This window comes from Mustela putorius, unplaced genomic scaffold (genome assembly GCF_011764305.1).
Source record: "Mustela putorius furo isolate JIRA1106 unplaced genomic scaffold, ASM1176430v1.1 tig00003964_pilon_pilon_pilon, whole genome shotgun sequence".
In the NCBI taxonomy this organism is placed as follows: Eukaryota; Metazoa; Chordata; class Mammalia; order Carnivora; family Mustelidae; genus Mustela; species Mustela putorius.
This window is the reverse complement of record NW_025422108.1, coordinates 435,762-497,991: the sequence shown is the minus strand read 5'-3', so window position 1 is coordinate 497,991 and position 62,230 is coordinate 435,762. Positions and strand designations below refer to the sequence as shown.

At 41.7% G+C, this 62,230-nt stretch overlaps 2 protein-coding genes across 3 annotated transcripts; both read left to right on the top strand.

The window, feature by feature from the left end:
* Positions 1-1,771: 1,771 nt before the first annotated feature.
* LOC123389271 (spermatogenesis-associated protein 31D3-like) lies at positions 1,772-4,173 on the top strand. Its single transcript, XM_045070400.1, has 4 exons — positions 1,772-1,988; positions 2,931-2,976; positions 3,525-3,585; positions 3,855-4,173. Exons 1-4 carry the CDS (start codon positions 1,797-1,799, stop codon positions 4,171-4,173), a joined length of 618 nt encoding a protein of 205 aa, XP_044926335.1. The 5' UTR covers positions 1,772-1,796.
* Positions 4,174-26,954: 22,781 nt separating this feature from the next.
* On the top strand, positions 26,955-51,040 carry LOC123389268 (spermatogenesis-associated protein 31D3-like). 2 transcript variants are annotated; one of them, XR_006603848.1, is made up of 6 exons: positions 26,955-27,509; positions 28,327-28,405; positions 45,687-45,837; positions 46,758-46,803; positions 47,344-47,404; positions 47,673-51,039. XR_006603848.1 is itself a non-coding variant. In XM_045070399.1 (4 exons), the coding sequence occupies exons 1-4, from the start codon at positions 45,646-45,648 to the stop codon at positions 48,490-48,492; spliced, it is 1,119 nt and encodes a 372-aa protein (XP_044926334.1). In that variant the 5' UTR covers positions 45,155-45,645; the 3' UTR covers positions 48,493-51,040. The 2 variants fall into 2 exon arrangements, 1 of the variants encoding a protein (XP_044926334.1); XM_045070399.1 differs by lacking the exons at positions 26,955-27,509; positions 28,327-28,405 and having other exon boundaries at positions 45,155-45,837; positions 47,673-51,040.
* The last annotated feature ends 11,190 nt before the right edge of the window (positions 51,041-62,230 follow it).

Sequence of the window (62,230 nt, the reverse complement as noted above, 5' to 3'; positions counted from 1 at the left end):
AGAAAGATGTGTGAGAAGTTAGGAACAGTTCAGAGGACAGCTGCTGTGAAGATAAAAGAAGATGGAGGAAGAGTGGGATTATTTAAACCTGACAAAAAGGAACCTGGAAAACCTGTCACAGGTAGTTGATTTTCAAACATAGGTGGGGATGATAATCTAGGGTGGAGCTTCTCAACCGCTTTTCCTGTAAGGCGCTCCTAGGAAAGGATATACAAGGCCCACAAGGGCAATCAGCAAGACTACATTCTGCAGGAAGGCTGTGACACTCCTGGGTCCCACCCTGCCACCACAGGAGGGGATCAGTAGCTTACTTAGCAGCCTGTAACCTATCCCAGCCTTTGGGGAGTTTATGAACTGTATGTTTGTGCTCCTCCCCAAATTCATATGATGAAACCCTAATCCCAGTGTGATGGTATTAGGAGATGGGGACTTTGGGAGGTGATTAGGTCATGAGGGTGGGGCCCTCATAAATGAGTTTAGTGTCCTTAGTATAGAGACCCCAGAAACCTCTCACCCACTTTTTCTGCCACATCAGGTTGTAGGGAGAAGATGCACCTGCGTGTGAATCATGAGGAAGGTGTCAACAGACACTGAATCTTCTGTGCCTTGACCTTGGAATTCCCGTCCTCCCGAACTATGAAAAATATATGTGTGTCGTTTAAACCACCCGGTCTATGGCATTTGTTACAGGGCTGCAACTCACTGAGAAGGAACTTGTACAAGTATTAGGGTGTTGATGTACAGAACACAGTATTTTAGGTAGAGTAAGAAGACCTGGGGTCAATATTTTATGAAATACTGAAATAAAAGGAGAAAACACTTTATTCTTCAATATGAAATATACTGGATTGTTTTGTCAAAGGGTGTGTGTGTGTGTATGTGTGTGTGTGTTAGCTTGTCCCCAAACCTTTTATGCAGTTTAGCTTCACTAACTTTAGGAATACGAGTGCTACACAGTTACCCCCAAGACTATTTGAAGGTTTAATTATTTACAGTCATTTTACACTGACTTTGGTTTGGGGATTATTGAATAATGCATTATTGAGTTTAATGGAGTCAGCCTCTCTGACGGAAGATACTAAAGGCCGAATGAAACAAAAACTGAAATGTGCTGTGCAACATGTACAGAACTAAGTGAGTGTGAAAGAACGTTAAGGTCTCTATCTGGGCTCATGGAAGCCAAACACATTTTCTTTTAAAGGTTTTATTTATTTGACAGAGAGCACACAATCAGGGGAGCTGCAGGCAGAGGGAGTGGGGGAATCAGGCTCCCCGTGCCGTGGAGCAAGGAGCCAAATGTGGAGCTTGATCTCAGAACCCTCAGATCATGACCTGAGCTGAGGGCGATTACTTAGCCGACTGAGCCACCCAGGTTTCCCAGGCAAACACATTGTATATGAAAGCTGGATCTGAGGACCTATGTGATCCAGGGTACAAGCAAAAACTCCAGGTAGCCTTGCAGACTTTCAAGGCACAGACCTGGTAAGACCAAAGCCAAGTTCTCAAACAGTGAAGAGGGACCCAGGTAACATATGAATTATACATGGAACGACAGAAAATTTCATAAGTTTCATAAGTGATGAAAAGGAGTAGGAAAATAGGATGGCAGACCTGAAGGACCAGGAGGATGGAGGGGTCTTCTGAGCTAGTAGGTGGGGAGGGGCTCTGGACACACCTTGTTCAACTGTCCCCTCCCTCACCCTCAGAAACTCTTTGTGACAGTGCTCTGTGATGTAAGCCTGGGGAGGATATAAATTCAGCGTGTGCACAGTATAGGCTGTCTTGTGATTTAGACTATGGATTTCCAACACTGGAATGTTCTCTCATTTATGAATAGCGATACCAAACCATGTCTGAGCTCTGGCTCAACATGTTGGGAGATGGACCCCAACTTCACCTTCCTGTGTGGTTTGGGATTGCTCCTTCTGTTCCTGTGCTACCTGGTGGGGATTCCATTTCCAAATTGGAAAATCAAAACTACCCAAAAGGTAAGAAAACCTTGGAGAGGGGGGGAACTCAACATGGCTTATTACGGTTTCCATTTCTAATCCCAAATCTTATTCCTTTTTTTTTTTTTTTTTTTTTTTTTAGATTTTATTTATGACGAAGAGAGCACAAGTGGGGTAGAGGGGCAGAGGGAGGGCAAAACAGGGAGTGCAATGTGGGGCTATATCCCAAGACCCTGGAACCCTGACCTGACCCCAAGGCAGACACTTAACCAACTGAGCCATCCAGGAGCCCTAATCCCAGGTTTTAAAAGGAGTTTGGTAGAGTGGGAGAAACACCTAAAATGGGAAGTCTTAAGAGAACAGACATTCACTCCTCTAGGAAAAGAGGCCTGGCAGGGGTAAGTGTTAAGAAAGGACTAGGGGTTCTAATTGAAACTACAGTCTATCTGGGTATGGTGGTGGTTCTTGGATAAGATCCCAAACTCAGGGATTCTGTAGTCCTGGATTGGGTTATTTTGAGAGGATGGGGTCTGTGTAAGAGAACAAAGTTTCCCAGCACTCGACCATATCAAGTCACATTCCCATGTCCAGCATCACTCGATCAAGCCTTCCTTCATGCTGAGCTGATCAGGAGAACACTGCTAAGCCTCTGAGAAGACAGTGAGGTCGGAGCTATGACCTAGTTTACAGGGTCCTACCTGAGGCAGCACAGGTGTGACTGTTGGGCTTCCTTTTCTATGTCCTCAATGAACAAAGGACTTCTGATTGGGAATACCAAGTGTGGACCTCCTAGACAAAGTCGTCCCCTGGGTTTTCTAAAGAGTAAATATTGACAAAATTTTATCATCTTTAAAACTGAAAAAAGCAAGGAACACAAAGTTCTACTAAAGTCCTAGAATTCTTGCATAAAGGACGTTTCCATTTCTGAGAGAAGAGTAAGACATGGATCCCAACCCCCCTCATTGTTCATTTTTCTTCTAGCATCAGGGCAGAGCCAAGAGGAGGAGGAAAGGAGGGACACTGGAAGGTAAGGTTCTGCCTATTCCACCTGAGCTCTCTCCAAGGCTGATGCTTGCTGTCCTCTCCATGAGGGCCCGGTCCATGAACTCTGAGGATGCGAGCTGCTAGATACATTCCCTCAGAGGAGAGGCTCATGGAAATGTAGCCAGAGGGCAAAACCCTTCTCAGATCCCTGCCCTGACCATTATTGAGCATGAAGCAGTGATGGATCCAGACGAGTGCTTCCCACTAGGTGGCCGTGTGAGATGAGGAGTCAGAACTTCTGTCTCCTGACTTTGTGAAAGCTCTCTGACATCATGGACCTTCAGGAGTCTTCCCTGACCTCTCTGCTTCATAGAGGTGGTCTGATCATCACATGGATAATTTACATGAAAGTACTTTATACAGGAAGCTAGATTACTAACCAGCTTCACATCACTGGCCGTTTGCCCTCATCTATTGATTGTTGTGGCTTTCAGAGTCCAACATCCCAAGGCTGTCCTATAAGGGGACTCCTGGATTAATACCTATGTTTTCTGCTTTCACTATATAACACAGTCTCCTGTTTTTCCCCAGATGGCAGATGGTACCAACGGGAAGTGGAGGAGGCCCGGAAGCTGATCTCGATTTTAAGAAGGTGACCAGTTTTCCCCCTTGATCCTATTGCCTCTTAGAGCAGGTTTTATGCAATTGCAGGATTCACTGCAGTCTGTCATAGCCATGGGGTGGGGGTAGCCATAGGAACAGATATTGGGGTGAATGCTACTGAGTACACTGCCAGGTCATAAAAGTGGGGCATTGTGAAGGGATAGCAGGCTTCAGGTGGCCCCTCCCTTGTCAGGTCTGCATGGCCGCCTCCCCTTGTTCTGGTCCTGGCTGCAGTTTTTTACCTCCTGTCTCCTGCAGCCCCCTCGGCCGGCATCATGATACCATCCACTTTCGTCAACTGTTATGTCCAGACCCCTCCTGTGAGATATGTAACAGCACATCTGCTGAGATCGATCGGCTGCTGTTCCTGCAGGCTCTGGAAGATTCTACTCCCTTGGCTTCCACAGCTTCTGTGACTTCTTCATCATTCACTCTCTCCACTGACTTCTCAGCAGTCCCTCCAGGAGAGCTAATACCAGCTTCGCTGTCTGAGTCTTCCCCACCACCTGCCTCCATCTTCTCACCTAACCCAGTGATCCCTGTGGCTGATTTCTTTCCACCCTCACCACCGGGGTGATTCTGTGCCACCAGAGCCCTTTCCTCCCTTGGATTCCAAATTCCCAATGGACCATTTCCCAGCCCAGCCCCCTGCCTTTCCACCTCCTGTCCCACCCCATCATGCCCATTCAGTGGACCGTAGCGTCCAAACAGAGACAGTGTCTCTAAATACCCTTTCCCAAGATGTCAGCCCCTTACCGGAGTTGTGGGAGCAGTGTCCATATCCTACCACCTCGGAAGAGGGCCATTTACAGCAAACCCCCATCCAGTTCTTCTGGGGTCTCCAAACTCCAAGCGGGGTCCTTCTTCCCTGCTGCCTCCCCCAGAGCAGGAATCCCCAGGAGTTCCCCATCCACTTCCTCCATCCTTGCCTGAGAACCCGCCTCAACTCCTGCCTCAAACCCAGCCCCTACCTCTCCCTCATGTCCAGCCCCAGGCCCCCACTTCAATCCCCACTCCCAATCCTGCCATCTGGTCCTCTACCTGACATCAAAATCTGTGGAGCTTGTTTCCACAGACCTCAAAATGAGTCTGAGAGTCTGCCATCAACAGAAATGGAAACATCTGGAATGCAACGTGTTGCAGAAGATACAGAAACGTGTGTGGGGTTTACCCACTATAGTCCAAAGATCCCAGGAGGACTACTGTTCTTCTGCGTCTAACCCTTGTATTAGCCACAAGGCCACCAAGGCTCATGCTGCAGTTTCTGTCCCTCCTGGGCAGTTTCCTCTGAATGAAGAGCTTCGGAGAAAACTGGAGTCTCATCTTGAAGACAGGCTCATCCTACACCAGAGGGGCCTAACCCGCAGGATCTATGAGTCTCTAGCACTGACTCTTCCACAGCTACCTGAGTCTCAGCGCCATGGTGGACGCTCGGCAATCTCTAATAAGAGTCCGATCAGAAGGAGTATGTCAAAAAGTGTCTATGTGGAGCTCCCAGAAATTCTGCTAGAGGAGAGTTCCTGCAAAGATGACCTGGACAAGGATCAGGGACACAACACCAAGAATGATATGGGGTATGGTTCTGACCAAGAACATAGCCCATCCGTGAAAAACTCGATGGTGGCTGTGGAGACTACGGGACAGAGACAACTTAATGCCGTGAAAACTCTCCATAATTCATGGCACTCCGTGGAGCAGACATCACTCACTTCTAACAAATCCCAGAAAGAAAGAAGACAGGGAAGTTTGCCACCATCACAGGTTGAGGATGACTCCCTGAATAACTTCCAGGAGCTTCCCCTTGTTACACCTACGGCAGCACAGATGCTGGAAGATCACATTAAAAAGCTTAGTAAGAGGTTGACTTGGGGCCTTCCCCCTAGGGTCCTTGAATCCATACAGCACTTTAAATACAAAGAGTTCAATGGAAGCTTGACATCTCTCCATGGACACAAAGCAGGAGGAACAGCAAATTCAGCCCCCCATCCCCGATCATCCTTTCCCTGCCACCTCAACTGCGGGCAAGGAGGAACAAAGAATTTTGAGGCCATTAGCCTCTAATATAACCCATCAGACTCCTACATCTGTCAAACGTGACTCCATAGGCAACAGATGGCCCCCAAGGCCACCTAAAAGGCAAGGTGCACTCAGACGGCCTACAAGGCAAGGTGTGCTCACATGGGAGCCAAAGGTCAAAAGTGCAAATGCCGATACTGGAAGGGGACAGTAACCAGGCATAAAGGGGAAGAAGAGCCAGAACCCCCCTGGTGGTGTGCCCACAGAGTAAATATTTCTCTAGTAACACCCAGTTGTCTGTTCTGTGTACTGTCTTGGGAGCAATGGTTTTGGGCAAATCAGTTCAGCCGTTACTGATTGCTTCCTTTCATCTTCTAAAAGGTGACCAATCGCTGGACCTCTTGGGAAATATGTATCATGTGCCCCGAAAGCCCCAAAAGCCCATTCTCCCTCTGATGGGCTCTCTCTCCTGTCCCATGGCTTCACATTGTATATGAAAACTGGATCTGAGGACCTATGTGATCCTGAGTGTAAATGTCAGGGTACAAGCAAAAACTCCAGGTAGCCTTGCAGACTTTCAAGGCACAGACCTGGTAAGACGAAAGCCAAGTTCTCAAACAGTGAAGAGGGACCCAGGTAATATATGAATTATACATGGAATGACAGAAAATTTCATAATTTTCATAAGTGATGAAAAGGAGTAGGAAAATAGGATGGCAGACCTGAAGGACCAGGAGGATGGAGGGGTATTCTGAGCTAGTAGGTGGGGAGGGGCTCTGGACACACCTTGTTGAACTGTCCCCTCCCTCACCCTCAGAAACTCTTTGTGACCGTGCTCTGTGATGTAAGCCTGGGGACGATATATATTCAGCGTGTGCACAATATAGGCTGTCTTGTGATTTAGACGATGAAGTTCCAAAACTGGAATGTTCTCTCATTTCTGAATAGCGATACTAAACCATGTCTGAGCTCTGGCTCAACATGCTTGGAGATTGATCCCAACTTCACCTTCCTGTGCGGTTTGAGATTGCTCCTTCTGTTCCTGTGCTACCTCGTGGGTATTCCATTTACAAATTGGAAAAGCAAAACTACCGAAAAGGTAAGAAACCCTTGGGAAGGGGAGGAACTCAACATAGATTATTATGGTTTCCATTTCTAATCCCAAATTTTATTCCTTTTTTTTTTTTTTAGACTTTATTTAAGACAAAGGAAGAGAGCAGAATTGGGGTAGAGGGGCAGAGGGAGAGAGAAACAGGGAGTGCAATGTGGAGCTAGATCCCAAGACCCTGGAACCCTGACCTGACCCCAAGGCAGACACTTAACCAACTGAGCCATCCAGGAGCCCTAATCCCAGGTTTTAAAAGGAGTTTGGTAGAGTGGGAGAAACACCTAAAATGGGAAGTCTTAAGAGAACAGACATTCACTCCTCTAGGAAAAGAGGCCTGGCAGGGGTAAGTGTTAAGAAAGAACTAAGGTTTCTACTGGAAACTACAGTCTATCTGGGTATGGTGGTGGTTCTTGGATAAGATCCCAAACTCAGGGATTCTGTAGTCCTGGATTGGGTTATTTTGAGAGGATGGGGTCTGTGTAAGAGAACAAAGTTTCCCAGCACTCGACCATATCAAGTCACAATCCCAAGTCCAGCATCACTTGATCAAGCCTTCCTTCATGCTGAGATGATCAGAACACTGCTAAACCTCTAAGAAGACAGGTCGGAGCTATGACCTAGTTTACAGGGTCCTACCTGAGGCAGCACAGGTGTGACTGTTGGGCTTCCTTTTCTATGTCCTCATTGAACAAAGGACTTCTGATTGTGGACCTCCTAGACAGAGTCATCCCCTGGATTTTCCAAAGAGCAAATATTGACAACATTTTATCACCTTTAAAACTGAAAAAAGCAAGGAACACATCATTCACTCCCACCCATCATCATTCACTCTCTCCACTGACCTCTCAGCAGTCCCTCCAGGAGAGCTAATACCAGCTTCGCTGCCTGAGTCTTCCCCGACACCTGCCTCCATCTTCTCACCTAACCCAGTGATCCCTGTGGCTGATTTCTTTCCACCCTCACCACCGGGTGATTCTGTGCTTCCAGAGCCCTTTCCTTCCTTGGATTCCAAATTCCCAATGGACCATTTTCCAGCCCAGCCCCCTGCCTTTCCACCTCCTGTCCCACCCCATCATGCCCATTCAGTGGACCGTAGCGTCCAAACAGAGACAGTGTCCCTAAATAGCCTTTCCCAAGATGTCAGCCCCTTTCCGGAGTTGTGGGAACAGTGTCCATATCCTACCACCTTGGAGGAGGGCCATTTACAGCAAACCCCCATCCAGTTTGGGGTCTCCAAACTCTGCATAGTGAGTCCTTCCCTGCTGCGGATGCCTCAGATAACATCTCGAATGCCTCCCCAGAGCAGGAATCCCCAGGATTTCCCCATCCACTTCCTCCATCCATGCCTGAGAACCCGCCTCAACTCCTGCCTCAAACCCAGCCCCTACCCATCCCTCATGTCCAGCCCCAGGCCCCTCTGGTCCTCTAGCCTACATCAGCATCTGCGGAGTGTGTTTTCACAGACCTCACAATGAATCCAACCGTCTCACATCAAAAGCAATCCAACAACTGGAATGGAACGTGTTGCAGAAGTTACAGAAACGTGTGTGGGGTTTACCCACTATAGTCCAAGGATCCCAGGAGGACTACTGTTCTGCATATAACCCTTGTTTGAGCCACAAGGCCACCAAGGCCCAAGTTGTAATCTCTGTCACTCCTGGGCAGTTTCCTCTGAATGAAGAGCTTCGGAGAAAACTAGAGTCTCATCTTCAAAAGAGGCTCATCCTACACCAGAGGGGCCTAACCTGCAGGATCTATGAGTCTCTAGCACTGACTCTCCCACAGCTACCTGAGTCTCAGCGCCATGGTGGACGCTCGGGGATCTCTAATAATAGTCTGATCAGGAGTAGGTCAAAAAGCGTGTATGTGGAGCTCTCAGAAATTCTGCTAGAGAACATTTCCTGCAAAGATGACCTGGAGAAGGATCGGGGACACTACCCAGAGAATGATATGGGATATGGTTCTGACCAAGAACATAGCCCATCCGTGAAAAACTCCATGGTGTCTGTAGAGACTACAGGACAGAGACAACTTGATAATCCCATGAAGACTGTGTATAATTCATGGCATTCTGTGGAGAAGACATCACTTGTTTCTAAGAAATCCCAGAATGAAATAAAACAGGGAAGTTTGCCACCATCACAGGTTGAGGAAGACTCCCTGAATAACTTCCAGGAGCTTCCCCTTGTTACACCTACGGCAGCACAGATGCTGTAAGACCGTATTAAAAGGCTTAATAAGAGGGTGACTTGGGGCCTTCCCCCTAGGGTCCTTGAATCCATAAGGCGCTTTAAATCAAAAGATTTAATGGATGCTTGACATCTCTCCGTGGACACAAAGCAGGAACAGCAAATTCAGCCCCCATCCCCGATCATCCTTTCCCTGCCACCTCGACTGCGGGCAAGGAGGAACAAAGAATTTTGAGGCCATTAGCCTCTAATATAACCCATCAGACTCCTACATCTGTCAAACGTGACTCCATAGGCAACAGATGGCCCCCAAGGCCGCCTAAAAGGCAATGTGCGCTCAGACGGCCTCTACGGCTGCCTACAAGGCAAGGTGTGCTCACATGGGAGCCAAAGGTCAAAAGTGCAAAGGCCGATAATGGAAGAGGACAGTAACCAGGCATAAAGGGGAAGAAGCCATAACCTGGTGGTGTGCCCACAGAGTAAATATTTCTCTAGTAACATGTTGTCTGTTCTGTGTACTGTTGGGAGCAATGGTTTTGGGCTAATCAGTTCAGCCGTTACTGATTGCTTCCTTCATCTTCTAAAAGGTGACCAATCTCCTGGACCTCTTGGGAAATAGGTATCATGTGCCCCCGAAAGCCCCAAAAGCCCATTCTCCCTCTGATGGGCTCTCTCTCCTGTCCCATGGCTTAGCCTTCCTGAAAATATACAGTAGCTCACACCTCTCCCCTCACTGAATGTTTTACACCCTTTACAGTAAGTCTTCTATATCAGAGGAGAATCAAAGACAGGTATAGTTTTCAGAAAATAATGATTAAGACACTGTTGTGTTAGCTTAATCATGACTTAGAAGTCAGTGATCAGAGGATCCCACAGGTGGATGAACTCTTAATGGGAGTGTTTTGGGAGGATGGGGTGTTGTTCTTGGGCTGGTTGGGGGTAGCGTCAAAGAATACCCTAGATGCTGCTGATAAATATGTCCTTTAAGTCACGTTAAACTTGACATTGAGTTTTCCTACTGGAAGTGCTTCCCCTCCCTGGGTGTTTCTTCAGGCTGCTGGACTGAGGATGTTTTTTGCAGAACAAGAGCATCACTTAGCTGTTAGTCATAGGAATGTTGACAAGGCAGCTACCACCTTCCAGGATAAGACACCTTTGAAGAAATGAAAAAGTGAAAGAGGGACCTTGCTGGTAGAACAAAAGTTTATGTCTACTCATCCCCTTCTCAGGACCTGTCCCACTCCTCTCCTTCCTCAGTCTGATCCAGGCACCACCACTTTGAGGCAGACTGGAATCTGGCAGCCTACCGATGCCTTATACCAAAAAGGAATGGCTCTGTTCCTTGAGTATGCAAGCAATACCTGCAGGCTGTCAGGCATGGCATCCCCTTTGGGGGAAGGTGATCTTGGTGCCTGCCTTCCATCCACACTCGATGACAATATATAAGATACGGCCTTTACTATGGCTAGGATGGTGGTTTGCCACCTTCAATATTCACGGCCTTAGTGGAGCCATGGTAGCTCTTCCCCAGAATACGTGGAACTTATGAACCAGAGGTGAGTTCTAGACTGTGTACCAGGATACAGATGTTTGGGGGCTTATCATGGAACTCCGTGGAATGCTTTTCTTTGGGGGGGGGGGCCATGATGGCACATGTTCCCACACTTAAAACAGGGCTCTGGACGGAAGGCAACTCCATCTCAGACTGGGACTCAAAATGGGGTGAGTGTGCTAGAGAACACCTGAGGTAGTCTTCTGGACAGTCTCAGGATGCTCAGTGCTAAAACAAAAAACCAGATGTCCATGACCTCTCTTACTACCACACTTATAGCTTCCCATCCAGGTTATCATTGACCCTACACTATCTGAATGTTGGGGTCACAGAATGCAGATTTGATGTGGTGGAGGCCCCAAGGGGGACAATAGGTGGGATGGGGCCCCAGGCAGGGAACCTGAAGAGGTGGTGAGGGGGTACACGCTGATCTAATATCTATGCGGATAGACCAGCCAATAACCCATCCTTGTGGTTCCTACATAATCTCATTTTATAGTCCATTATGGTCAATCCAGTGTTCTTCCCACCACCCTGTAGAGCTTATTACTGGGAATACTTCTGGCATCAGAATACTATAGTCTGACATTCTGTTCTCTTGCCTCATGGCCCTGTCCTTCCAGCTTATATGTCTCTTAATTTTTCTACTCACATCATTCACCTTCCTCCTCTTGCCTATCCAGCAAGGCCTTGTTATTCCTTTCCTCACTGATCGCCACCAGTCCAGCATAGGAAATAGAGTCGATGGTACTGTAATAGTGTTATCTGGTGACATGTGGTAGCTGCAGTTGTGGTGAGCACAGCACAGCATAGAGTTGCATACCTGACACTAATGTGATACTGCATCAGCCATTCTTCAATTAAAAACAAAAGAAAACAGGATCCAGTACAAGTGGACCCCATCTAAACTCCTGCCCTCCATACTGTCTGGCAAAATCTTGTCTCTCTGCCTTTTTTTTAGAGACATGCCTTTCTATATGTAACTGATTACTGTTGGATTAAATCTCCCATGTCAAAACTGAGTCTACTGGTGCCACATGAAATTCAGCCCCAGCACTACCCGGAAATCATTATTCATTCCACAAATACTTATCTAAGACCTACTAATTTGAGCAAAATAAATGGAGTTAGGTCAATATTTCCTTAGTACATTCTTTCCCCAGTTTCTCAGACCTAATTTATTTTACCTTATTTTTAATTTCATTTGAGAGAGAGAGCAGAAGCACAATCAGGGGTACTGGCAGAAGTAGAGGGAGAAGCAGTTTTCTGCCAAGCAAGGAGCAGGACTCAATCCCAGGACACCATGGCCATCACCTGAACTGAAGGCAGATTCTAAACTGACCGAGACACCCAGGTGGCCCTCAGATCTATTTCAAATTTCCTTTACTTTCTTCAAAATTAGGCCATCTTTGCATCCAGCACATCCAGCACATCCAACACAGCTCACAGAGGAACAAGAAAGCAGTGATAGAGCTTCTCACAAAACAAAACAAAATGAAATCCTTCCAAAAAAATATCCCCATTCTTCTTTTCCTCTTCCTTCCTGTTATATGGAAAGAGGTTTCCTTCCCAGTCTCAAAGGAAATATATTTTCTGAAATGTCTTTATGGAGATAGAGCTAAGTTCTTGTCTTGATGGACTAATCTACCCTTGTCAGGTCTCCTTCTGACTCCTCCCTGTCCTTATGAGGCACCCAACATCTCTTTGAAAATGATTTTTACTACAGAAATGTTTAAACATGTCCAAGAGCACATAGAACAATATAACTTCCCACATATCCATTACCAAACTTGTTCTGTTATCATTGGGTGGGTGTGATACACTGTGATTAAAGTGCAAAATCCCCTTTAAAACACCTTGCCATCCATCTCTGAGACATATGCTATGTGTCCACGTCGAAGCTCTCACGTTTCTTTGGTATTTATCACCTGTGCTACACACTTATTCAAAACAGATGTATGCAGCATTTGTGATGAAAAGGCACTGGGCTTTGAGGCTTTGGCAATTAATTTTGCTCTGCCTTAAAGTCAACCCTGAGGAGCAATTGGAGTGAATTCCTCAACCACACAGAAGAAGTAATCTTAATTCAGGGCAGAATATCACTGTCCCTTAATCACTCGGTAACTGTAATATTCCAAAAGCATAGAAGAACACCGTCTATGTTTTTGAAGGCTTGACATTGTGTGTTTTCAAATATTTAGAAGAAAAATTTGTCATGTTACTTTTCAAATAAACTACTGTGTTTCCCCTATAATGGAGTAGATAAAATACTCCCCTCTTTCCCAAAATGCCATTAAAAATAAAAAATTAGATGAAAACTGCTCAATATCATTAACCATCAGGAAAATGCAAATCAAAATCAATATTTACTAAAACTTCACACCTACAATGATGGCTAAAATCAAAAAGAATACAAATGTTGGTGGGAATGAAAAATGGTACAGGTATTTTGGAAAACAGTGTGGCGGTTGATCAAAAAGTTAAACATAGGGCGCCTGGGTGGCTCAGTGGGTTAAGCCGCTGCCTTTGCCTCAGGTCATGATCTCAGGGTCCTGGGTTCGAGTCCTGATCCGGCTCTCTGCTCTGCAGGGAGCCTGCTTCCTCCTCTCCCTCTCTCTGCCTGCCTGCCTCTCTGCCTACTTGTGATCTCTGTCTGTCAAATAAATAAAATCTTTAAAAAAAATAAAAGTTAAACATAGAGTTAACATAAGATCCAGCAGTTCCACTTCTTGGTATATACTCCCCAGAAATGAAAACATAAGTCTACACGAAAATGTGTAAACAAATGTTTATAGCTATCTTATTAAAAGATCAAAAGATGAGAACAATTCAAACAACCATCAACTGATAAATGGCTGAATTAAATACACATATTCCTATGATATAGTATTTTTTGGAATAAAAAAGACCAATCCATGCCACAACAAGGATGAACCTTGAAAACACGTTAAATGAAAGAAGCCAGTCCCTAATGGCCACATATGACTCCATTGACATGAAATGTCCAGAATAAGAAAATCTAGAACCAGAAAGTAGTACATCTTAGAGGTGGAGGGAGGAGGGGGGAGGAGAATAATAGCAAAAGGTTGCAGATTTGTTTCTTTTAAGTCATGACAACATTTGAAATTGTAGTGATGTATATACTGAAAATCAAGGAATTATACATGTTAAATAGGTGAATTGTATGGTATGTGAGCTGTATTTCAATAAAGCTGTTAAAACAAGTAAAGGATTTAAAAATAAGTGCTTAAGGATGACAAGAAGGGGAGCATAAAGAACAAAAGCTGTCAACACATTTTTGGAAAATGGAAATCTGGTGGAGGAGTGGAAACTGACTCGCAGAGCAAACAAAGTGCTGGCAAATCGTTCACAGTGCAAAACCTAGAAGACACGCAACCTGATGGCACTAGAGAAAAAAAAGAGATTAGGGATTCCATGTTAGTAAAGATGTTGAATTATTGTTCTTTGTTGTTTGTTTTATATTGCATATAATTTCTAAAATCATTTTTTTTTTGAGTGGGGGTGCCCTTTGCCAGTTTTGTAAAACCTTTTTGAAATGTTAGCATGTTTCAAATGTGTAGAGAGGATCCCAGGTTTCTTGCATTGGACAGAACTTGAGACAACTGTTTTAAAGTTAGCATTGCACACACCTGATGGTCTGAAAACATACTGTGTGTGATTTCTATTTTATATTTGTTAAGGTGTGTTTCGTGTCCTTGAATATGGTCCATCTTAGTGAACGTTCCATGTGAGCTTTAGAAGTATGTGTATTCTGTGGTTGGATGAGGTATTCTATAAATGTCAATTAGAGCAAGTTGATTGAGGATGTTGTTTGGGGCAACTATATCTTTACTGGTTTTTTGCCTTCTGAATCTGCCCATTTCTGATAAGGGCTGTTGAAATTTCCAAGAATAACAGTGGATTCATCCATTTTTTCTTGCAATTATATTGGTTTTTGCCTCACAGATTTTGACCCTATGTTTTACATGTGTACCTGTTAAGGAGTGTTCTGTCTTCTTGGAGAATTGACCCCTTTGTTGTTATGTAATGCTCTTCTTTACCTATGATAATTTTCCTGTTGTGAAGTTTGCTTTGTCCAAAATAATAGAGTTACTTCTATTTTCTTTTCATTAGTGTTAGCATGGTACATTTTTCTCTGTCTCTCTTTTTTTAATCTATCTGTATCTTTATATTTAAAGTGAGTATTTCATAGGTCTTCAATTGGGTCTTGTTTTTTTATGTGCTGTGACAGTCTCTTTTAATTGGTGAATTTAGACCACTTCCATTTAGTGATTTTTAAATATAGTTAGATTAATATCTCTACCTTGTCCGTTCTATTTGTTATTCATTATGCCTATCCTTCCCCTCTTTTTCTGTTTTCTTTTCTGGTTTTAAAAAAAGCATTATATATAATTCTATTTTCTTACTTTGTTAGTCTATCAATTATTCTGTTTAAAAATATTTTAGTGTTTGTTCTAGAGTTCATAATATATATTTACAAGTACTCTAAATTCCCTTTCATGTAATGTTATATCACTTCATAGATAGTGCAGGAGTGTCCAATTCCTCCTGTCCCTTGTACCACTGATGTCATTCATTCCACTTATCCATGTACTATAATCACTGAACACATTATCATTATTGTTATTATTAGGTCAACTGAGAATAAGATGAATGAATGTTTTATTTGACCCTCATTCATTCCTTCTCTTCCTTTACTTTATGTATATCTGAGTTATTTTCCTTCTCACCAAAGAACTACTTTTAACATTTACGTAGGGCAGGACTGTTGCTGATGAATTCCCTGTTTTTATTTGTCTAAGTTATTATTTCTGTTTTACTTTTGCAGGATAATATCACTAGATATGAAATTTTGGATTGGTGGTTTTTTCTTTCAACAGTAAACATTCTAATCTCTTACTTTCATGGCTTATGATAATAGGTCATAATTCTTATTTTTTTCCTCTAAGGTAGGGTTTCTATTTCCCTCTGGATTCCTTCGAAATTCTACCTTTTGTTTTCCTATCACTTGAATATGATATGTCCAGGTATAGACTTTTAAAATATTTCCCTACTTGATGTACTCTGAACTTCCACAATGTATCGCTAACCTTTTATTAATTTTGGAAACTCCTTGGCCATTATTACTTCAAGCATTTTTTTCTGTTCTTTCTTCTTTTGGTATTCTAATTATATATCTGTTGTACATTTTGAAACACAGTTCTTGGATATCTAGATTTTAGCACTAAGAAAATTCTTTTTCTCTTTGTATTTCAGTTTGGAATGTTTCTACTGACATATATGCAAACTCACATATTCTTTCCTTGCTTGTATGGACCTACCGATGAGTCAATCAAAGTCATTTTTCATTTGCCATACTGCTTTTGTTTTCTAACATTTCCTTTTGATTCTTTCATAGAATTCCCTTTCTTGGCTTCCTCTGTTTTTGTATGTTTTCTACCTTTTCCACTAGAGACCTTAACATAATAATCATGGTTATTTTAGATTCCATGTATGAGAACTGTGAAATTTGTCATATCTGAATGTGCGCCTGATGCTTGGTTTGTCTGACAAGTTTGCTTTTTCTTGCCTTTAGCATGCCTTGTAAGGTTTCTTTGAAAGCCAAACATGATGTATTGGGTAATCAGAACTGAAATAAAGAGACCTTTAATGTGAAGTCTTATGTTAGTCGGGTTAGGTGTTGGGGTATGTTTAATATTTACTGTAACTATGTATATCAGGGGCTGCAATTTCCTTTAGTGTCCTTGTTTTTGTCTGTCCTAGTGTCTTTAGGTTTCCCTAAATTTCCCTAAATAGAAACTATACCTTGCAGCTCTGTTTAGCTATGATCCTGTTCCTATACCAGAGCCATTAATACTGTAGCAAGGTGTCAAGGGAGGGGATATGATTAATCATTCATCTTTTAATGGGCTTATGTCCCTGGATTATGGTGTTCACTAGTGTTTAAAGGTTTTTGGATTTTTTTATTTTTTGTTCCACTTTATCAATAAGAAAGGAAGCCTAGAGGGGGCTGCTATTGTTGGGTAATTTACCTTCTTCCATGGGGCATAACGCTCTGGTAGGATTTTCCCAGTGAGTAGGTTTGTGTTACGGAAAACCCTCTGGGAATATTTCACGATGTTTTCAAAATGGGTTACCTTTCTCTTTCTCTCCAACACTACATTCCTCTGCCAGAAACTTGAGCTTTTTTTTTTTTTTTTTTTTTTTTTTTTTTTTTTTGGTAGCTCTACTGTGAGAACTAGTTTGGGTTCCTGGTAAATAAATGGGGGTCCTCCAGTAGATTGTGACCCCAGGAGTTTCTCACTCTCATGCTAGCCCATATGCATCCTTCAGGAATTTGTCCAAGTGTCTGTTTAAGTGTTCATACCAGGAGAGCAGTGTTGAGCCTCCAGTGCTTCTGTTTCAGGTAAGTGAATCTTAGGTATGATTTTCTGCACTGACACTCTCAGAAGATTTGAGGTAATGGTTTGCCACTATGGTTCCAAGAAATGTCATTGATTTTTAGTCTGTTCAGCATTTTGCTTCTTTCACAGACTGAAGTGATGACTCCCAGGCTTTTTAAAATGTTAGATCTGGAACCAGAAGTTGCCCTTCAGAGAATGACTCTTTATTTTCCTGTTCCTCTTCCCGCATTTCTAAATGAGTTTGGTAGGGTCAGAGAAACACCTAAAATGAGAAGTCTAAGGAAAGAACAGACATAAACTCCTCTCTAGGAAAGGAGATCTGACAGGGTGAAGGATTAAGCACGCACTAAGGATTCCACTTGAAACACATGGTCTATTAGGGTATGGTTGTGGCTCTTGGGTAAAATCCCAAACACAATGATTCTGCAGTTCTGGATTGGGTTATTTGGAGAGTATGAGGTCTGTGTAAGAAAACAAATTTTCCCCCGGTCTTGATCATAAGTCACATTCCCATGACAAGCAAGCCTGCCTTCACGTTGGGATGATCAGAACAGTGCTGAGCCTCTTAGAAGAGACTTGGGTCTGAGGTATAAGCCTACAATACAGGGTCTACCTCAGGGAGCACAGATGTGACTGTCAGTCTTCAGTTTGTATGTCCTCATTGAACAAAGAACTTCTGAGTGAGAATATCAAGTGTGGACCCCCCAGACAAAAAATCCTCCTTTGTTTTTTTCAAATATAAAACCTTAAAAATTGAGAAAAGCAAGGAACACAAAGTTCTATAAATTAAAATACAGTCCTTGTGTTCTTGGATAAAGAATGTTTCCATTTCTGAGAGAAGAGTGAATGATGAGTCCCCACTCCTCATTCTTTTCTTTTCATTCTAGTGTCAGGGCAGAGCCAAGAGGAGGAAAGGTGGGACTCTGAAAGGTAAGATTCTGCCTATTCCACCTGAGCTCTCCAAGGCTGACCCTTCCTGTCCTTTCCATGAGGGCTCAGTCCATGATCTCTGAGGATGCCAGCTCCTAGATACATTCCCTTTCAGAAAACAGAGGCCTCAGAGGAGAGGATCATGGAAACACAGTCAGAATGCAAAACCCTTCTCAGTTTCCATGCTCTGACCATTACTGAGCAAGAAGTAATGATGGATCTGGGCAATGGGTGCTGTCCAATATGTAGCCTTGTGAGACATTAAGAGTCAGAACTTCTGAGACTTTGTGAAAGACCTGTGATGTCATGGATACTTGAATTCTTCTTTGAGGTAATCATTGACCGATGTCCCACATAGGGCGGTCTTCAGTATCACATAGAATAGATAATACACACAAAAGCCCATTGTGAATGATAAAATAATGTAAGTCTTATGATCATTAATCATGTGACCTTATATCCTAATACATGGTACTCTCCAAGTCCAGTCTACCTAGGATATCTTTAAAGGACACTCTATTCAGCCTTCTATTAGATCTCTCTCTTCTATCTTCATTATTTTCCTGGTTTCCGCGGGTGGAGAACTTGCCAGAGAGAAGTTTGGGAGGCAAGAAAGGTGCTTCCTCTTCTGTAAAGGTGACTAAACATTACCTTCTTACCTGTACCGCTCTTTTAAGCAGAGTCTATGTATTTCTAGAGCCTTAGGGAAGCCTCAAATTGACATAGGATGAAAAATTCTAAGAGTTAGAATTTGAAGTCTTGGGGATGTTGGTGGGTGGGGGGCTACCTTTGCCAGACCAGCCACGGTCACCTATGTTTGTTCTGGTCCTGGTTGCAACTTTGTTTGTCCTATCTCCCATAGCCCCCTAGGCTGGCGTCATGATACCATCCACTTTCATCAACTATTATGTCCAGACCCCTTCTGTGAGGAGTCTAACAGCACAACTGCTGAGGTGAATCAGTTGCTGTTCCAGAGGCCCTGAAATATGCTACTCCCTCTGTGATCCCCTTGGTTTCTATAACTTCTGTGACTCACTCATCATTCACTTTGTCTCCTGACTTCTCTGCAGTTGCTCCAGGAGACCTAATACCAGCCTTGTTGCCTGAGCTTTCCCCCCAATACCCTCTATCTTCTCACCTAACCCAGTGACCCCCTTAGCTGACTTTTTCTTACCCTCACCCTTAGGTACTCCCTGCCACTAGAGCCAAACGCCTAGGATTCTTAATTCCTAGGGAACCATTCCATACCTCTACCCCCTGCCTTTCCTCCTTTCCTACCATATGATGTTCAGACAACAAGAGGCCACTTTACCTCTGAATACCATCTCCACTCTTGACCCCACCATTTCACAAGATAACAACCTCTTACCACATCTGTCTCATATAAGGAAACCCACTGATTCATTTGCTTGTTATCAGGCATCTGTTTCACCACTGCCAGACTGCCCTTTAACTGTGACTCAATCTAAATCAATTTCCATCTCATTTAAACATATTCCTGAGAATTCATCTCCAGATGGTCCTCGTGGGATATCTCCTTGTGTCCCAACAATCAGAGGTAGTGAGTGTTCAAACCCATCGAGTTCCAAATTCACTTATTGGCAGGCCTATGGCAAGAACATGTTCCTCCCCGCATTATCACAATCCGATGTTCACCAAGAGCAAGTCTACCTCCGCCAACCAGAAACCTGTTTCAGGAGAGAGACTGCTACTAAACACAAGGAGGCCAGTGGAATTTCTTTCCCTGGTCTTAACTTCCAGGCCCTATTGGAGAGACAAATGGAGAAGAGGATGGCTTTCCAGATTTTAGAGAAGAAAGTAAAAGAGGAGGGGCCATTTTCCAAACAATTGTGGTCAGAGTACCAATGGACATCTTTAGGGAATGTTTTGCATCTGCTTGATGTACAGGTCACCATAGCCTCCAAAAAGTGGCTGGAACACTGAAGCAAAACCAGAGCAGCTCTCTATTTATCAACAGCTCCTCTATGTCAAGGCTTTGGCAGAAAACTTGCATCAGATTTATAGCCAGCTCTTCTGGCGTCTTCCTTCTTTGCACAGTGAGTCCTTAGTAGTCACTCTCCTGATTTCTAGTAGTATTTCCCCACTAGAGTCTCACTTTGTCTTATTCAAAGGAATTCATAATACCTCTGCTATCAAAATACAAGCATCTCCACCACTTCCTCATTCCCAACCATTTCCTCTCCCCATTGTACACCCCCAATCCTTGCGTCAAACCCTGTCCCCATCCCAACCTCTACCTTTCACTAAGGTGAACACCCATGCCCATTTTCAATCCTACCTCCCGATCATACCACCTTCTTCATCCCTAATTAGAGACCGTGGAGTGTCTTTCCATAGATCCAAGAATGAATCAGACTCTCCTATCTTGACTGAAAATCAACACCTGGGATGGCATGTGTTGCAGAAGCAATAGGAAAGGTTGTGGGCTTTAGTTCCTGTGTTTCAGAAATCTGAAGAAACCATTTGTCCTCGAGCTCCCAACCTTCCACTGGTTAGCCGGACTTCCCATGCCTATGTACCCGTCTCCATCCTTCCTGGCCATTTTCCTATCTTCTGTGAACCCCAGGAGACACTGGAGTTACATAGCCCAAGGAAGGTAATCCCACGCTGGTGCCTCCATGACTGCAGAAATCTAGACTCCCTAGCAGTGATGGAGCCTCAGCATACATTATCAGAACTCTCCTAGCAAAAAGGCAGGCATGTTCACTTATAATTCTCTGAGTTTCAGGGCCATAGTAACCAGGATCTAGCAAAGACTGAATTGAGTCTCCCCGGAAGTTTCCACGAGAGGGTCCAAACAGTGTTCCAGCTAAGAAAAGATATGAGGAGGAATCTTGGGTATATCCTAGAGAAGAGTCCAGAAGACAGCCCACAGAGGATCTTAGAATGCCACCTAGTGAAGGGTCTGAGGGCTGCCTTGGAGACAACAAGGAACTGTGTGTGTCATTCAAGGAATCACTCGGGGAATGAAATATTGAATGTCTCAAGGAAGGACACAGACCAGAATCAAATGAAAAGTATTCTTAGTTTACATATGAGCAAGAAGTTTTGGCAGATCACTGCAGGTAGGATTCCTATAGGTGTGTGTTATTCATGGCTTGCTGATGACAATACATTGCCTTTCTCTGGGAGTTCCCATACTGCTCCAGAAAACACAGATGCTAAAGACAATGGTGGGTAGGGTTTACTGCCAGAGCACCACTCTAGAGCATTCTTTTCTTGGTCCCAGTACTCAACAGGTGCTAGAGGCCCATATTATTAGATTTCGCATGAGTGAGAGGTGGGGTCTACCCCTCAGGGTTCTTGAATCCATAAAATTCTATAAGTTGAGAGAATCCAAAACATGGCCTCTTCCCCAATTTGACTTTCCCTCCTCAGCCATGCATATTTCTGGGGTGGATTCCAAAGCTGAGATTTTTAAACACCTTGAGGGAAGCTCTAAACCTATTTTCAGAAACAGGGTGAGAACAACAAGTCAGTCCCCACTGCGGATCATCCTCTCCTCACTATGTCATCTGTGGGCAATGATGGACGGGGGACCTGAAGGCATCACACTCTGACACTGACCATAAGACTGCAGAGGGTATCCAGATAGCTGAGTCGGGCAGCCAGACTTTTCAGCCCTTTACACACAGCATCAGAGCTCAAGTGCGACCCAGTGAGACTGTACCAGACAACACATGTGGCCCAGAGGTACCTGCAAGTCAAGCTGGTGCTGGACTTGAGCCAACCCATGAGAATGTGAGTTCCAGTAACAGAGTAGAAATGGAACAGGGCAAAGATATGGAGGAGAAGAATTTACAACATTTTGCCATGCCCATCCTGTCCAGGGATATATTCGACACCAAGGAGCTCTATACCCTTCAATCCCAATCTTGGGAAATCTTGATGACCAGTGAGTTGGAAAGCTCCAAAATGATAAATGTCAACATGAATGTAGTAGAAACTGCCATGGCCATGGAGCACCCCTCACCCAAAATACTGGTTCCCTAAGATTCTAAACTATCAGACCTGAAAAGACAGATCCTGAGTGAGTTAAAGTTTAAACTGGAGAGTGAGGAGCATAACCAGGCTCAAGGATGTCCCACTGACATGCGCCTTCCCTCACATAGCTTGAATTCCAAGGCTTCACTGACTTGGTCCCAGGGTGTGTGCAGCGGGGACATGGAAGCATCCCAGGTGCTGCACATCCAACTGAATGTTAGCACAGAGGAGCAGCAGGAATCCTGGGACTCAAAACTGGCCTTCTGTAAGGGCCAACCTACAAATTTCTCACAAAGAAGAAGTGCAAAGAAAGTGAGACCTTAGGATCCCAAAGCAAGAAAATGCAAAAGTGAGGACTCAGGAGTAGGGACATCTGTAGGCAGAGAGGAGAGTCTCCATGCTGAGGACAGAAAATGAGAGAGTGCTTCCCCAACTCTGTCACAGAATGAACAGTTTCCTCTTGAAAGTTACTTCAGAAAAAAGATGAGACAATTTTCTCAGTGGATCAATTCCAAGAAAAAAATCATAGGGCATCAGGAAAGTCCCCAGCAATAAGCCAAGCTCATGTCCACCTTACTGCAGCACCAAGAACCATTTGAAAATGTGGCTACTTTTGGGAGTGATCGGCCTCCTGAAGATCACAAGCTCACTTGGGAAGGTCCTAGAAGAGAAGCTGGAACATATACGTATCTGAGGCCCCAGAGTTAAGCCAGCAGCAGGAGGAACTACAGGCCCAGGTAGGGCATGACAAGAGACCTCCCTCCAACTATTGGGCTCTTTCTGACCCACAACAAGAGAAATGGGCAAGTATCAAGTCCTGCAGCCAAGAATCTGTCTGTGCTGACCAGAACTGTCCTACAAAAATTAGGCAGAACAGAAAGAGGGTCAGACAGCCCCAGAAACCTGAGGCTTTTGAGAATCAGCTATTAGGCCAGAGTCAATGTCCTTCTTCTCTGCCTTCTGGAAAGTCTGTGCCTCATCCAATCCCCACCTTTATGCATCAAGTTTGCCAGGTCCTTTGGGCCACCAGGGGTGACCCTGACAAAAAATACTGTGTTTAGCAATTTGACTCTTCTACTCAGGCAGAAAATGCTTCTCCAGCACTTCTTGGGAGAAAAATTTCTCTAAAGAAATCATTCAGTCCTTGTTGAGAAAACTTCACAATGTTCATGACAATATATCCTCTGATGAGAACAACCTTCAGCACAACCAAGAATATTAATCCTCCTCAATAAATGTTTTTTTCTAATAGAGAGTGGTGTTCTCTGAGTACTGCACTGGCTGGGCTTGCAATCAGGGAAAGGAAGCAGTGCGTTCAACTCTTAGTAGTTAATGCTTTTGGCTTCTACAAGTACACCAGTCCCTTGTAGAAAGCCAGACAGTGGCCTTCTCAGTTTTATCCTGGAGTCCCTTATTTGATCCTGCTTTGATATCCTGTATTTAAAACCTGTACTTTTTTTTTTTTTTTTAAATAAGAAATATAACGTGCTTACTCTGAAACCTTCAGGCCTTTACAAATAATGAGAAAAACCCTTAAAGACTAGAACTTGATTTAAACTCTCTTTCACCTTCTCCCAAACTATTTGTCAGGTAGGATACTATGTCAGCTAGGCCTCACCTCCTGGAGGTTACTCAGGCCCAATGATACGATTTCAACAGATGAATATACGGGATAGTCTTTGAGCATGAAGACAGTGCCCTCAGGGATGTTGCCAGGGACATTGTCCTCCTATATGATGCACCTTCCCAGACATGCAACATTTTACCCCAAGGTTACAGTAATTGAGGTGTACATTAATTATCTATTGCTGTGTAATGGATATTCCAAAATTTAGTGGGTTAAAAAAATACATACTTATTATCTTATGGCTATTGTGGGTCAGAAATTTGGGTGAGGCCTACCTGGATCCTGGATTCTCGGCTTCAAGGCTGCAATTAAGGTGTCAGCTGAGGCTACTACCTTCTCATCTGGAGGCTTGACTGGGGAAGGACCAACTCCTGTACTCATTCACATAGTTGCTGGCAGGATACAGTTCCTCAAAGTCTATTGGAATGAGATCTTTAGTACCTTGCGGGCTCTTGGCTGGGGCTGGCTGGTTCCTTATCAAGTGGGCTTCTCCAGCATGGCAGCTTACTTCATCAAAGCAAGGAGAGAGTTTGCAAACAAGATAGAAGTTACAATGTTTTGGAAACCAGTAATGGAAATGATATCCTATAACCTTTCCTTTATTCTATCACTCAGAGGCAAATCACTAAGTCCAGCCTATGCTTAAGGGGAGGTGTAATTACACAAGTGTGTGAACATCAGAAGTAGGGATGATTGGAGTCTTCTCAGAAGTCTTCCTAATGCAAGGGTTTCTTTTTGGACACTTTCCTCAGTTTGCTGGTGCAAAAGTCTCCAAACATGCCAAGTTGGATCTTTGTCCTCATTCATGTCCAAGTCATCAAGGTCAAAATTGCTTAATGGCTAAATGAAGTGGCACCTGGGAAGTAACCATCAAAGAGACTGGAGCATCCAAAGAAGGAAGGAAAGATGACATAGAGAGGTAAAGGTAGTTTGGGTTTATCCTGAATGGTTAAGTAAAATAAACCCTGAGAACCACCTGACTTACCAGTATTCAAACTGGGGGCAGGGGCAGGCAGGGAAGCTGGTGTAATATGACTCATCCAGCTCTACCGCAGTCTCTCTATTTTGACCTAGCTCCAGACCACAGGTGTGTAGAAGTAACCTTCAGCTTCTGTAGACCTAGCTAACGTTATACAGGAAGGAACCTATAGGTCGCAAGGTTTAATTTCTGTTCTTGTTAATATATTTAATATAGTGCTATCATTTCAAATTTAATTCTCATAGTTTGAACATCAGAGAGAATGTGTCGCTCAACTGTTGGAAACGGCAGCAGTACTAGGGATTAGAGCACATACTCCCATTTTGGGATATTTTCCACATACCTATGCCTTGAAGGCTCCGATGCCTGGGAAGTCTGCCACACTCAGGCACACCCCTGTTCTTTCTGTGATCCCGGGAATCCTGAGACCCACTGCCCCAGCGAGGATTCTGCCTGCTTTGGCACCTAGGAGTCCCTCAGGCAAGGGCATCCCTCACAGGAGCTGCCTTCTAAAAGTTCTGATTCTGTGCTCTGCTACTCTATCACTAGCCTGTAGCCAGCTGATGGAGGCTCCCTCCCCTCCCCCCATGGCTTATCTTCCCATATATCGCCTCGGATTCCCTCCTTTCCATCTCCTACCTGGCAGAACACGGTCACTTTTCTATCTGATGAGTTGCAGGTATTCTTTTCTTTGAACTCCCCTTGATTTCACAGGTGTTCAGAATGATTTTATAGCTATCTAGCTGAATTCCTGCCACCAGACAAAATTAAGGTCTCTCACTGCTCTGCTTTCTTGGGCTGCAATCTCAATGCAGATTTCTTAATCCCCTCTCATAGAAGGGCAACCTGAAGGACAGAGAACATAATATATATTTAGAGGGCTAGCATGAAAGAGGGAGACAGTGATGGAGAGCCCCCTTATACTTTGAGGAATTATTTAGATGTAAAAGACAGGAAATATAGCTTACCTGACTTAAAAAGGAGAATCTATTGACTTAGGTACTTGAAAAAGTCTGGGAATAAAGCTGGCCTAAAGTACAAGGTTTCATGCTGGGGCTCAATTGATGCCTTCAAGATTCACTTTCTATCTATTTCTTGGCATTCTGGACTGACTTTCTGTCCATATTTTGTAGCTTTAAGTGTATCTTCCAAACTTTAAGTGTAGCTACAAGTGGTTGTGTCTCTCAGTAGTCCCTGCAGAAAATCCCACTGTGCCTTACTGGCTCCAGTTTTGTCACATGCCTATCCCTGACCAATCACTGTTGTCAAAAGCATAATATCATCTTTTGGCCAATACTGATTTATAGATGCATTCTCAAAAGAGGAGTGTTAGGGAAAGACAACTCTACCTGCCCATAGACTAAGACTGAGAATGGGGTTAGTTCCCTAGAGATCAATAAAGGGACTGTTTCCAGAAGGTGAGTGAATGCTAGGTATCAAAAATAAAACAGATGTCTACTCCAGACCTCTTTCTCTGCCCCATTTATGCTTTCTTGTCCAGAGTTATGCCATGACTAAAGCTTGGGGTTGCAGGAAATGCTGATTCCGGAAGGTGGGATGGGCTGGGGTCAAGGAGAAGAACCTGAAGGAGGAGGAATCAGTCAGAGTCCCCAACACCCATGTGGATAGACCGTCCAATAATCTGGTCTCTCACTGTTCACCCCTTCTCATCCTTGAACCCTTTACTTCCATTCCAGTTTAGTTATGGCCATGTCCTAGAACTTATCACCAGGAACACTTCTGCCATCTGAAAAGACAGTCTGACATTCCACCAAGTTCATCCTTTCAGCTTATGCCCTCAGTACGCCAATTCTTCAACTTAGGAACTACAAGGCACTGTACACATCTCCCTATCCATCTAGACTGGTTTGTCTCATTTCCTCACTCTCCAAGGAAAACTTCATTGTTCGTCACTTAATTCCAAACCTAAAGAGCTCTATTTTTTCTTTAAATTTTTATTCATTTTAAAAAATTTTCAGTGTTACAAAATTCTTTGTTTATGCACCACACCCAGTGCTCCATGCAATACGTGCCCTCCATAATACCCACCACCAGCCTCACCCAACCTCCCACCGCCTTCCCCTCCAAAACCCTCTGTTAGTTCCTCAGAGTCCACAGTGTCTCATGGTTTGTCTCCCCCTCCAATTCCCCCAGCTCCCTGCTCCTCTCCATCTAAGAGCTCTACTTTTGACAGCTTTTCATTCGCCTTTCATCTGTCATGCCAGGCAAAAGGCAGTTGTGTCTTTTTTAGACCTGTATTCTAATAAAGGGGTGATTCATGTAGGATAAAATCAACACAAGTAATTGTGTTGATGCCACCATAAATGTTGAATAGTATTAGCTTCAACAATCCGTGAAAACAACCCATTAGTTCCTTCAGTGTTTAATGTGCCCTAGGCATTCTTCGAAGCATTAGGGGCACACCAGTGAAGGAAACAAAGCTCCCTGTCCTGGCCAACCTCATATGATTGTTCTTTAGTCAATTCTCTTACCTAAGCGTTCAAAATGATTTCACTTTTCTAGAATTTCTCGTCACCTCATTCGTTGAGCGGATGTGCAGAACCACGGCAGGGGAATAAAAGGTCACCAGAACTTTTCATCATCAAAAGACTTCAAAAGAGTAACAATATCAACACGTGAACATCTATCCTTCTTTTCTCTTTCCTTCCTATTATACTGAAAGGTTTTCCGCGGGGATCTGTCCTTGCTTCCCAACTTACAGCACTTTTTTTCACTGCTTGAATATTTGGCTTTATCGTCTACTTTTCTCAAAAACTGAGAACATATTTACCTCAATACAGTCTGGCACGCCAGCAGAGTTCAGAAACTCCCAGACAGAAGAGCCAGTAACAGAAGGGATTTCTAAGGAGAGGTTCAGACCAGCCTGCGCTGGGGGCGGAGCCACGCACAGGGCAAGTCGCACCCGGGGGTGTGGCTACGTACAGGCTACATATGCCACACCCTGCGGCGGTTCGCGTCCTGAAGGGGACTGCATCCAGGGGCGGGCTTCGTCTCGGGAAAGCCACACCCAGAGGCGGTATTACCCCAGGGTGAGCCACGCTCAGGGGCGGAACACGTCCAGGTAGGCTCAGGGCAATGTGGAGGTCGAGCCACACTTGGGGTGGTGACTATATCCAGGGCAAACCGTGCCAAGCGCGGGATAACGTTCAGGGCAACGCATTCGCGGGGACGGACCATGTCCAGAGTCAGCCCATCTAGGTGCGGGTTTGAGGAGGCTGTGTTGTTTGGCTTTTTCATGGCGGCGGTGCTGTACCGTCTGACTGTTAAGCATTTCACCTCAGTCTTCTGGATCCTGTCTCCATCACTTCTGAAAATCGAGTTTTGATTTGCCCCAAAGTCAGATTTTGACGGAGAACTTCTGGGTGTCCGAACGACCTACCCTTCTGCCCAGAAGGACCCTTCCCACAGTTGGCCTTTTCCATCCTGGCTGTTGGCTCTAGAGGCCGCTCAATGCCTAACGGTCTCCGAGAACGTGCCTCAGCGAGCCACGCAAGCGCCCTTTGCGGAGGTCACTGGATGGAACTTCCTGAGGTGATCCTAGTAATGAATAGAGCGGCCATATGGACCCCTGTTAAGACTTCACCTTGTACCAGCTGCCTTCCCTTGTACAAGAAGCCTGGCTCAGATCTCATCTATTATTTGCAGAGATAATAATATCTGACAGGGGTGGCCCTGGGACGTGGAATGAAGTGAAACATTTAGAGTCGTGTTAAGGGTTGATGTTACTGAAGGGTTTGGGGCGCCTGTGGTGACCTCGTGGACTTCCGGCCCCCGGAGAGCCTAGTGCCTTGCAGGTGCCTGCACTGGTCGGGACAGTGAGACGTCAAGATGTGAGTTCAGACACTCAATTAACAGTCATCATTTCTGATTCGCGGCAGAACCCGGAACTGGAAGGATGTTCGCAGTTCGCCAGTTTTCAAACAAGCCAACAAGAGCTTCAACCACGGGGACCTAGCGGTGAGTTCAGTAGGAATGGTTTGTGGGAACCTCAGGTATAGGTCATCGAGGCATTATGGACAGGCTAGAGGCAGAGAGCCCTTTGTCACGCTTTGCCTGAATCAGGATAGCAGGACGCGCACCTCTCCAGCAGGCGGGACTACGTGTCTTTGATTAGAAACACTCAGGTAATTGCCTTACATTGCGGGCATTGATGCATTCATGCCACTTTGTGTCCTGGTTCTGTGTTAGGAAGTGTCACCATGATTATCATTGTAAGAGGTGGAAGAGAATCCCAATTGTGACTAATTCTACTATTAGAAAGTATTAAATGTGAATTTGAAAGATAGGTGAAGCTAAAATAAACCTCGTAGATTCCCACCTTCAAAACAATTACTGTTAACTTTCTGGTGCATCTTCTTTGAGATTTTATTATGTCTACTTTAAAAAAAATTAATATATTTATTTGACAGAGATCACAAGCAGTCAGAGAGCAGGCAGAGAGAGACAGGAATGGAAGCAGGCTCCCTGCCAAGCAGAGAGCTGGATGTGGGGCTCCGTCCCAGGACCCTGGGATCATGACCCAAGGGGAAGGCAGAAGCGTTAACCCACTGAGCCATCCAGGTGCCCCACTATGTCTACTTTTAATACTGCTTAAATAATATATATTTTAACTGAAAAACACTATCATAAGCATTTTTAAGTCATTATAAACTTTCAAAACGTTTTTATGATAACATTCTTGTAAGTGGTAGAATATTCAACTGCTTTTTGTTGACATTTTGTTAGTTTCTAACTTCTGAAATTTTACTATTTTGGCTTGCCATGTTCGGTCATAATTGTACTTATTTGTAAACCCTCCTGTTCCAAACAGCGTCAAGCTTTTCCTATGTCCGAGTAACCCTGGATTCTGCCCTAGGCCAAATGCTTTTTTCTTTCTCCTGCTTCCTTAGATGAGTTGTGTCCTCATGTGGTTAGCTGATTCAGCAGTAGACTGTCCTCTGAGTGTCAAGCCAGTGAAACCAAATGCTTGCTGAACCTCCTTTATCAGATCTTACAGACTGAACCTGTTGTCTTCCTTTATCTCTAACCTTCCCTTCCCCATACAGTTCCAGTTTCAGTAGCACCTGAAAATCCAAGCAAGAAACACAAGAGCCACTTTACATTCTTCTCTATTGTAGCTAGGCAGTTACTTCGTGGAGAAGCTGGAAAAATATGTTGCGCAGAGAAATCCTAGAACTCTCACAGTATAGTACGTTCCCCAAAGAGATTATAAGATCCTTCAGGTCATGAGCTATATTTTGGTAATTAATTTTAGTTATATTAGTAATAGATGTTCACATTCTCCTGAGTCAAACTCTCCTTAAATACCCCATTAAATACCCCATTCCAAAACAAAGTGTCTCATTCCACATCAATCAATTAATTAATTTCTGTGCTACTTATATCAATACAGACTATTGGTTTCTAGTTGATTCAATTCAGTCTGCTACTGTTCACTTATTTTGGTGCCCAAATTGTCAGTTCTAGCTGATTACCTCAGTCTGACTGTTGTATTCTTTTGATTTATCTCAAGCATTTTTTACTTTCTGACACAAAAGATGTTTCAAGCTGATTGTATACTTTTCCTTGCATAATCCTTCAGTTCTTGATTTCTTTAATGGAAAATGGTATTCAGAAGCCAACGTCAGTTTGCTAGATGTGTTCATTATTATTAGGATGTTGCTGTTTGTTGACTGTCTCAATAAATAGAGTTAAGGAATATGTATATATATGCAGACACACACACTTTCACACATTTAAATACTAATTTATTTTTCTCATCTCTACATGTGTTGAAAGTTGTGAGTTCACACCAATACTTCTAGTTATAATCTAACACCACAGGGTTCATCCTAGTTTTCTCCCTTTCCAGTTTTGCAACTTCTTTCTCCAGCTATATTGGCTGGAGCTTTATTAAATTTTAAAAAATATTTTCAGAGAACTAGCTTTTGGTTTAGTTGATTTTTCTCCACTTTTTTTGTTATGTGTTTTCTATTTCGTGGATTTCTTCTCTGGCTTTTATTATTTCTTTCTTTCTTTCTTTCTTTTTTTTTTTTTTTTTAACCTACTTTGGGTTTAATTTGCACTTCTTTTTTGTAGTTGCTTAAGATAGAACCGAAGGTCACTGGTTTGAGACTTCTCTTATAAAGACATCTAGTGCTATGAATTTTTCTCTTAATACTGCTTTAAGTACATCTTGGAAATTTCAGTGTGTTATGTTTTGTTTTCATTCTGTTCAAAGTATTTTTAATTTCCCTTTTGATTTATTCTTTGGTCCATGGGTTATTTAGAAGTTTTTATTTAATTTCCAAATATTTGGTGGATTTTTCACAGATTTTTCTGATACTGATTTAAAAAAATTCCCTGTGGTAGAAGTACATACTTTTTCCAATTTGAAGAGTTTAAATTTATTTGGTAATGTGTGTGTGTGTGTGTGTGTGTGTGTGTGTGTGTGTGATTTATTTATGTCTCAATACAGAACGTGTTTTGTCTTGGTTAATCTTGTACATTTTTCTCTTGTGTGGAGTATTGTATGAACGTTAATTATGTCAAATTGATTGACAGTGTGTTCAAGTATTCTATGTCCAAACTGATTTTTTGTTTGTCTTTTCAGTCACTTACTTAGAGAAGGCTATTGAAATCTTTGACTGTAATTGTGGATTTATCTATTTCTCCTTGAAGTGGTGTTTCTTTCTTTATATATTTTGAAACCTTGTTATTAAGTATGTCAGTTTTCAGACTATTCTTTGTTGTGTGTGGGTGAAGTCTGTTTTTTAGCTTAATGCTCAGGTAGTGGTTTGTCAGAGATTTTCTTAAATGACTGGGGAGAAAAGAAAAAAAGAGGAAAGAAAAGACTCTAGATCTTTGCAGATTGGCTGTGTGCTGGAGCACTCCCTTCTTGTTTTTGCTGAGCCTAAAGATTAGCTACTGGTGAAAGAGTAGTGTTCTCTCAGGTCTTTTCACTACATTGTCCTATCGTGTACATGTCTGTGGCTTCTAGATTCTCTGGTATATGGGAGAACTTTTCAAAGCCTCCTGGAGTCCTAGTCTACTGTTTTGCATCACTCTTCTCTTCCCAGCTTTGTTTTGATTAGGATCATTTATCTTTTTGTTTTTTTTTTTAAACAAATTTAGAGTGTTTCTTAATATTTGAAGTGTGTTAGTTTTGATTTTTTTTTTTTTTTTTTTTTAAAGAGAGGTGGAAGAAGGGGCAGAGGGAGAGGGAGAGAGAGAATCTTAAGCAGGCTCCCAGCCCAGTGCAGAGCCTGATGCAGGGTTTGATCCTGCAGTCCTGAGACCATGACCCTATCTGAAATTAAGAGTTGGACACCCAACTGACTGAGCCCCAGGCACCCCAAGTTTCTGTCTTTTAGTGAATGTTTAAACTGGTGGTAGGTGGAATAGTGGCCCCCAAGAGATGATCATGTCCTAATCCCTGGAACCTATGAATATGTTACCTTATATGATATAAGGTAATTAAGTTTTCAGATGGAATTAAGATTGTTTATCAGCTGTCTTAAAATGGGTATATCTTGGAATGCCATGTGGGTCCAGTGTGAGTCCGTAATATCTGAGAACTTTTCCCAGCAGAAATCAGGTTGATTTGAAGACAGGAGGAGAGGCAAGAGAAATTCAAAATTTGAGAGTCTTTGATCCTCTATTGCCGGCTTTGGAAATGGGGGAAGGCAACCATGAGCTAAAGCTTTCAGGTAATTATTAGAAGCAATAACAGCCCTAAGCTGATAGAAAATAAATAGTCTTTTTTTTTTCCTGCAATTGTAGGAGTCTTAATTGTTTAAACAACTTAAATTAGCAAGGAAACAGTTTCAGAGAGTCTCCAGGAAGGAATACATCTTGCAGATCTCGGTTTTAGCCTGATGAGACTTGTACCAGACTTCTGTTGTTCATAACTGTAAGAGAATTTGTATTGTTTCAAGACACTAAGTTTGTGGTAATTTGTTATGGCAGCAATAGAAAACTAATATAGGCTGTTTATGTATAATGTGATTATTGATTTAGTTGGGTTTGAATCTTTTTTTTTTTTTTTGCTATTCATTTGTTCTTTGTTCTTTGTGTCATTTGTAACTCTTTCATATATTTCATTCCTTATTTGTATTGAATATTTTGTTTATCATTTATTATTCGGTCTTATTAGCTCTGTTTTTTTGTGGTAAATTTATGGTTCATCATACGTATCTTTAACATATAATAGTCTATCTTAAATAATATGCCACTTCATATAGTGTCTGTCTTTTTTTTTATTGTTTCTCTTTTACTTGTTTTATTCTGTTGACTATATTTGTTTAAATGTATGTCTCTCTATATTTGCCAGAAATACTTGGATACAAGTGGGTAGAAATCTAACCCAAAGTATCTTAAATTAAAAAAAATTAATAATGATATGAATATTTGCTAATTCCTGAACCAAAAATGTGGTCATAGGGATAGAGGTATTGATGGGCCAGACAAGGTTGTGGACCCACCTCTATGATCAGAATGGCATTGGGTTGATTGCTCCATGAGATAACACGAAGTGAGAATATAGTATTTGAAAGATCAAGTGAATTGGATGGAAAAGTATGCTTGACAGAAGAGAAGCACTAGACTTATCATTTTTAAATATATTCCCAAAATAGAATGCAAGCTACTTTAGGTCAGTTTTATTTTAAATTATTTCTTTTAATTATTTTTAAAAATGTAAGTAATGTGTGATTAAATTATCTAAATTAAAAAATTAAAACAGTATTTAAAAAAATAAAAAAAAAATTAAAACAGTATCCATAAGCATAAAGACTCCTACAGATCACCCAATCCTAGGAGTTAAGCACTATCACTGTCATCAGGCTGGTATAAATTCTGTGCTATGCATAGACCTAAAATATGAATAGTTGTTTATTTCACTTAAAAAGGTATCATATTATGGACATTGCTCCTGAGCATTTTTTTTTTAATTCAACAGATATCGTGTCAATCTACATATAATAGTGCGTGTAGATTTACCTCATTCCTTTTAACTGCTGCATAGTATTTCTTTAAATGGATACTCAACAGTTTATTTTTTTGTATTGCTGCACATTTGTTTCCTATTTTTCATTATTATAAACAATGCTCCCATGAACACCTTTGTATATGCTTCCATGTGAATGTTTTCAAGTTATTCTCTAGAGTATATACCTAGAAATGTAATTTCTGGGTCAAACTCTTTAGTTTTCAAATTGTATTTGTTTGCTTAAAATTTTTAATGGATAAACTTTTGAATAGGAAGTAATGCACATGGTAAAAAAATATTAAAAATTTTGTAATGAAAAATAGTCTCTTTTAGTTTGGGAGAGTTCCTCAGCTGATGCTTGATGGCCATAAATTCTTAATATTAGAAACTATTAATTTTATAGCATATCTTTCAGTTTGGATTTGTTTGATGTTCCCATATATTTAGTTTTAGACTTTAAGCCTTTGGTAGGAGTAGCACACAAGTAAGGCTGATTTCTTATTTTGTCCTATCAACTTATCAATATTTATCAATATCAATCCTACTACTGATAATGCTCAGTTTAATCACTGATTAAGGTGTTGTGTGCCAGGCTTTTATACTTTTTTCTTTGTGATTACTATTTTGTGGTGGGTTCTTTGAAGCTATGTATATGTCTTTTTATTCATCAAACTTTTCATTCTTTATTCATTTCTATTCATATGGGCTCATGGTTTTCTATCTTATTTAGAGGATTATAGTCTGTTATTATCAATATTTATTTTGATGTTCCTATTGTCACAGGATTAGATAGTGGAAACCCCTAAGATTAACTTCTGGGTACTTTTGACATATCTCTATCATTCTTTGAACATTTTTTTTAATTTCTTATTTAGCACCATATGTCAAGACCATCTGGTATTTTCCCAGCACCAGTCCTAGAATCAGCCATTTCTCTAAGATATCCTGGTTCTGTTTGCTGGAGTACAGTATTTAGAAGCCAATATATGGGTGCTAAGAGTGCTAAGTGTGTTCATTGTTACTGGAGTATTATTACCCCCATGCCTTCTCGGTGTATACACACACACACACACACACTCACACATATAATATACATCTATATTTATCCTATATCTATATACATTAAAAACTATGAGTTTACACTAATATCTCCACTTCCAGTCAAACCCAAACTTCAGGGTTAATTTTAGTTTTTTCCCTTCCATATCTGTAATCCCCTTCTCCAATAGTGAGAAATCTGTCTGCCATTATTATTATTATTTTAATTACAGGGTAATTGACATTTAACAAGGCTCCTATTATTCTTAAAATAGGAAACACTAGTGATATTTGGTAGACCAATATTAATTTTTCCTGTCTCTGACTTGGGTTGTTCCAAGGGCAGTAATCATGCAACATGAAAGCATATATGATTGAGTTTTATTTGATAGTTTAATCTACATATATCCTTTTGAAAAATGTCAAATGCAGTTAAAACTCTAATTTCATATTTGTAGGTATTTATACTACTGTGTTATCATTGTCAGGAGAAGCAAAATCTTAATTTGACATCTCAGGAGGTAATCATAGTTACACTTCAAATGAGGGAAATGAATTATTTGATATGAAACTGTCTTTTTTTTTTTTTAAGATTTCATTTATTTATTTGACAGAGAGAGAGATCACAAGCAGAGAGGTAGGCCGAGAGAGAGAGGGAGAGGCAGACTCCCCGAGGAGCAGAGAGCCCCATGTAGGGCTTGATCCCAGGACCCTGAGATCATGACCTGAGCTGAAGGCAGAGGCTTAACCCATTGAGCCACCCAGGTGCCCCGGAAACTATTTATTTGACAGACTGAGATCACAAGTAGGCAGTAAGGCAGGCAGAGAGAGAGAGAGAGAGAGAGAGGAAGCAGACTCCATGTAGATCAGAAAGCCCGATTCGGGGCTCGATCCCAAGACCCTGGAATCATGACCTGAGCCGAAGGCAGAGGCTTTAACCCACTGAGCCACCCAGACGCCCCCCTGTTTATATCTTTAAATACGATGCATTGTGCTGATCAGATGCCCCCCTGTTTATATCTTTAAATACGATGCATTGTGCTGATCAGATGCCCCCCTGTTTATATCTTTAAATACGATGCATTGTGCTGATCAGGCTAGACTTCTCTGCACTCCAGTGTTGAGTATTGAAAGGTTACTTCTATATTTACATTAGATATCAAAAAGGAAGCTTAAACTTAACATATACAAAATAAAACCCTTGTTTTTGTTACATAACATCTGGTATATATATATTTTTTCTTTTGAGATTTTTGTTATTTGTCAGAGAGAGGGATAGAGCATATCAGGGGGAATGGCAGACAGAGGGAGAAGCAGGCTCCCCATTGAGCAAGGAGCCCAATGCAGGACTTGATCCTAGGACCCCCGAATCATGACCTGAGCAGAGGCAGATGCTTAGCAGACTGAGCTGGCTAGGTGTCCCTCTTTGTTTCTTCTTAATCAAACCTTATCTTCTCACATTTTTTTTTCCCTTATCTCAGTGAATAGCTACATCCTTTTTCAGGTTCCTCAGGTCAAAAGTTTAGAGTCAGCTTTGATTTCTGTCTCACTTTTATACCTCATAATTGGCCCATCATTAAATCCTTTACAGTATATCCAGAATCTGCCCAATTCTATTTCCTTCTCCTCTATCATAATGGTTTAAGCCATCATCATCTCTGCTCTGAATTCTTATAGTAGCCTCCCAGTTGTCTCCCTACTTCGATGCTTACTTTACATTCTCTTCTCTACCTTGAAGCCAGGATGATTTTTACAAAACATGTATCATTTTACATCTCTGCTCAAAACTTCCAAAAGCTTCTCTTTTTGATGCAGAAAAAAGCCCAGTGACCTGAGTTCCTTTCATATGTTCTAACTTCCTCTACATTTGTGGCCTCATCCCCAATATTCTTTCCTTCTCTCATTCTGTTCTAGCTATGCTATTCTATTCATTGCTATTCTAACTATGCTACATCTTGCTGTTCTTATAACATTCTTATAGCATTTGCTTACCTCAGGGCCTTTGCAATTATTAGTATCTCAGGCTGGAATCCGCTTTACTCTGACATTTGCTTAGCTTAAATCCTTCAGCTTTTTTTTTTTTTTTTCCTTACTGTGTTTCTTCTCAGATATTGACTTATCATAAACAGCTTTCCTGACTGTCCTAAGTAAAATAGCATCTACCTCTTAATGCTCCCTATTTCCTTAATCCTGTTTAATTTTTTTTTCCATAGCACTTGTCAACTTATAGCATGTCTATGTCTGCTTATACCCCCACTAGGCTATTACGTCCGTAAACTCAAAGACTTTGTTTTTCTCACTAGGTGTCCCCAGTGTTTCGAACAGTACCTAGAATGTAATTGGTGTTCGGTTAATATTTGTGGAATAAATAAATAAATAAAAGCAACTTCTGAGAGAATCTATTTTGTTCAGATTCTAATAGTAGTAGTCAAGTCATTTTCAGATGCTTCCTTCTCCTCTTCTCTGACTGCATCCCTGATGAGAGCAGAGGCAAATTTGTATGTGCAGCTGGGTATGGAATGGGTAGAAAAGTGGAAGGTGGGGAAATGGAGAAAAAGAAGGCCATATCGTTCTCCACTCTTCCAGCCTGAAAGTACTAGCAATTTGGCAGAGGGAACTTTGAATTTTAAATGAAGTTGGTGTTTATTAATCAATAATAACCTGGACTGGGCATTTTAATTACCTAGTTGGGTTATTCTTGGCACTACAGAAGAGTGTTTAAGGAAATCATGGGACCTTTCTTTGCCCAACTTTTCCTTCAAAGGGCAAGAGAAAAATGAGTCTGTAGATTGGTTACAAAGAGGCTGTGAGGGGAAAAGATGAAGGGCTTCCCCCCACCACCCCCCATATTCTGTGGAGTTCTGCTTATTAAACACAATGGTTACCCTTCTTTTGTGGTTTTTATCATAATGTTTGTTTACATGTTTGCTTCCTTTACTGGACTATGAGCTCAAGAAGAAAGGGCCAGCAGTTTATTAATCCTGTTTCTCTAAGACCTGCCCTGGTGCCTGATACATAGCAACCATTAATTGTTGAATAATCTCCCTGCCTCCATCTCAATTCAAGGATTATTTGAATAACGAAAATACCTTGAGTGTCAAAAATGGAGTATTTGGTGATACACAGGAGGCTTATTGTTTAGATAATTAAGATTATAGCATATTCTAAGATTTGGATCCATTTACCATGAAGAAAATTCCCATTCTGAGGGAAAACACTTTACTTTTGAAATATATCACAGGGTTGGCTTTATTCTTCCCTTTTTGCCCAAGGTCTTAACTATCTAATCTGTTTCTCCTGTTTCAGCACGGCACCAGTGAGGCTTTTAGGAAGCCCAGTGTTGGGAATAAATGCTAAAATAATCCTCTTCTCTCCACATCTGGTATGGCTGTGATTCCTCTTTAAAGGAAGAGCCTGGATCCTTATTATTTAAAAGTCTAAAAGTCAACATCTTGTGTATTCTTGTGGTAAATGCAAAATATTAAGCAATATTCTGAAAGACTGAGGAGAGGGTCTGTGTTTCAGTATAAAAACTACAGCATTATTATCACTGTGATATAGAGATGAAAAGTTATAAAACATTTTGGCTCAAAGAGATGCCACATGAATTTAATAATTTTCATGTGGATAATTTTCCAAACAAACTGTAGCCATGACTTAATCCCTCCTAGAAAGACAGGAGTGTATCTTCAAACAAACTGCCCAAGCTCTTTGTTCACAGTTTGCTTTTTGATTCAGCAAGATGGATTATGAGGGGTAACAACCAAAAGCTGTGACAGCTTTGGCTAAATCCCACCTGGCGTTCAATCCCTTTCTCCTTTAAAAAGCTCTCCAAAGTTCATAATTCTACAAAAGGATTAATCAAAGTCATTGGAGGGGTGCCTTGGCTTGGAGGTGGTGGGGGGAGGGATTTAATATGCCAATTAAAAATCCATTGTTATAGAGAAATTCTTGGTTTGTTTTATTTGTATAGTGAAAGCAACCCAAGTATGAATCTTATTTGAACAGTAGTGCACTTGGGCTGACAATGAAGTGAACTAAAAACATTTAGGGCCTATTCCACTGCTTTTAGTGAATCTTTACTGGTCAGTGACAGCCCAGTGAACCTTCTTTGGGCACAGTGAAGCTGCCAATTTCTTAGCCTCTAGATATCGTTTCATCCATAGCACTGCTCCATGATCACATTATATATCCAACACACATATGAATGTGAAACCTCCTCCATCATACTCATCAGCTTATCTCCTTTCTACCTTCATCCCCCCCCACCCCCCTCCCAGCTAGAACTCTCAGTAAGGAAGGAAAGAAAAACTGTAATAGTCTTTTAGTGTATGTGAGAGCTCCAGACAGAGGAGTTGCAAAGTACAGGACTAAATGGTTACTTAGTATTTCTTTCAGGTCTGTGATATTATGCAAAATACCTCATGGTTAGAATAGGCAAGTTTTTAATTGAGGCCAGCGAATGTCTACTTTGGGATATCAATATATTGGTTCATTTTCATCACTCATGACATTTGTAGCAGATAATTTGTCATTAATAACTTAAATATTAATGTTTAAGAATAAATTACTTAAAAATGGGAGTTAAATTAAAGCTGCCCTTATGTGTAGTAAAATTGTTTTTCCTTTACTTGCATCGAAGCAGCAGAAGAGAGGATAGAATTAACATGGAGAATTGCTGACTCTGTCCATGGGAGTGTGACAGTCCTGGGAGGACATGTTAGGAAACAGATAGAGGCTCAAAGGCCCTAAAAAGTAGATGCAAGAGATGACAAAATTAGATGGCCTTATACTCTTTCATACTCTGTCATCATTCCCTGGATGGAGAGTAATTTGCTACCTCATCCTTCCTTCTTAAAGTAGTTTTTGAGACTTGATTTCTAATATTTAACTACTTATCATGCATTTAATTATATATGTTAACAAGAGAGGAAAACCCATAAATAAGAAACCATACATCAAATCTTGCTTTCAGAATGAACTGTGGATTTCAGCTACTTGATCAGACTTTATACCTGAGTTGTTATTAAGTGCCAATATTGTTTGTATCTGATGTCTTCTCCCTTTATTAACAGCATACCTAGGATGGAAGTGAACAGGAGTGCAGGGGCATAGGGGTTGTCAACCTGTGAGAGAAGGAAATAAAATTTTAAAATTAGGTGTTTGGTCCCTGGACCGTTCAAGAACGGCAGTCTGTTAAAATATTGATGTGTGCATATGGTGTCATCTGTTCAGGATGTTCTAGTAATAGCCAATCTTTGAGACTCTGAGCTTCAAGTTTAAGAGAAACATGAGATGAGAATGTGGTATTAAAGTAGTCTTTTTCCTCTTTAGAACTTTGATGCCTGTTTGTCTTTTGATTATTTAGTTTAATTATTCCCTTAATATTTTGCTGTGTTTCTGTGTTTTGCACATTTTGCACCATTATCTCAGGGCTGCTGGACCTGAAATTCAAGTACAAGTTGTTGAAATTTTTACATTTTTAACAACACCTTAGCAATATATTGGAATATGGTATAATTTTCCTTATTTTCTTTTTTATGTTATTGCGTTTATTGATGTAAGTTAGGCATTGTGGTTTATATATACATTTTTCTTTCTTTCTTTCTTTTTTAAGGTTTATTTACTTATTTATTTGACAGACAGATCACAAGTAGATCGAGAGGCAGGTAGAGAGAGAGGAAAGGAAGCAGGCTCCCTAAGGTCCTAGGACCCTGGGATCATGACTTGAGCCTATGGTAGAAGCTTTAACCCACTGAGCCACCCAGGCACCCTATATACATTTTTCCATCTATAACATGTTTAAATGCATTTTGAAGTATACAAATGAAAAGTATTTGTTGTTTCTATTATATAATTGTATATTAACTTTTTGTCTGTACATACATAATATTTCTTTTTTTTTTTAAAGATTATTTATTTATTTGACAGAGAGAGAGAGACAGTGGGAGTGAGAACACATGCAGGGGGAGTGGGAGAGGGAGAAGCAGGCTTCCTGCCAAGAAGGGAGCATGATGTGGGGCTCAGTTACAGGACCCTGGGATCATGACCTGAGCTGAAGGCAGATGCCTAACGACTGAGCCACCCAAATGCCCTTATTCCTTTTTTATTATTATTAAATTCAATTAGCCAACATATAGTACATCATTAGTTTTTGATGTGTTCAATGATTCCTTAGTTGTGTATAATACCCAGTGCTCATCAGATCATTTGCCCTCCTTAATGCTATAACATTATTTTCAATGTGTATGTAGTCACAGATATTTTTCCAGTGGCATTTGGAATTAAATTTTAATTTTCATTCTATTTTTCTTTGAATTTGATCAGTATACTTGATTAAGAAATCAGCTTCCTTTTTTTTTTTTTTTTTCCTGCATGAAATGAATGATTTTTGCTTTTACCTTTTAGGTAACAAACATACATTTAGGGTAGCTAAGGTTTGAGGATGGGAAAAACAGCAGGGAGTTCCCAGGTTGAATGTGTTAAATCCCTGAAGTAGCAAACACTGAAGCCTATGTAGAGACAGTTGTTTGGCACTAGCCTGGTACAAGCAGGTTTTTTTTTTTTAAGATTTTATTTATTTATTTGTCAGGGAGATAGAGAGAGTACAGGCAGGCAGAGTGGCAGGTAGAGGCAGAGGGAGAAGCAGGCTCCCTGTGGAGCAAGAAGCCCGATGTGGGACCCGATCCCGCGACCTGAGCTGAAGGCAGCCGCTTAACAGACTGAGCCACCCAGGCATCCCGGAAGGTTTTAACACGCAAATCCTGTTTTGTTGCTCTTGTTTTCCTGGTACCCAAACAAAACCAAGATAATCAATTTCACCCCGCCCACAACTGCTCAAAATGGGCCCTTAATTTAATAAAGAAAATAAAGACATTTTGCTTATTTGTTTTTTGAGAATCTGAGTTCTGTGCAAACACTCAGGCTAAGAGCAGGGGGAGGATAACAATATTTGTTAAGTGATGAGCATATGTCTAACATTTTACTAAATAATATCAAGTACAAAAGAAAATATTAACATTTCTATGAATAGTGATCTCCAGATAGGGTACACGTAGAAGGCAGTTGATAAATGTGGCATGTTTTCTATAGGATTGCCATTGTGCAACATTTGTGGTTATGGACCTCTTAAAAATCTATTAAAAGAATAATACATAGTCACACAAAATTTGTATGCAATTTCAGGGGGTGGGACCAAGAATCTCTAAAATAGAGAAGGACAATAATTTTAGGTTATCACTGCTTCATTATTTACTCAGAGAAGTCCTAGTTGAGGACATTTATTACTTTTTGTGTTTTCTCACAGCACCATTTATCTCACCTTAGATGTTCATGGCTATAAATCAACATTTATTAGTGTGATTATTTGCTTAATATATGTATCCTTAACTTGATTCTAAACTCCATGGGAACAAAAATAAAATCCATACTTACTGTGTCTTTTTTTCTTTAAATTAATTAATTAATTAATTAGACCAAGATCAAAAGTAGGCAGAGAGGCAGGCTTGGGGGATGGGGGTGGAAGGAGGCTCCCTGCTGAGCAGACACCCGATAGGGGGCTTGATTCCAGGACCCTGAGATCATGACCCAAGCTAAGGCAGAAGCTTTAACCCACTGAGCCACCCACGTGCCCCCATACTTACTGTTTCATTCCCCATGGTGAGCACAGGTCTTGGGACATAGTAATCACATAAATATTTGTTGAATAACTCAACAAATGAATGTGGATGACATTAAATATAGAATTTGGAGAATACATCTAGGGTTATATGTGCTAGAATTGTTGAAACAAGTTTCATGGAGGAGGCAGCACCTGTTCAAACCATATTTATTGAGCACTTTTCATGGATAGGGCTTTGGGCTATGCATGGCATGGGAGTGATAGAGTTTGTTTTTGGAAGTTAGGAAGTTATGATAGTCGCAGAGGTCACTTGGGAAATAGCTTAAGGAGTAAGTATAATTGATGAGAAAACTAGCACATCTAGTACATGATGGATAATTGCAGAAAACATGGTGGGACCAAGTTATGAATTGTTTTTAGCGAGATGTCAGACAGGTTGGCTTCTTCATAAGCAGACCTTGTGATGAGGTTTTGTATGCAAGTGATTTCTTAAGGAAGGTGCTACCAGATGAAACAAGAAAGGGAGTAAAGGGAAGGGGAAAAAAGCAAGGGGAAAAATCTAAACACACACACAGTGTGTGTTTGTGTGTGTGTGTGTGTGTGTGTGTGTGTGTGTGTGTGTTTATTTAGGTAAAGTGTTTGTCTTAGACTGGTCTGCTAGGGAGCTCTGAAGTGTAAATTACACTACAGAATATGCCCAGATCCAGCCAAGGGAGCTAGGCAGTCGTACTCCTACATTTCTTAGGCATTGACTTAGAGCTGCCCCAGGGGATATAAATCCCCAGGCCCCTTCTGTTTTCTCTGCAGGAACAAGGATGCAATAGCACTAGTCACACAAGGGCAGTCATCAGAAGAGTAGCATGTATTGATGGGCATTAGGAACAAATCACACCGAAGCCATGGGATGGTGCATAGAAAGGTCAAAGGAATGGGAGGGAATCTCAGGAGAGCACCTGCAGCGTCTGCTCTGGGAGTCTTAGTTTGACTTAATAGGCAATAGAGATGCATTGAAGTGGTTCCCAAACCTGGCTGCACATTAGAAACACCCTAGAAACACCCAAGGAACCTTTAAAGAAAAATTAATATTTGGGCTCCATCCCAGATAAATTAAATCAGAACCTCTTTAGGTAGGATTTGGGCATCAGTGCTTTTTGAAAGCTCCTCCCTGGGATCAAAGGATGGACTTGAGTATAGGCTCCTGAGAAAGCATGTGGCAGGATGTAAGCAGTGTTTTAGGGAGGTAAATGGGCAGGGATTTATAGGCTGGATTGAAGGGAGAAAAAACTGGAGTTGAGAGTGTTGACAAAAGGTCATGCTGTGGACTATAATTGTGGCAGTGAAAATGGAAGTAAAGGAACAAATTTAAGAGATATCTTAAGGAAATATCCAGGAAATGTAATAACATTGAATGTGAGGGCTTGAAGGGACAGAGGAGTCAAAGGTGGCTTGAAGACTTCCTGGGTAGGAGTCTTCTTTTGAAGCAATATTCACTGAAGTACTGTGATGCTCAGACTGTATGGAAAATTTTATCAGTCGAGTCCTTTGACATTTTCAGCTGGAAGAGGGAAGATGGTTATTATTAATGAGGAAGGTTGTCAGGGGACCTACATTATTCTTTGGTCACAGCTTAGAAATTGTGCTGACTGACTCAGGCTAAAAATGATTGTTAAATCATAGCGTCCTTAAAATAATAAAACTCAATATATCTTATGTGACCTGGGAAATCTGTTCCCATGGAACTTGCAGCTTGGGTATTTGGAAGATGGTGTTCATAACCTTCTATCATATTGTGCTAGTGTCAGTATTCTCATTGACAGTATTGGCATTTGTTAATTCTGCTATTATTATTGCTAAATATGTACATTTATAGACATCTGTCTTATCTTCTTAGTCATGAATTCTAAACCTTGACATAACACATTATTAGACATATCATTAACATTTTATGCTTTTTAAAAATGTGGTGAGATGCCTCTTCTGTTTGTGGAGTAATGTGAACAACTTTTCTCTCTTGACACAATAATTATGCAAGCAATTGAAGTTTAAATATCTTGCCTTAATTGTGTGATATTTCTTTATAGGTATACAACAACAAAAAAGTCACAGCTACTAGTGCCACTCTTTTTGTATAATATTTTATTAACATATCACATGAGGAATCCAAGAAGATAGAAAAATAAGGACTATTATCCCCACTTTACATTTGTAATAGTTGAGGCCAGTTTAGTGACTTGACCGTGGTTGCTTAATACAGAAAGTGGTGGGAAGGAAGCATGAAATCAGCACTTTTGTTTCCCAACTCAAATCTCTATTCTTTATGCACTTCTCCCTCACTCTAGAACCCTGGAAAATGATTTTCCTTAGTTCTGCTTTTCCTAAGTAGTGATCATATATTTGATTGTCTTACTTCCCAAATCTGAGCTGGGACCTTTAATTTGGAGCCACAGCAGTGGCAACAATAACAGATCTTTCTCTGATACTGTCTCTTAGTTGCCAGAGATTGTGCTTGGCATTTTATAAGCATTTTCTCTAATCTTCTTACTAATCCTAAGTAGTAGGATAGTAATATAGTAGATAAGTAATAACCTAAGTTTATAAATAAGAAAACGGATTGTTTTGTCAAAGGGTGTGTGTGTGTATGTGTGTGTGTGTGTGTTAGCTTGTCCCCAAACCTTTTATGCAGTTTAGCTTCACTAACTTTAGGAATACGAGTGCTGCACAGTTACCCCCAAGACCATTTGAAGGTTTAATTATTTACAGTCATTTTACACTGACTTTGGTTTGGGGATTATTGAATAATGCATTGTTGAGTTTAATTGAGTCAGCCTCTCTGACGGAAGATACTAAAGGCCGAATGAAACAAAAACTGAAACGTGCTGTGCAACATGTACGGAACTGAGTGAGTGTGAAAGAACGTTAAGGTCTCTATCTGGGTACATGGAAGCCAAACACATTTTCTTTTAAAGGTTCTATTTATTTGACAGAGAGCACACAATCAGGGGAGCTGCAGGCAGAGGGAGTGGGGGAATCAGGCTCCACATGGAGCAAGGAGCCAGATGTGGAGCTTGATCCCAGAACCCTCAGATCATGGCCTGAGCTGAGGGTGATTACTTAGCCGACTGAGACACCCAGGTGTCCCAGGAAAACACATTGTATATGAAAACTGGATCTGAGGACCTATGTGATCCTGAGTGTAAATGTCAGGGTACAAGCAAAAACTCCAGGTAGCCTTGCAGACTTTCAAGGCACAGACCTGGTAAGACCAAAGCCAAGTTCTCAAACAGTGAAGAGGGACCCAGGTAATATATGAATTATACAAGGAATGACAGAAAATTTCATAATTTTCATAAGTGATGAAAAGGAGTAGGAAAATAGGATGGCAGACCTGAAGGACCAGGAGGATGGAGGGGTATTCTGAGCTAGTAGGTGGGGAGGGGCTCTGGACACACCTTGTTCAACTGTCCCCTCCCTCACCCTCAGAAACTCTTTGTGACCGTGCTCTGTGATGTAAGCCTGGGGACGATATATATTCAGCGTGTGCACAATATAGGCTGTCTTGTGATTCAGACGATGAAGTTCCAACACTGGAATGTTCTCTCATTTCTGAATAGCGATACTAAACCATGTCTGAGCTCTGGCTCAACATGCTTGGAGATTGATCCCAACTTCACCTTCCTGTGCAGTTTGGGATTGCTCCTTCTGTTCCTGTGCTACCTGGTGGGGATTCCATTTCTAAATTGGAAAAGCAAAACTACCCAAAAGGTAAGAAACCCTTGGGGAGGGGAGGAACTCAACATAGATTATTACGGTTTTCATTTCTAATCCAAAATTTTATTCCTTTTTTTTTTTTTAGACTTTATTTAAGACAAAGGAAGAGAGCAGAAGTGGGGTAGAGGGGCAGAGGGAGAGAGAAACAGGGAGTGCAATGTGGAGCTAGATCCCAAGACCCTGGAACCCTGACCTGACCCCAAGGCAGACACTTAACCAACTGAGCCATCCAGGAGCCCTAATCCCAGGTTTTAAAAGGAGTTTGGTAGAGTGGGAGAAACACCTAAAATGGGAAGTCTTAAGAGAACAGACATTCACTCCTCTAGGAAAAGAGGCCTGGCAGGGGTAAGTGTTAAGAAAGAACTAAGGTTTCTACTGGAAACTACAGTCTATCTGGGTATGGTGGTGGTTCTTGGATAAAATCCCAAACTCAGGGATTCTGTAGTCCTGGATTGGGTTATTTTGAGAGGATGGGGTCTGTGTAAGAGAACAAAGTTTCCCAGCACTCGACCATATCAAGTCACATTCCCAAGTCCAGCATCACTTGATCAAGCCTTCCTTCATGCTGAGATGATCAGAACACTGCTAAACCTCTGAGAAGACAGTGAGGTCGGAGCTATGACCTAGTTTACAGGGTCCTACCTGAGGCAGCACAGGTGTGACTGTTGGGCTTCCTTTTCTATGTCCTCATTGAACAAAGGACTTCTGATTGTGGACCTCCTAGACAGAGTCATCCCCTGGATTTTCCAAAGAGTAAATATTGACAACATTTTATCACCTTTAAAACTGAAAAAAGCAAGGAACACAAAGTTCTACTAAAGTCCTAGAATTCTTGCATAAACGATGTTTCCATTTCTGAGAGAAGAGTAAGACATGGGTCCCAACCCCCCTCATTCTTTTCATTTTTCTTCTAGCATCAGGACAGAGCCAAGAGGAGGAGGAAAGGAGGGACACTGGAAGGTAAGGTTCTGCCTATTCCACCTGAGCTCTCTCCAAGGCTGATGCTTGCTGTCCTCTCCATGAGGGCCCGGTCCATGAACTCTGAGGATGCGAGCTGCTAGATACATTCCCTCAGAGGAGAGGCTCATGGAAATGTAGCCAGAGTGCAAAACCCTTCTCAGATCCCTGCTCTGACCATTATTGAGCACTGATGGATCTGGACAAGTGCTTCCCACTAGGTGGCCGTGTGAGATGACAAGAGTCAGAACTTCTGTCTCCTGACTTTGTGAAAGCTCTCTGACATCATGGACCTTCAGGAGTCTTCCCTGACCTCTCTGCTTCACAGAGGTGGTCTGATCATCACATGGATAATTTACATGAAAGTACTTTATACAGGAAGCTAGATTACTAACCAGCTTCATATCACTGGCCATTTGCCCTCATCTATTGATTGTTGGGGCTTTCAGAGTCCAACATCCCAAGGCTGTCCTATAAGGGGACTCCTGGATTAATACCTATGTTTCTACTTTCACTATATAACTCAGTCTCCTGTTTCCCCAGATGGCAGATGGTACCAACGGGTAGTGGAGGAGACCCGGAAGCTGATCTCGATTTTAAGAAGGTGACCAGTTTCCCCCCTTGATCCTATTGCCTCTTAGAGCAGGTTTTATGCAATTGCAGGATTCACTGCAGTCTGTCATAGCCATGGGGTGGGGGTGCCATAGGAACAGATATTGGGGTGAAGGCTACTGAATACACTGTCAGTTCATAAAAGTGGGGCATTGTGAAGGGATAGCAGGCTTCAGGTGGCCCCTCCCTTGTCAGGTCTGCATGGCCACCTCCCCTTGTTCTGGTCCTGGCTGCAGTTTTTTACCTCCTGTCTCCTGCAGCCCCCTCGGCTGGCATCATGATACCATCCACTTTCGTCAACTGTTATGTCCAGACCCCTCCTGTGAGTTAAGTAACAGCACATCTGCTGAGATCAATCGGCTGCTGTTCCTGCAGGCACTGGAAGATTCTACTTCCTTGCCTTCTACAGCTCCTGTGACTTCTTCATCATTCACTCTCTCCACTGACCTCTCAGCAGTCCCTCCAGGAGAGCTAATACCAGCTTCGCTGTCTGAGTCTTCCCCACCACCTGCCTCCATCTTCTCACCTAACCCAGTGATCCCTGTGGCTGATTTCTTTCCACCCTCACCACCGGGTGATTCTGTGCCTCCAGAGCCCTTTCCTTCCTTGGATTCCAAATTCCCAATGGACCATTTCCCAGCCCAGCCCCCTGACTTTCCACCTCCTGTCCCACCCCATCATGCCCATTCAGTGGACCGTAGCGTCCAAACAGAGACAGTGTCCCTAAATAGCCTTTCCCAAGATGTCAGCCCCTTTCCGGAGTTGTGGGAACAGTGTCCATATCCTACCACCTTGGAGGAGGGCCATTTACAGCAAACCCCCATCCAGTTTGGGGTCTCCAAACTCTGCATAGTGAGTCCTTCCCTGCTGCGGATGCCTCAGATAACATCTCGAATGCCTCCCCAGAGCAGGAATCCCCAGGATTTCCCCATCCACTTCCTCCATCCATGCCTGAGAACCCGCCTCAACTCCTGCCTCAAACCCAGCCCCTACCCATCCCTCATGTCCAGCCCCAGGCCCATCTGGTCCTCTAGCCTACATCAGCATCTGTGGAGTGTGTTTTCACAGACCTCACAATGAATCCAACCGTCTCACATCAAAAGAAATCCAACAACTGGAATGGAACGTGTTGCAGAAGTTACAGAAACGTGTGTGGGGTTTACCCACTATAGTCCAAGGATCCCAGGAGGACTACTGTTCTGCATCTAACCCTTGTTTGAGCCACAAGGCCACCAAGGCCCAAGTTGTAATCTCTGTCACTCCTGGGCAGTTTCCTCTGAATGAAGAGCTTCAGAGAAAACTAGAGTCTCATCTTCAAAAGAGGCTCATCCTACACCAGAGGGGCCTAACCCGCAGGATCTATGAGTCTCTAGCACTGACTCTTCCACAGCTACCTGAGTCTCAGCGCCATGGTGGACGCTCGAGGAACTCTAATAAGAGTCTGATCAGAAGGAGTAGGTCAAAAAGCGTGTATGTGGAGCTCCCAGAAATTCTGCTAGAGGACATTTCCTGCAAAGATGACCTGGAGAAGGATCAGGGACAGAACCCAGAGAATGATATGGGATATGGTTCTGACCAAGAACATAGCCCATCCGTGAAAAACTCCATGGTGTCTGTAGAGACTATAGGACAGAGACAACTTGATAATCCCGTGAAGACTGTGCATATAATTCATGGCATTCCGTGGAGCAGACATCACTTGTTTCTAATAAATCCCAGAATGAAATAAAACAGGGAAGTTTGCCACCATCACAGGTTGAGGAAGACTCCCTGAATAACTTCCAGGAGCTTCCCCTTGTTACACCTACGGCAGCACAGACGCTGGAAGACCATATTAAAAGGCTTAATAAGAGGGTGACTTGGGGCCTTCCCCCTAGGGTCCTTGAATCCATACAGCACTTTAAATCAAAAGAGTTTAATGGAAGCTTGACATCTCTCTGTGGACAGAAAGCAGGAACAGCAAATTCAGCCCCCATCCCCGATCATCCTTTCCCTGCCACCTCGACTGCGGGCAAGGAGGAACAAAGAATTTTGAGGCCATTAGCCTCTAATATAACCCATCAGACTCCTACATCTGTCAAACGTGACTCCATAGGCAACAGATGGCCCCCAAGGCCGCCTAAAAGGCAAGGTGCACTCAGACGGCCTACAAGGCAAGGTGTGCTCACATGGGAGCCAAAGGTCAAAAGTGCAAATGACGATACTGGAAGGGGACAGTAACCAGGCATAAAGGGGAAGAAGCCATAACCTGGTGGTGTGCCCACAGAGTAAATATTTCTCTAGTAACATGTTGTCTGTTCTGTGTACTGTCTTGGGAGCAATGGTTTTGGGCAAATCAGTTCAGCCGTTACTGATTGCTTCCTTCATCTTCTAAAAGGTGACCAATCTCCTGGACCTCTTGGGAAATAGGTATCATGTGCCCCCGAAAGCCCCAAAAGCCCATTCTCCCTCTGATGGGCTCTCTCTCCTGTCCCATGGCTTAGCCTTCCTGAAAATATACAGTAGCTCACACCTCTCCCCTCACTGAATGTTTTACACCCTTTACAGTAAGTCTTCTATATCAGAGGAGAATCAAAGACAGGTATAGTTTTCAGAAAATAATGATTAAGACACTGTTGTTTCTTTACTGTTATTGTGTTAGCTTAATCATTACTTAGAAGTCAGTGATCAGAGGATCCCACAGGTGGATGAACTCGAATGGGAGTGTTTTCAGGGGATGGGGTGTTGTTCTTGGGCTGGTTGGGGTAGTGTCAAAGAATACCCTAGATGCTGCTGATGAATCTGTCCTTTAAGTCACTTTAAACTTGACATTGACTTTCCTACTGGAAGTGCTTCCCATCCCTGGGTGTTTCTTCATGCTGCTAGACTGAGGATCTTTTTTGCAGAACCAAAGCATCACTTATCTGTTAGTTGTAGTAATGTTGACAAGGCAGCAACCACCTTCCAGTATAAGACACCTTTGATGAAATGAAAAGGTGGAAGAGAAACCTTGCTGGAGGAACAGAAGTTTATGTCTAATCATCCCCTTCTCAGGACCCTGTCCCGCTCCCCTCCTTCCTCAGTCTGATCCAGGCACCACCACTTTGAGGCAGACTGGAATCTGGCACAGCGTACCGATGCCTTATACCAAAAAGGCATGGCTCTGTTCCTTGAGTATGCAAGCAATACCTGCAGGCTGTCAGGCATGGCATCCCCTTTGGGGGAAGGTGATTTTGGTGCCTGACTTCAATCCACACTTGATGACAATATATAAGATACGGCCTTTACTATGGCTAGGATGGCGGTTTGCCACCTTCAATATTCACGGCCTTAGTGGAGCCATGGTAGCTCTTCCCCAGAACACGTGCAACTTATGAACCAGAGGTGAGTTCTAGACTGTGTACCAGGATACAGATGTTTGGGGGCTTATCATGGAACTCCATGGGTTGCTTTTTTTTTGGGGGGGGGGCCCATGACAGCACAGATTCCCACACTTAAAACAGGGCTCTGGACGGAGGGCAACTCCACCTCAGACTGGGACTCAAAATGGGGTGAGTGTGCTAGAGAACACCTGAGGTAGTCTTCTGGACAGTCTCAGGACTGCTCAGTGCTAAAACAAAAAACCAGTTGTCTGAGGATTTTGAAGGGACGGTGTGGGAGGTTTGGGGGGACCAGGTGGTGGGTATTAGAGAGGGCATGGATTGCATGAAGCACTGGGTGTGGTGCAAAAATAATGAATACTGTTATACTGAAAATACAAAGTAAGAAAAAAAAACAAACAGTTGTCCATGACCTCTCTTACTACCACACTTGTACACTTGTAGCTTCTTGTCCAGGTTATCATTGACCCTACACTATCTGAATGTTGGGGTCAGAGAAAGAATGCATATTTGAATTTGTGGAGGCCCTGAGTGGGACAATAGGTGGGAAGGGGCCCCGGGAAGGGAGCCTGAAGAGGTGAGGAGGGGGTACAGGAGGCTCTAACATCTATGCGGACAGACCAGCCAGTAATCCAGCCTGCTGGTTCCTACATAATCTCATTTTAGAGTCCATTATGGCCAATCCAGTGCACTTCTTGCCACGCTGTAGGGCTCATTACCGGGAATACTTATGGCATCAGAATCCTATAGTTTGACATTCTGTCCCTCTGCCTCATGCCCCTGTCCTTCCAGCTTGTATGTCCCTGTTAATTTTTCTACTCACATCATTCACCTTCCACTTCTTGCCTATCCAGCAAGGGCTTGTTCTTCCTTTCCTCACTCTCCAAGGTACAAATGATGGCTTGTCGGGTAACCAACATATAAAAAGCACCAGCCCAGCATAGGAAATAGAGTCCATGGTACTGGAGCAGCGTTATCTGTTGACATGTGGTAGCTGCAGTTGTGGTGAGCACAGCACAGCATAGAGTTGCATACCTGACACTAATGTGATATTGCATCAGCCATTCTTCAGATAAAACAAATATGCTCTAGTACAAATGGACGAACCCATCTAATCCCCTTTAGTCCTTCTTATCTGGCAAAATCTTGTTTCTCTGCCTTTTTAGAAATGGCTTTCTGTATGTAACTGATTATTGTTTGATTAAATCTCCCATATCAAAACTGAGTCTACTCACAACTGAGTCTACTGTGTCTACATGAAATTCAGCCCCAGCACTACCTGGAAATCATTCACTCACTCCACAAATACTTATCCAAGACTTACTAACTTGAACAAAATACATGGAGTTAGGCCACTATTTCCTCAGTACATTCTCTCCTCAGTGTACCCAGATCTAATTTAATTTATTTCAAATTTTATTTGACAGAAGAAACACAATCAGAGTGAATGACAGTGGTAGAGGGAGAAGCAGGCTTCCTACCAAGCAGGGAGCAGGACTCAATCCCAGGGCACCAGGGTCCTCACCTGAACCGAAGGCAGATTCTTAACTAAATGAGGCACCCAGGTGGACCTCAGATCTATTTCAAATTTCCTTTACTTTCCTCAAAGTTAGGCCATCTCACTTGCCCAGCAGATGTGCTGTACCACAGCTCACAGAGGAGCAAGAAAGCAGTGATCGAGCCTCTCACAAAACAAAAAACAAAACAAAACAAACCCAAATCCTTCCAAAAAAAATCTCCCCATTCTCCTTTATCCTCTTCCTTCCTGTTATACAGAAAGAGGTTTCCTTCCCAATCTCAAAGGAAATATACTTTCTGAAATGTCTTCATTGAGAGAGAGCTAACCTCTGGTCTTGATAGACTGATCCAATGTTGCCAGGTCTCCTTCTGACCCCTCCTCACACTCCTTATGAGGCACCCAACATCTTTGTTTGTTTTTTAATGGTTTTACTACATCCTATTTATTTATTTATTTATTTTTTAACTATAGAAACATGTCCAAGAGCACATACAACAATATAACTACACACATATCCGCCACCCAACTTGCACTGTTATCATTGGGCCGATGTGATACACTGTGACTAAAGCGCAAAAGCCCTTTCATTTATTTATTTATTTATTTAATAAATTATTTATTTTCAGAAAAACAGTATTCATTATTTTTTCACCACACCCAGTGCTCCATGCAATCTGTGCCCTCCATAATACCCACCACCCGGTACCCCAACCTCCCATCCCCTGCCACTTCAAACCCCTCAGATTGTTTTTTGGAGTCCATAGTCTCTCATGGTTCACCTCCCCTTCCAATTTCTCCCAACTTCATTCTCCTCTCTAACACCCCTTGTCCTCCATGCTATTTGTTATGCTCCACAAATAAGTGAGACCATATGATAATTGACTCTCTCTGCTTGACTTATTTCACTCAGGATAATCTCTTCCAGTCCCGTCCATGTTGCTACAAAAGTTGGGTATTCGTCTTTTCTGATGGAGGCATAATACTCCATAGTGTATGTGGACCACATCTTCCTTATCCATTTGTCCCTGAAGGGCATCTTGGTTCTTTCATAGTTTGGTGACCGTGGCCATTGCTGCTAGAAACATTGGGGTACAGATGGCCCTTCTTTTCACAACATCTGTATCTTTGGGGTAAATACCCAGGAGTGCAATGGCAGAGTCATAGGGAAGTTCTGTTTTTAATTTCTTGAGGAATCTCCACACTGTTCTCCAAAGAGGCTGCACCAACTTGCATTCCCACCAACAGTGGAAGAGGGTTCCCCTTTCTCCACATATTCTCCAACACATGTTGTTTCCTGTTTTGTTAATTTTGGCCATTCTAACTGGTGTAAGGTGATATCTCAATGTGGTTTTAATTTGAATCTCCCTGAGGGCTAGTAATGATGAACATTTTTTCATGTGTCTGATAGCCATTTGTATGTCTTGACTGGAGAAGTGTCTGTTCATATCTTCTGCCCATTTTTTGATATGCTTGCCTGTTTCGTTTGTGTTGAGTTTGAGGAGTTCATTATAGATCCTGGATATCAACCTTTTGTCTATACTGTCATTTGCAAATATCTTCTCCATTCTGTGGGTTGCCTCTTTGTTTTTTTGACTGTTTACTTTGCTTTGCAGAAGCTTTTGATTTTGATGAAGTCCCAAAAGTTTATTTTCACTTTTGTTTCCTTTGCCTTTGGAGACATATCTTGAATGAAGTTGCTGTGGCTGATATCGAAGAGATTATTACCTATGTTTCCTCTAGGATTCTGATGGATTCCTGTTTCACGTTGAGGTCTTTTATCCATTTTGAGTTTATCTTTTTGTACAGTGTAAGAGAATGGTTGAGTTTCATTCTTCTACTTATAGCTGTCCAGTTTTCCCAGCACCATTTATTGAAGAGACTGTCTTTTTTCCACTGTGTATTTTTTCCTGTTTTGTCAAAGATTAATTGGCCATAGAGTTGAGGGTCCATATCTGGGCTCTCTACTCTGTTCCACTGGTCTATGTGTCTGTTTTTATGCCAGTACCATGCTGTCTTGGTGATCACAGCTTTGTAATAAAGCTTGAAATCAGGTAACATGATGCCCCCAGCTTTATTTTTGTTTTTTAACATTTCCTTAGTGATTCAGGGTCTCTTCTGATTCCATACAAAGTTTTGGATTATTTGCTCCAGCTCTTTGAAGAATACTGATGGAATTTTGATTGGAATGGCATTAAAAGTATAGATTGCTCTAGGCAGTATAGACATTTTAAGAATGTCTATTCTTCCGATCCAAGAGCATGGAATGGTTTTCCATCTTTGTGTCTTCTTCAATTTCTTTCATGAGTGTTCTGTAATTCCTCAAGTACAGATCCTTTACTTCTTTGGTTAGGTTTATTCCCGGGTATTTTATGGTTCTTGGTGCTATAGTAAATGGAATAGATTCTCCAATTTCCCTTTCTGTATTTTCATTGTTAGTGTATAAGAAAGCCAATGATTTCTCTACATTGACTTTGTATCCTGTGACGTTGCTGGATTGCTGTATGAGTTCTAGTAGTTTGGGGGTGGAGTCTTTTGGGTTTTCCATATAAAGAATCATGTCATCTGCAAATAGAGAGAGTTTGACTTCTTCATTGCCAATTTGGATACCTTTTATTTCTCTTTGTTGTCTGATTGCTTTTGCTAGGACTTCTAATACTATGTTGAACAAGAGTGGTCAAAGTGGGCATCCTTTTCTTGTTCCTGATCTCAATGGGAAGGCTGCAAGCTTTTTCCCATTGAGGATGATATTTGCTTGCGTCTTTCATAGATAGATTTGATGAGGTTCAGGAATGTTCCCTCTATCCCTATACTTTGAAACGTTTTAATCAGGAACGAGTGCTGGATTTTGTCAAATGCTTTTTCTGCATCAGTTGAGAGGACCTGGAGCTCATTCACAAGGAAAAGTTCAGAAGGAACTCAAACACCTGGAAGCTAAAGACCACCTTGCTTAAGAATGCTTGGATCAACCAGGAGATCAAAGAAGAACTTAAACAATTCATGGAAACCAATGAGAATGAAGACACTTTGGTCCAAAACCTATGGGATACAGCATAGGCGGTCCTAGGGGGAAATACATAGCCATCCAAGCCTCCCTCAAAAAAATTGAAAAATCCAGAACACACCAACTGTCTCTACACCTTAAGTAACTGGAGAATCAACAGCAAATCATATCAACTCCACAAATAAGAAGGGAAATCATCAAGATTAGAGCTGAGATCAATGAGGTAGAAACCAGAGATACAGTAGATCGTATCAATGAAACTAGAAGCTGGTTTTTTGAAAGAATTAATAAGATCGATAAACCGTTGGCCACACTAATCCAAAAGAAAAGAGAGAAAGCCCAAATTCATAGAATTATGAATGAAAAGGGAGAGATCACAACTAACACCAAGGAAGTAGAAACAATCATCAGAAGTTATTATCAACAGTTATATGTCAATAAGTTTAGCTACCTAGATGAAATGGATGCATTCCTGGAAAACTATAATATACCAAAATTGAACCGGTAGAAATCAACAACCTGAATAGATGGATATCTAATAACGAGATTGAAGCAGTGATCAAAAACCTCCCAAAAATTCTACCAAACTTTCAAAGAAGAAATAACACCTATTTTCCTGAAGCTGTTTCAAAAAATTGAAGCAGAAGGAAAACTTCCAGACTCTTTCTATGAAGCCAGCATTACCCTGATCCCCAAACCAGGCAAAGACCACACCAAAAAGAATTTCAGACCAATATCACTGATGAATATGGATGCTATGATTCTCAACAAGATCCTAGCCAACAGGATCCAACAGCACATTAAAAAGTTTATCCACCATGATCAGGTGGGATTCATCCCTGAGCTACAAGGATGGTTCAACATTCGTAAATCAATCAATGTGATACAACAAATTAATATGGGAAGAGAGAAGAACCACATGGTCCTCTCAATTGATGCAAAAGCCCTTTAAAACATCTTGCCAGTCATCTCTGAGACATATGCTATGCGTCCACGTTGAAGCCCTCAAATTTCTTTGATATTTATCACCTGTGCTACACACTTATACACAACAGGTGTATGCACCATTGGTGTCAAAAAGGCACTGTGCTTGGGGCGCCTGGGTGGCTCAGTGGGTTAAAGCCTCTGCCTTCGGCTCAGGTCGTGATCCCAGGGTCCTGGGATCGAGCCCCACATTGGGCTCTCTGCTCTGCAGGGAGCCTGCTTCCTCCTCTCTCTCTGCCTACCTGTGATCTCTGTCTGTCAAATAAATAAATAAAATCTTTAAAAAAAAAAAAAGGCACTGGGCTTTAGAGGCTTTGGCAATCAGTTCTGCTCTGCCTTATAGTCAATGCTGGCTTATAGCATTTTAATGAGGAACGGATGCTGGATTTTGTCAAATGCTTTTTCTGAATCAATTGAGAGGACCATGTGGTTCTTCTCTCATTTCTTATTGATTTGTTCTATCACATTGATTTATTTGTGAATGTTGAACCATCCTTGTAGCCCAGGAATGAATCCCACCTGAACATGGTGGATAATCTTTTTAATGTGCTGTTGGATCCTGTTGGCTAGGGTCTTGTTGAGAATCTTAGCATCCATATTCATCAGTGATATTGGTCTGAAATTCTCCTTTTTGGTGTGGTCTTTGCCTCGTTTGGGAAGCAGGGTAATGCTGATTTCATAGAAAGAGTCTGGAATTTTCATTCTGCTTCAAATTTTTGAAACAGCTTCAGGAGAATAGGTGTTATTTCTTCTTTGAAAGTTTGGTAGAATCCCCCAGGGAATCCATCAGGTCCTCAGTTCTTGTTTTTTGGGAGGCTTTTGATCACTGCTTCAATCTTGTTACTAGATATCGGTCTATTCAGGTTGTCAATTTCTTCCTGGTTCAATTTTGGGAGTTTATAGTTTTACAGGAATGCATCCATTTCATTTAGGTTGTTAGCTTATTGACATATAACTGTTGATAATAACTTCTGATGATTGTTTCTACTTCCTTGGTGTTAGTTGTAATCTCTCCCTTTTCATTCATAATTTTATGAATTTGGGCTTTCTCTCTTTTCTTTTGGATTAGTGTGGCCAATGGTTTATCGATCTTATTCTTTCAAAAAATCAGCTTCTAGTTTCATTGATACGTTCTACTGTATCTCTGGTTTCTACCTCATTGACCTCAGCGCTAATTTTGATTATTTCCCTTCTTATTTGTGGAGTTGGTGTGATTTGTTGTTGATTCTCCGGTTATTTAAGGTGTAGAGACAGCTGGTGTGTTCTGGATTTTTCAATTTATTGAGGGAGGCTTAGATGGCTATGTATTTCCCCCTTAGGACCGCCTTTGCTGTATCCCATAGGTTTTGGACCAAAGTGTCTTCATTCTCATTGGTTTCCATGAATTGTTTAAGTTCTTCTTTGATCTCCTGGTTGATCCAAGCATTCTTAAGCAAGGTGGTCTTTAGCTTCCAGGTGTTTGAGTTCCTTCTGAACTTTTCCTTGTGATTGAGCTCCAGTTTCAAAGTACTGTGATCTGAGAATATGCAAGGAATAATCTCAGTCTTTTGGTATCGGTTGAGTCCTGATTTGTGACCCAGTATGTGGTCTATTCTTGAGAAAGTTCCATGTGCTCTTGAGAAGAATGAGTATTCTGTTGTTTTAGGGTGGAATGTTGTGTACATATCTATGAGGTCCATCTGGTCCAATGTGTCATTCCCTCCTCTTATTCATTGATTTTCTGCTTTGATGATCTGACTATTTCTGAGAGAGGTGTGTTAAGATCTCCTACTATTAATGTATTCATATCAATATGACTATCCTGATTAACAGTTTTCTTATGTAATTGGCTGCTCCCATATTGGGGGCATAGATATTTATAATTGTTAGATTATCTTGGTGGATAGTCCCTTTAAGGATGATGTAGTGTCCTTCTGTATTTTTTACTAAAGTCTTTAGTTTAAAATCTAATTTATCTGATATGAGAATCGCTACCCAGGCCTTCTTTTGAGGCCCATTGGCATGAAAGATGCTTCTCCATCCATTCACTTTCAGTCTGGGTGTATACTTAGTTTCAAAATGGGTCTCTTGTAGACAACATATGGATGGGTCCTGTCGTTTTATCTAATCTGCAACCCTAAATGGCATTTAGGCCATTCACATTAAAAGTGATTATTGATAGATACATTTTTTCTCATCGTGTTACCTCTGAAATCTTTCTTTCTGTAGATTGTCTCTATATTTCTATTCCATGATATTCTTAGGATTTTTCATCTTTTATAGAACCCCCCCCCCTTAATATTTCCTGCAGTGTCAACTTGGTGGTCGCATACTCTTTTAAGCCTTGTCGGTCCTGGAAACTCTTTATCTCTCCATCCATTTTGAATGTCAGTGTTCTGGGTAAAGTATTCTTGGCTGCATGTTCTTCTCATTTAGTGCCCTGAATATATCTTGCCAGCCCTTTCTGGCTTGACAGGTTTCTGTGGACAGGTCTGATGTTATTCTGATGGGCTTTCCTCTGTACATAAGGAGCTTCCTTGTTCTAGCTGCCTTCAAGAGGACCTGCCTACAATTATAATTCTTTATTCTTGCTATTAGGTGTCTCGAGAATTTTGAGAATCTATAATCTTGGGGGTGACCGTTCTGCCTCTAGTACATGAATGCTGGTTCCATTCGCAAGATTGGGAAAATTTTCATGGGGAACTTGTTCATATATAGATATATATGTTCTGAAAAGCAAAAATAAAATTGGGGCATCACGTTACCTGATTTCAAGCTTTTCTACAAAGCTGTGATCACCAAAACAGCATGGTGTTGGCATAAAAACAGACACATAGACCAGTGGAACAGAGTAGAGAGCCCAGATATGAATCCTCAACTCTATGGTCAAATAATCTTCGACAAAGCAGGAAAAAATACACAGTGGAAAAAAGACAGTCTCTTCAATAAATGGTGCTGGGAAAACTGGACAGCTGTATTTAGAAGAATGAAACTCGACCATTCTCTCACACCGTACACAAAAATAAACTCAAAATGGATAAAAGACCTCAACGTGAGATAGGAATCCATCAGAATCCTAGAGGAGAACATAGGTAGTAATCTCATTGATATCAGCCACAGCAACTTCTTTCAAGATATGTCTCCAAAGGCAAAGGAAACAAAAGCAAAAATGAACTTTTGGGACTTCATCAAAATCAAAAGCTTCTGCACAGCCAAGGAAACAGTCAACAAAACAAAGAGGCAACCCACGGAATGGGAGAAGATATTTGCAAATGACAGTATAGACAAAAGGTTGATATCCAGGTTCTATAAAGAACTCCTCAAACTCAACACACACAGAACAGATAATCATATTAAAAAATGGGCAGAAGATATGAACAGACACTTCTCCAATCAAGACATACAAATGGCTATCATGTTCATCATCACTAGCCATCAAGGAGATTCAAATTAAACCACATTGAGATACCACCTTACACCAGTTAGAATGGCCAAAATTAGCAGGACAGGAAACAATGTGTGTTGGAGAGGATGTGGAGAAAGGGGGACCCTCTTCCACTGTTGGTGGGAATGCAAGTTGGTGCAGCCTCTTTGGAGAACAGTGTGAAGATTCCTCAAGAAATTAAAAATGGAACGTCCCTATGACCCTGCAATTGCACTCCTGGGTATTTATCCCAAAGATACAGATGTTGTGAAAAGAAGGGCCATCTGTACCCCAATATTTATAGCAGCAATGACCATGGTCGCCAAACTGTGGAGAGAACCAAGATTCCCTTCAACAGACGAATGGATAAGGAAGATGTGGCCCATATACACTATGGATTATTCTGCCTCCATCAGAAAGGATGAATACCCAACTTTTGTAGCAACATGGATGGGGCTGGAAGAGATTATGCTGAGTGAAATAAGTCAAGGAGAGAAAGCCAATTATCATATGGTTTCACTTATTTGTGGAGCATAAGAAATAGCATGGAGGACAAGGGGAGTTATGAGAAGGGAGTTGAGGGAAATTAGAAGGGGAGGCATACCATGAGAGACTATGGACTCTGAAAAACAATCTGAGGGGGTTGAAGGGGCGGGGGGTGGGAGGTTGGGGGAACCAGGTGGTGGGTATTAGAGAGGGCACGGATTGCATGGAGCACTGGGTCTGTTGCAAAAACAATGAATACTGTTACGCTGAAAATAAAAAAAAAATGGTCAAAAGATGGAAACAATTCAAACATTTGTCAACTGAGAAATAGGTAAGTAAATTATAACATATCCCTATGATATAATATTTTTTGGAATAAGAAAGTCAATCCATGCCACAACAGGGATGAACCTTGAAAACATGTTAAATGAAAGAAGCCAGTCAGTAATAACCACATATGACTCCATTCCCACGAAATATCCAGAATAGGGAAATGTAGAAGCAGAAAGGAGTTCATCTTACAGCTGGAGGGAAGAGGGGAGAGGAAAATAATAGCAAAAGGTTGCAGATGTGTTTCTGTTAAGTTATGACAACGTTTTAAAATTGACTGTGGTAAATCATATTACAGAAAATCAAGGAATTATACATGTTAAATGGGTGAATTTTATGATATGTGAGCTGTATTTCAATAAAGCTGTTAAAACAAAGGATTTATAAATAAATGCTTAAAGATGACAAGAAGGGGAACATAAAGGCCAAAGGATGTGAACACATTTTTGGAAGATGGAAATCCGGTGGAGGACTGGTAACTGACTAGCAGAGCATACAAAGTGCTGGCAAATCAATTCACACTGCGAAACCTAGGAGAGGAGCAGCAACCTGGTGGCACTAGAGAAAGAGGAAATTAGTTGTTCTTGTTAGTAAGCAATGTTGATGTTGAATTTTTGTTCTTTGTTGTTTGTTTTATATTGCATATAATTTCTAATTTTTTTTTTGAGTGGGGGTGCTTTTTGCCAAAGTTGTAAAACCTTGTTGAAATGTTAGCATGTTTCAAATGTGCAGAGATGATTCCATGTTTCTCACATTGGACAGAACCTGGGACAACTGTTTTAAAGTTGGCATTGCACACATCTGGGGTTGGAGTATGGTGGAGGCACTAGCTTCTGGAATCAAAGCCAGAATTCTCAAAGGTTGGGTTAAATTTATTTTTAAAATGTATTTGTAAATAAAGTTGTGGAAAAGTTGCAAAGATGGTAAAGCCATAGATGATAAAGCTATATACCCTTTATCCAGATGTACCTATTAAGATTTTGACCTGTTTACAATCTCTCTCTCCTTTTCTCCTTCCCCTTCTCTACATAAGAAGACACATATATGCATATGAAAGCTATGCATACATTCTTGAATATTTGAGAATACATTTCATGCATCATGCACTTTCTCCCTGAATATTTCATAGTGTATTTCTTATTAAAAAGAATATTCTCTGACAGCAGTTATCTCCTTCAGTAAATTTCATGTTGATGTAAAACTTTTAACTAATCTCCCACTCAAATTCCATTTTTATCAATTCATCAAGTAATGTCCTGTGTGTGTGTGTGTGTGTGTGTGTGTGTGTGTGTGTGTGTAAACCTGCTTACAGGATTTAGTCTAGAATCACCTAGATTCTATGTATATGGATGTATATGGAATACATTCTTTGAAATACACTTTTGGTTTCTGGGTACCTTTTAATGTGGTTGCAGATGTGGTATCCTTAAAATAAATCACCTAAAATATGAAGAAAAAAATCCAGTTGCTGTGAATCTTTAGTTTCCTTTAATTGGGTTCAGTTTCTCAGCCTTTTTTAGAACAAGGCCAGGTTTGAAAAATGATTTTGCTGTGCCATATTTATAATGCCTTCATACCTGGAAATTTTTTTGGATGGGAATTATCTTGCTCAGACTTTAAAGGATGTTTTTATAGTTGTGAGTCCTAGGGGCCTATTTAAAAACAATTCCAGAAATTCAAAGATATGTGGAGGGATTTATCTTAACAGACATACATCCTACAGTCAAGGGAGGGTA

Coding starts and splice junctions, on each gene's coding strand:
- LOC123389271 (XM_045070400.1), top strand. CDS start 1,797: ATGGATTTCCAACACTGGAATGTTCTCTCATTTATGAATAGCGATACC. Junction 2,977..3,524: donor GAAAGGAGGGACACTGGAAG/GTAAGGTTCTGC, acceptor GTTTTTCCCCAG/ATGGCAGATGGTACCAACGG. Junction 3,586..3,854: donor CTGATCTCGATTTTAAGAAG/GTGACCAGTTTT, acceptor TGTCTCCTGCAG/CCCCCTCGGCCGGCATCATG.
- LOC123389268 (XM_045070399.1), top strand. CDS start 45,646: ATGAAGTTCCAACACTGGAATGTTCTCTCATTTCTGAATAGCGATACT. Junction 46,804..47,343: donor GAAAGGAGGGACACTGGAAG/GTAAGGTTCTGC, acceptor CTGTTTCCCCAG/ATGGCAGATGGTACCAACGG. Junction 47,405..47,672: donor CTGATCTCGATTTTAAGAAG/GTGACCAGTTTC, acceptor TGTCTCCTGCAG/CCCCCTCGGCTGGCATCATG.